This window comes from Pelodiscus sinensis, chromosome 19, assembly GCF_052426305.1.
Source record: "Pelodiscus sinensis isolate ZL-2025 chromosome 19, ASM5242630v1, whole genome shotgun sequence".
In the NCBI taxonomy this organism is placed as follows: Eukaryota; Metazoa; Chordata; order Testudines; family Trionychidae; genus Pelodiscus; species Pelodiscus sinensis.
This window is the reverse complement of record NC_143070.1, coordinates 10,628,448-10,699,094: the sequence shown is the minus strand read 5'-3', so window position 1 is coordinate 10,699,094 and position 70,647 is coordinate 10,628,448. Positions and strand designations below refer to the sequence as shown.

Here is a 70,647-nt window from a genome sequence, read left to right as displayed (position 1 = left end):
ACCTCTTCCAGCTCACAAACCTCATCTGCTTGGTATGTTGCGGCAAACACTCCCGCCCCTCCTCCTGCTTCTCACCCCCGCCAGAGAACCAGGCCCCTTCTCAGAGAAGAGGCAGGCACTTGGCCAGAAGAAACCAGGGCTGATACTTAACCACATAGAACCATTAAAACATAAGAACGGCCATACCGAGTCAGACCAAAGGTCCATCTAGCCCAGTATCCTGTCTGCCGACAGTGGCCAGCACCAGGTGCTCCAGAGGGGGTGGACTGAAGACAATGATCAAGCGATTTGTCTCCTTCCATCCCTCTCCAGTCTCTGACACACAGAGGACAGGGACACACTTCCTACCCCTTGGCTAATAGCCTTTTATGGACCTAACCTCCATGAATTTAGCTCCTTTTTAAACTCTGTTATAGTCCTAGCTTCACAGCCTCCTCTGGCAAGGAGTTCCACAGGTTGACTACACGATGTGTGAAGAAGAACTTTCTTTTACTAGTTTTAAACCTGCTACCCATTAAATTCATTTGGTGACCGCTAGTTCTTCTGTTATGGGAACTAATGAATAACATTTCTTTATTCACCCTCTCCACACCACTCATGATTGTATATAACTCTATCATATCCCCCTTAGTCTCCTCTTTTCTAAACTGGAAAGTCCCAGTCACTTTAGCTTCTCCTCATATGGGACCCGTTCCAAACCCCTAAACATTTTAGTTGCCCTTCTCTGAACCTTTTCCAAGGCCAAAATGTCTTTTTTGAGGTGAGGAAACCACATCTGTACACAGTATTCAAGATGTGGGTGTACCATCATTTTATACAGGGGCAGTAAGATATTCTCTGTCTTATTTTCTATCCCTCTTTAATAATTCCTAACATTCTATTTGCCTTTTTAACCGCCGCTGCACACTGCGTGGAAGTTTTCAGAGAACTATCCACGATAACTCCGATCTCTTTCTTGATTTGTTGTTGCTAAATTAGCCCCCATCATATTGTATGTATAGTTGGGGTTATTTTTTCCAATGTGCATTACTTTACACTTATCCACATTACATTTCATTTGCCATTTTGTAGACCAATCACTCAGTTTGACATCTTTTTGAAGTTCTTCAGTCTTCTTTCATCTTGACTATCTTGAACAGTTTAGAATCATCCACAAACTTTGCCACCTCACTACTTAGCCCTTTCTCTAGATCATTTATGAATAAGTTGAATAGGATTGGTTTTAGGACTGACCCTTTAGAGACACCACTAGTTACCCCTCTCCATTCTGAAAATTTACCATTTATTCCTACCCTTTGTTTCCTGTCTTTTAACCAGTTCTCAGTCCATGAAAGGTTCTTCCCTCTTATCCCATGACAACTTAATTTACTCAAGAGCCTTTGGTGAGGGACCTTGTCAAAGGCTTTCTGGAAATCTAAGTACACTATATCTACTTGTCTGCATGTTTGTTAACCCCTTCAAAGAACACTAATATATTAGTAAGGCATGATTTTCCTTTACAGAAACCTTGTTGACTTTTGCCCAACAAATTATGTTCTTCTGCATGCTTGACAATTTTATTCTTTACTATTGTTTCGACTAATTTGCCCAGTATAGATGTTAGACTTACTGATCTGTAATTGCCAGGATCGCCTCTAGAGCCCTTTTTAAATATTTGTCACATTAGCTATCTTCCAGTGAGTAGGTTACGGAAGCCGATTAAAAGGATAGGTTACAAACCACAGATAATAGCTCAGCAATTTCCCATTTGAGTTCTTTTAGAACCCTTGGATGAATGCCATCTGGTCCTGGAGATTTGTTAACGTTAAGTTTTTCTATTTGTTTCAAAACCTCCTCTAATGACACTTCCATCTGGGCAGTTCCTCAGATTCATCACCCATAAAGGACAGTGGAGGTTTGGGAATCTCCCTAACGTCCCCAGCCGTGAAGACTGAAGCAAAGAAATCATTTAGTCTCTCCGCAATGACTTTATCATCCTTGATTTCCCCTATTGTATTGCTATCGTCTAAGGGACTCACTTCCTTTTTAGCAGGCTTACCGCTTATAATGTACTTAAAAAACATTTTGCTATTGCTTTTTGAGTTTTTGGCTAGCTGTTCCTCAGAATCTTTTTTGGCTTTTCTTATTACATTTTTACACTTAATTTGACAGTATTTATGTTCCTTTCTATTTATCTCACTACATTTGGGCTTCCACTTTTTGAAAGATGCTTTTTTATCCCTCACTGCTTCTTTTACATGGTTGTTAAGCCACAGTGGCTCTTTTTTAGATCTTTTAATAGGTTTTTTTAATGTGGGGTATACATTTAAGTTGGGCCTCTATCATAGTCTCTTTGAAAAGTTTAGATGGAGCCCATCCTTCCTATATAGGCTCCCCCTCTCCCAAAAGTGTCTCCAGTTCCTAAAAAATCTAAACCTCTTCTCTCTACACCATCATCTCATCCACGCATTGAGACTCTGGAGTTCTGCCTGCCTAACCTGGCCCTGTGCATGGAACAGGAAATGTTTCTGAGAATGTCACTATAGAGGTCCTGGATTTCAGTTTCTTTCCTAGCAACCTAAATTTGGCTTCCAGGACGTCTCTCCTATCCTTCCCTATGTCATTGGTACCTACATGTACCACGACCACCGGCTCCTCCCCAACACTACACAGAAGTCTATCTAGATGCCTGGAGAGGTCCGCAACCTTCGCACCAGGCAGGCAAAGTCACCATACAGTTCTCCCGGTCATCACAAACCCAACTATCTATGTTTCTAATGATCAAATCACCCTCTACTAACACCTGCCTCTTCCTAACAACAGGCGTTCTCCCCCACCCCACCCCCACTCCCCAGAGGTATCCTCAGTGCGAGAGGATACCACAACATCCTCTGGAAGGAGCGTCCCAACTACGGGATGGTTTCCCTCTGCTCCCATTGACTGCTCTCTTCTCCTGAGCCTTTCATCCTCCTTAAGAGCACTGGGGCTATCAGACTGGAGGTGGGACGGTACTACAGTGTCCCAGAAAGCCTCATCAGCAGGGCTGGCTTTAGGAAGTACAGGGTACAATTCAAACAGTTTTGGTGGGGCCCCACCACCCAGGATTTTTTGTTGAGGAAAAAAAAATACAAACAGCCACACACAAAAGTACATTGCGGCATATATTATAAATATCAAGTTGGTTATGCTGTTACCTGGGAGACTTAGGTAAGCCGGCACTGGCATTAGGGATGTTCAGATGTGTGTAGTTAAGCTAACGTGTAACCACTAAAATTCAATGGTTACTTGTGGGGCATGAACTGGGGAGCAGGGAGCTGCCAGCTGTTCTCCGCTGCCTCCCTCGCCCCACCTCCCCCGCACTGCTGCTCCGGTATCATTGGTTAACTTTCATGGTTATAGAGGCAGCACTGTGTGTGTGCGGGGGCGGGGGTGTGTGGGGGGAGCTGCCTATATCAGAGGCTGCAGCGAGGGGGGAGCCAGGCAGTTCCCTGGGAGCCTCCTGGAGAAGGGGGGCCCTGCATGGAACCGTGTACACTATTGGATCCCTCATCAGAGCTCATACCTTAACTGATGGGACTGGCCTGTGGTTTAACTTGGTGGGCAGGCCAAGAGTTTAGCTCAGCCCTGAGTCCATAAAACCTGCAAGTGTAACACTAGTGAGTGGGCACCAAGTGTCACCATCTGCATCAGTCAGGTGGCTACATGAGTGTTAGAGCTACAGGCTGACTTTTAGCTCCAATTATAGCAGCCCATGCTGTTTGCACTGCAGGTGTGGGTCAGTGTTCAGTCCCCAATGTGTTAGCCAAGAAGTGGGCATTGCATGCCAAATAGGGTCCACATTTATATTTTCAGAACAACCTAAGGGATTTAGATTCAGAATTATCCAGCTTCCAGTGGTGCCTCAATGCCCCAATTGGAATAAAGGCCCATTGTGTACTCATCTGCCTTTAGTGTTAATGGAAGGTGTGTGTGTGTGTGTGCGTGCGTGCGTGCGTGCGCATACAGGAAGGAGTAGAATTTCTCACCCTCTGCACCTGGAGGAGGCAAAGTGCCAGCTGGGCTCTGGAGAGCATGTTCCAGTGTGTGACTTAATCGCTGGGCTGTATGTTGCTGTGGCACAATTACTGCTTCATTTCAGGTGATTCAAAATGGGATGGTTTTCCCATGTGAGTGTCAGAGCTCTGGAGTTCCATGCCACGGCCCTAAGGACAGGCTCTCTCAGCGTCCTGTCCAGCTGGTGGGGATGATCCTGAAACTCACCAGCCCACCGGCAAGTCCTAGGATTCCCTGCCCTGGGCTGCTTCCTACCCTGCTGCCCCAGTGCTCTTCTGCTGCCCTCCCGGGTTCTCCTTCCTCCTATGTGTCCCCCCCCCCCCCTTGTGGCCCCCAACACAAAAAAGGTTCCACGTGCCTGCAATAAATACAGAAAACATTAAAACCTTTTGTGTTGGACACAGATTAACTATTTTAACCCATGTTAGTTTCTCAAATTTCATTTTAAATAAAGTAAAATATTAATGTGTTTAATAATTTACATTAAACCAATCTCCTTAGCTGCAGCACTAGCAAAATGGCCCAGGCATAATTGTGCAATTAACAGTGAGTTTCCATTAGCAACTGCTGGTCCGCGGAAAGGTTTCCATTGAGCCAGGTGGTCCATGGGCCAAAAAGTTTGAGAATCACTGCCCTAAATCATGGCCAAATATAGAAAGATCCACAAACATAGGCTGTGTCTACATTGGCACCCCTTTCCAGAAAAGGGATGCTAACGTGACACTTCGCAATTGCAAATCCGCGGGGGATTTAAATATCCCCTGCGGCATTTGCATTTACATGGCTGCCGCTTTTTTCCGGCTTGGGGATAAGCCGGAGAAAAGCGCCAGTCTAGACGCGATTCTCTGGAAAATAAGCCCCAGTGCAAGGGATCCACTTGAGGGAGGGCCCTAACACCAACATCTCACTGGTGCTCAGGAGGCTACAGGGCCTCTCTAGGGGGCACTGGCTCCAGTTCAGTCCCAGGGCAGGGGGCACAGGCTGGCTCACAGAGGTATGGATGGGCTGTGGGGACCTGTTCCCTCTAGGGGGCACCAGCCCCCATCTAACCCCATGCGGGCAGTATAGAATCACAGAACACTAGAGCTGGAAGGGACCTCGAGAGGTCATCAAGTCCAGTCCCCTGCCCTCACAGCACCCAGGGCTGTCCCCAAGCACCCAGGGCTACTCAACACATGGCCCGTGGGCTGCATGCTGCCCATGGCCAGTTTGTTTGCGCCCTGTGGTGCAGTTTGGGTTTATGTGGGGATCAGCATGTGGCCGGCGAGTGGGAGCCAAAACAAAAAAGTTGTCAGTGTAATGATCTTCTCTTGAGATGCATGTTAGTAGTTAAATTCTTGGACTGTCGTTGCTCAAAATCATCTGCTTTTGCGGAAAAACTTGCCAGCTGTCTACACTGGCTGCTTGAATTTCCGGAAAAGCACTGACCATCTCATGTAAAATCATCAGTGCTTTTCCGGAAATACTATGCTGCTCCCGTTCGGGCAAAAGACTTTTGTGCAAAAGGGCCAGTGTAGAGAGCACAGTACTGTCTGGCTGTTGCGACTCTGCTTCCAGCACAAGTCTGCTCTGCAGGCTGCTTCTGTGACTCTGCTCCTAACACTGATCTACTTCCTGGGCTGATTTTTCTGGCCCCTCTGGCTCTGGCCCAGCTCTGCTCCACAGGTCAGCTCAGAGCCCTGGTCTATCCTTAGCTCAGCCCCACTCTGCCTGACTTAGGCAATTCCAGCTCACACGGAGGACAGGAACCCCCTGGCCTCCTGACTCCCTGATTACCTTGACCACCCTGTCAATCTGGCTGACCTAGAGCATTGGCCTCTCCCCATTGTTCCGGGGGACTATCAGTCTCAGGGTCCTGATTTCCCATCAACCCATACTCTTTCTTTTGGTACTGGGAGCTAATCAACCAAAACACCCCCACTGAGTTTTAGTAAGGGGACAATAGTCCCCTTACATATGGAAACTTAAGAAAGTTGTAAGAGACAACAGTCTGAAACTTGTCCTTGTTCAACCTCATCAGATTTCTTTTGGCCCAATCCTCCAATTTCTCTAGGTCACTCTGGATCCTATCCCTGCCCTCCAAGGTATCTATCTCTCCTCCTAGCTTAGTGTTTTATGTGAACTTGCTGAGGGTGCAATCCCTCCCATTATCCAGATCATTAATTTTGTCACAGATATTTATGTTAAAAGTCAGGGACAGGTCACAGGCAATTCAGAGAAATTCATGGAAGCATGTGACCTATCCTGACTTTTACTATAAATATTGTGATAAAATGTGAGGCACTCTGCAGCTGTGGGGCTGGTTCTGGGCCCCCCACCACTGTTGGGTGAATGGAGGTCCAAAGTCCCCCTCCACCCATGTCTGGCAGATCCCCCTTGCCACTCTGCTCCCCACCCCCAGTGTCAAGGGGTTCTCCAGTCTGACTCACAAAGGCCCCCTCCCCCAGCCCCTGCTTTAAACAAAACTCATCAAAAGAATTCTAGTTCTCAAGGGAGATACTAGCAGAATGGTTGTGGCATGAAAGTGGGTTCTGTGCTGAATCTGGGGGCATATGAGGGTTGCCCTGGGGAGCCTGGGTGCAGGATAGCTCTATTGGGAGGGAAGTGACAGAAAGTTAAAGTAGCGCTCTAAGAACATAAGTGACACAAGCAGTACATTAATAGAATTATCAGCCCTCCCCTCCCGCCCACACCAGACAAGTAACCCCAATAACTGAGCATACCCCAAGTAATGGGCAAATCTGGTAACAGTACCCAAATACTAAGGGTCTTCCTGGATAAGTGCATGAATAATCAAGAATTTTTACCAAAACTGTATAGTCATATATATATATATATATAGTAGCCCAGGGTATGTCTACACTACAGCGCTAATTCGAACTAACTTAGTTCGAATTAGTTAATTCGAACTAAGCTAATTCGAATTAGCGCATCCAGACTTAAAAATTAGTTCGAATTAGTGTTTTGCTAATTCAAACTAGCATGTCCACACTGAGTGGACCTTGAACCGAGGTTAAGGATGGCCGGAAGCAGTGCCGGCAGGGCATCAGATTAGGACTTAGAGTGTGGAGCTGCTGCCTCAGGCTAGCTGAGGGCTGTGCTTAAAGGGACCCAACCCCCACCCAGGACAGACAGTTCTCAGGGGTGCCCCGCTTGCAAAGCAGTCCTGGCTTGGAGTGCCCTGAGTGCCCACACTTGGCACATCACAGCACTCGGACATCAGCCCGGCTGCACTTGCCGCAGGCTGCCATCCGGGGGGGTGTCAATCGGGGGGCTGCAGGAGAGCTTTCACCCCGAGGAGCCCGCAGAGCCAGCCCAGTCCTCCTCATTGGTAAGGTGGGTGCATAATTGGCTGGATAACCGTAGTCAGAGAGTTGTTGTTAACGGTTCTAAATCCTGCTGGAAAGGGATAGCAAGTGGAGTTCCTCAAGGGTCTGTTTTGGGACCTGTACTGTTCTATATCTTCATCAATGATGTAGATATTGGGATAGAGAGTACGCTTATTAAGTTTGCAGATGATACCAAACTGGGCGGGGTTGCAACTTCTTTGGAGGATAGGGACATAATTCAAAATGACCTTAGCAAGTTAGAGAAATGGTCAGAGGTAAACAGGATGAGGTTTAATAAAGAGAAATGCAAAGTGCTCCACTTAGGAAGGAACAATCAGTTCCATACATACAAGATGGGAAGCGACTGTCTAGGAAGGAGCATGGCGGAAAGGGATCTAGGGGTCATAGTGGACCACAAGTTGAATATGAGTCAACAGTGTGATGCTGTTGCAAAAAAAGCAAATATGATTTTAGGTTGTATCAACAGGTGTGTTGTAAGCAAAACTCGTGAAGTCATTCTGCCGCTCTACTCTGCACTAGTTAGGCCTCAGCTGGAGTACTGTGTCCAGTTCTGGGCGCCACATTTCAAGAAAGATGTGGAGAAATTGGAAAGGGTACAGAGAAGAGCGACAAGAATGATTAAAGGTTTAGAGAACATGACCTATGAAGCCAGGCTTCATGAACTGGGCTTGTTTAGTTTGGAAAAAAGAAGATTAAGGGGGGACATGATAGCGGTTTTCAAATATCTAAAAGGGTGTCACAAGGAGGAAGGAGAAAATTTGTTCCTCTTGGTTTCTGAGGACAGGACAAGGAGTAATGGGCTTCAAGTGCAGCAGGGGAGGTTTAGATTGGACATTAGGAAAAAATTCCTAACTGTCAGGGTGGTCAAATATTGGAATAAATTGCCAAGGGAGGTGGTGGAATCTCCCTCTCTGGAGATATTTAAGAACAGGTTAGATAGACATCTGTCAGGGATGGTGTAGACGGAGCTTGGTCCTGCCTTGAGGGCGGGGGGCTGGACTCGATGACCTCTCGAGGTCCCTTCCAGTTCTATGATTCTATGATTGGGGGCTCGTACTCCATTCCTCCCTCACCTCCTTCCACTTACCCCTCCCTAGCCCCCCTTCCTGATGTACAAAATAAAGGACACGTATGGTCAAAAATAGAAACTCTCTTTATTGAACAAAACTCGGGGAGACTGGGAAAAGGAGGTGGGAGAGGGAAAGAGAGAGGGTGGGAGAGGGGAGGGCAACTAAAATGATCAGGGGTTTGGAACAGGTCCCATATGAAGAGAGGCTAAAGAGACTGGGACTTTTAAGCTTAGAAAAGAAGAGACGGAGGGGAGATATGATCGAGGTCTCTAAACGCATGAGTGGTGTGGAGAGGGTGCATACAGAAAAGTTCTTCATTAGTTCCCATAATAGAAGGACTAGAGGACACCAAGGGTGTGTCTAGACTACAGGGTTTTGTTGACAAAAGTGGACTTTTGTCGACAAAATTATACCTGCGTCCACACTACCGCTGAGTTCTGTTGACATAACGTTGACAGAACTCAGCAGTTTTGTCGACGCTGGTAAACCTCATTTTACGAGGCATAACACCTTCTGTCGACAGTTTCTGTTGACAGAAGGTGTTGTTGGAAATAAGCTAGGACACACTGGATGCAGGTGAAAACAAGCGGAGGATTTATTATACATCAGCTGATGGAGTGACACGCAGGGGTTACCCTGGTGAACACTGGTTAATTAACACAATACAATAGGTTATATAGTCAGCAGGTGGACGGAGGAAAAATGATTTGATAGGTCTAGCAGCAAGACAAAATGAGCACATAAGCCAATAGAACTACTAAAGATTACATAATATCTCCGCCCATTGCAAAGTAACAGCTCATTAATTAATATACAGGTGGTTATTGTTCAAATGCCAAAACATGTCAGCAAAACAGTAATAACATTTAGTCTGCATTTATTATGATGTTTCTTATAGCGGGCGGGTATGGCCTTGAGTTGGTGCAGCACTGGGTTCTCAGGCTTATTATCTAGGAGTGAAGCAAGACAGTTTAAGCAAATTTTATGAATGTTATCTTAAGCAAAATGTGTTACGTTACCAACTGAGACCCTGTTCGAGTGTTTTAGAACGTGGTTGCTATGGTGCCCAGGGTCTTTTACTGTCTGCAGTTCTTATCCTGACTGTGGTGTTCCCAGGCCTTAATCCTAGAATGGAGTTATGCTGTTTAGAGGCCTACTAGCACATTTAGGGCTGCCTCAGTTTACCCTACAGTTTTATTGCATGTAAACTGTCCTTTGCGTCTACACTACCATGTCGACAAAGCAGCTTGCTTTGTTGACAGAACTCGATGTAGTCTAGATCTTCTTTGTCGACAGTATCTGTCGACAAAACTTCTGTCGACAGAAGCCTGTAGTCTAGACGTACCCCAAATGAAATGAATGGGTAGCAGGCTTCAAACTACACAGCCAGGGGGCGGGGCCTTGTACGTCACCGCCCCCCCTTCCCCTCCTGCTGTGGCACTCAGCTGAGTGCTGAGCCCCTCAGCCGGGCCACCGGGGGAGCCAGCAGCGCAAGGGGCTGTTTGAGCTTCCCCAGGGTGGGAGGGGAAGGGAGGGCGGTGATGTACACGGCCCTGGCCCCGGCCGTGTACGTCACCGCCCTGCCCCCCTCCCTCGAGGCAGTCCGGCTGAGCAGGCAGCACTCAGCCAAGCACCACAGCGGAGGGGAAGGGGAAGGGGAGCGGGGAGAGACGGAGGGGAGGGAGAGGCAGGAGGAGGAGGAGAAGAGAAAGGGAGAGTGAGAGGCAGGAGGGGGAGAAGAGAAAGAGATGGAGAGAGAGGCAGGAGGTGGAGGAGAGCTGAGAGAGAGGGGTGTAGGCAGTAGGAGAGAGAGAGAAAGACAGAGCAAGAGAGCTCAGGAGAAAAGACCTGAATATCCCATCTTATGACAGGCTAATTGGCTAGTTTTTTAAATGGTTTGCATGCCTGTAATCATAGTGTTTTCTTTATTGTTTTGTCTTTATGGTCCCCATTTCTCAATTGTTTATCTCTGTGGTCTCTGTTTTGTTTTGTTTTTTGTCTGCTATATATCTAATTTTGCTGGGTGTAAACCAATTAAGGTGGTGGGATATAATTGCTTAGATAATCTAGTTACAATATATTAGGATTGGCTATTTAAATGTCAGTAAAAGGATTGGTTAAAGGCATACCTGAGAATGAGGTGATACTGATATGTGTATGTTATAGGGGTTTCTTTATTTCAGATTCTTCAGAATTGCGGAACAGTATTTTTCCCCCAAAAGTTATACCAAGCAAAAAATTACCTGTACTACACACACCATTATGGCAGGTAAGTAGACTGTTTCAATGTGCATTCATTTGATTTCTGAACCTATTATTTTCAATCACCTCTGCTGGTGTTTTCTGTTTTTATTCACATTATTGTTCTGTTACATGTCCTGTCCTGAGTTACAATCTTGTAGGTGATCTCATTATCTCAAATAACAGTCGGTTAGCATTGATTGAATATAGCCTTCTTTTGTAAGCCACAACTACTTCACATGTAGCTGCAATTCATTTATGTCTGTGTTGTGACTGACCTATGAATGATGTATTGCTAATTTTGGTTTACCCTGCTTATATGTCCGCAATGTACATCTCATGCCTTATAACTGAACTTTTTATTTGTATATCAGGTTATAACAAAGTTTTTAAAATTTGAAAAATACTTCTCTGTATTTGTGTCCATGTGTATAATGCAAATTATACAGGCAGCAAGGAGGGAGGGAATTGTGAGTGTTTTTGACCACAAAACCCTGTCCCTCCTAATTTGCTACTCCTGGACCAGGTAACAGAAGAGGGAGCGAATTGTGAGTGTTTTAGACTATGGAACCCCATCCCTCCTAATTTGCAACCCCTCGACCAGGTATTAGAAGAGGGAGCGAATTGTGAGTGTTTTCGACCACAAAACCCCGACCCTCGTAATTTGCAACCCCTAGACCAGGCATCAGAAGAGTGAGTGAATTGTGAGTGTTTTCGACGAGAAAACCCCATCCCTCCTAATTTGCAACCCCTGGACCAGGTAGCAAGTCTTAAGCAGTAGCCCAGAATTTCATGTATGCATGGCAGAAACTGCAAGTGGGAGCAGAAAAGGAGGGTTTCATTTTCTGTCGTTCCACCTGCTCTAGGTTTTTTGCCGCCGCCGCCCCCCCCCCCCCCCCCGCGCTCTTGGCCCGCTGCTGCAGGACAGGCCCTAAGTAGCAAAGTGCCCCTTGTGCCTTGCGGCTCTTTGACTCCCACTGCACTCTCTGGCCAAACCCAGCCTAGTCCTGTCCCCCCTCCACACACACCCCAACACCCCCCCAGTTTCCACCTTCTCTCCTCCCCCAGGTAAACCCAACCCCTCAGTGACTGGACCCAGCCCCCCTTTCTCTCCCCGCCATCCACCCTGCGCCCTCTCTTCCCTCCCAACCAAACCCGATCCCCGCCCCTCCCCGGACCCAACCCACTCCCCTCTCTCGTCCCCCCACTGACCGACTCCATCTCCTTCCCTCCCCCCGCCGAACCCTCATGTCCCCTCCCCACAGCACATGCAGAAACGTCGGAGCGCCCTGGGGGAGGAGGAAAAGTGTCCCAGATCCCCCTGGGGATGCGCGTGGACACAGCCGGGAAACGGAATGGGCAAGGCCAGGGGTTCGCGGCGCAGCTCCCGGAGTGAGGCAGTGACACCTCCCCCATCTCTGAACCAGAGCAGGCGAGGCCTCCCCCATCTCTGAACCAGAGCAGGCGAGGCCCCCCCTCCCCTCTGCCCACCCACGCGCAGGCTGCACCAGCCAATCCGTGCGCGAGGGTTGGAGCCAGACCGGCGCCAGATCAGTGTTTACAAACCAGAGCCGTCACGCACTGCCTGACCCCGCCAACCCCCTGCCAATGCGCGTCAACCCCCTCAGACCCTGCCCCTCTGCTGGGGGGCGCCGGGGGAGGGGCTGAGCGGGTAGAGCCCGCCGTGGCAAGTCCCCGCGGGGAAATCTCTGCCCGGGCCGGGGAAGCCCTCCCCGGCCCCCCAAGCCAGGCCGGGTCAGAGCTGCGCATCTCCAGCCGTGCAGCCGGGTGCTGCGTGCACGGCGCTGGGAAGACACGCAGGGCCAAGGCAGCGCTGAGAGGCTGCCCAAGTGCCCAGCCCGCTCCCGGCCTGGCTCAGGCTCAGGCTCAGGCTGTCCCGTGCTGGTCCCCGACCTCGCCTTGGCGCGGGTACAGCCGGAGTACAAGGTGTACAGACAGAGAGTGCAACTCTCCATTTTTGTGACCGTTGCAGTTTCTGTCGTGCATACATGGAATTCGGTGCTATTGCTCAGGACTTGCTACCTTTGCTGGTTGCAAATTCAGAGGGACTGGGGATTGTGGTCGAAAACCCTCTCAATTTGCTCCCTCCTGCATGTTCAGTGCACCCAAAGTAGCAAATTTGGAGAAGTTAGTGTTTCTGTCGCTGCATAGGCAGCCGGGGGGGTGGAGCCTAAAACGTTTCCTGCCTTGAACATACAACCCAGCTGCCCATCCCCCATGCTAAGTCATTTCGTCTAGAAGGTTCCTCCGTTTGTCTTGTTTTGTGGTTTTGCTGCAGCTTCTCAAGCTCGGACTGGTGAGTGATGCAGGGGCCGGGACAGGGCTGTGAGCAGCTCTCTGCTCTTGGCTGGGTGGAGGGGGTGGGACAGGCAGCAAATGTATCTGCTGGCAGAGAACCAGTCTGGTGGATGGATCTTTTGGGGAGGGGGGGTGAGGTTGGTAATCAGGATGAGGGAGGTAGATAGCAGGGGGGTGAGGATGGGCAGAAGGTGAAGCTGCCGCTTTGGGAGGCTAGCCTCCCAGCCTATGGTCCTGCCCATACTCCAACCCTTCTCTGCCCCAGGCCCTGCCCCTTCCCCACCATCTCCCTCTTTTCTTCCCTCCCCCTCTCAGCTCACCTGTTCCTGCCTAACCCCTGAAGTTGAACCCAAATGTAGGAAATGACATTTGAAAACAACATTCTTCTGCATTCAATTTCTAAAAAAAAAAAAAGGAACCTGCTTTCCACTGCCTGCCTGATTGTGACAACTGGACATGCAGAAGGTTATTAAATTAAATTAAAAGTAGTCAATTTAGGAATAAAAATGTCAGTCATTGTTTCTTTGTTTTTTTTAATCTCAGACAAATTTCAGGGTATATTTGAAATATGTTGTAGGAAGGGCAAGTCAGTTGTCCTGCTGAATACAATATTAAATATTATTCAATATATGATGCAGCTCTTCTCTGCTTTACATTTTCTTAACCCATATTTCTAAGCCGATTTTATATTTTAAGTGTACTCTTAAGCCTCCGTGAGGTAATCATTCCAGTACTTAACGCTCTGAAACAAAGACATTATTTAAAATTAGCCAGAGAGGCTTAGTGCTCTCTCTGGCTAATTTTAAATAAACAAAGTTTATTGCTTTTTGACAGGGCCATCCCCACTAATACACAAAAATTCATCATGCGTTGGGCAGCTGCAGGCTGCCTATGCTGTGATCCCATCTATAGCCTCCTCTGCTCTTTGTGCCTGCAGCAGTCTGGTGCCACCAACACTGCAGAGACCCCTGCCTGGGTGTGAGAGCATGTCTGTGACAGGGGTGCTGCAGAAGGGACCTCAGCAGCCACTTAGCCACTGATTTCCCTCAGTGTGGCATCTCCTCCTTGCAGTCCTAGCCGGGGGTAAGGGGGGGGGTTCCTAATGTGGACAGGAGAGTGCTCCTTCCGACAATGAGCCATTCACGCTGCCACTTGCCACAGCAAAACTTTTCTCTCCCAGAGTACGTGTGTGCTTTTTTAAAAGCATCCATGGTTGACAAAAGTTGTATCGTTCAATTGGCCGTGCAGACAGAGCTGGCTGTGTCTAGACTGGCAAGTTTTTCTGCAAAATCATCTGCTTTTGTGGAAAAACTTGCCAGCTGTCTACACTGGCCGCTTGAATTTCCGCAAGAACACTGACGATCTCATGTAAGATTGTCAGTGCTTTTGCAGAAATACTATGCTCCTCCCGTTCGGGCAAAAGTCCTTTTTCCGAAAAACTTTTGTGCAAAAGGGCCAATGTAGACAGCAGAGATTTGTTTTCCGCAAAAAAAGCCCCGATCGCGAAAATGGCGATTGGGGCTTTTTTGCGGACAAGTGCGTCTAGATTGGCCATGGATGCTTCTCCGCAAAAAGTGCTTTTCCGCAAAAGCGTCCTGCCAATCTAGACACGCTTTTCCGAAAATGCTTTTAACGGAAAACTTTTCCGTTAAAAGCATTTCCGGAAAATCATGCCAGTGTAGACGTAGCCCTGGAGTATAAAACAGGTGTCAAAATGTTAAGGCTCCTTTACATTGCCAGAGAGGTATAAAGGGACCTTATTGTAAAGGACAGTGTGGAATTATAAATGCATCTAGTACTTTAATGGTTAGATCTGGTCTAAATTTTTGGGCTGAAAACATTTCCTATCTCAATGTGTTCCCTGAACTGTTAGATACTGACATTGCTGAGGATGGTCAGTAGACCATATCAATTGTGAGTTTGAGTTCCCAGCCTCCTCTTGCTCTTCAGTTTCCTGTGATGTAGCCCTGAGCATCAGGCTGCAAAGATTTGTTGACCAATAACTAGATGCAAAAGGTCACTATTGTGAAAGCAGGCTCTTTGCTGGCCAGGACTCTCGCATGTATTGCCATCCAAGCAAAAGATCAACTTCCTCTTGATGAAAACCCTTACACTATGTAACTTAAAGATCAGCGACGAACAGGAACCAAAACCAGACCTGAAAAGTTCATGTAAAGTTCATGCTGGTTGTGCTGACTGTGCCATGCCCGATAAGGCAGAAAAGGAAAAACAGGAAACCATCTCACCCCCTTACTCCTGTCACTTAACAGACAGGGTCTGCTAGCCTATCACAAAAAGTGCGCAAAAGCTCTCTTTCTAAAACAGCTTCCCCTCATGTATCAAATTGAGAAATCCCGAATAAACATTGGAAGGCAGAATATGAGCCAGGTCCGAGGACTGATCACCCGAGGGCCACCTCCCACTCACCAAACCAAATGAGTTCCTGTAGAGTGTAACATATACCAAACATAATGAATACCAAATATGTTGTTGTAGTTTGTGTGTCTGTTAAATGTAAGTATTGTTATCTGAAATTGTTTAGAGGTATTGTTAAGTAGTAGTGTTAAAAGTTTTTGATAAATAATTAGTCTTATAAGTAAGACTGATGTAAATGTAACTGTTAATAATCCCTGGTCCCTTGTTAACAACTATTGGGATTTAGAGAAACCTCAAGGAAGTTTCTTCACTGTATTGCATTTTGCTTATTGGACATTCTAATAATTATTTGGTGCCTTCGTATGTAAGAAATTGATAAAATAATAATTTATATGTAGAAGTCCTTTAATAAAAGTTTAAAAGATATTTAGTAATAGTTTGCCTGTTTCTGTGCCTCCCTGGGGCTAGCCACATTTCCGAACCCTTTACTTTAAACCACAGCTATTAGCTACATCACTATTAGATAGAGGGGGCTTGGTGGTTTCCTCCAACACTCCCCACTCCCATTCTCCATCCATTGTACAGTAGTTTAAGTAAATTAGCAAAATAACTGAAACCAGCTTATTATACAGGTTGAACCTCTCTAGTCCTATACCCTCAAGACATGACCGGTGCTGAACGAGAGAATTTGCCGAACCATGGGAGGTCAGTACTGTCTAGCAGCATTACCAACCGTCCCACTGTTTACTGGGCTCTGAGCTGACATTTAGGGGTACATTAGAACTAAAGCACAGCACAGAACACTGAGAGCCAGGACTGCTGGCTGGAAACAAACTTTCTAGGGCTGCAGGGAACTTGGCCATACTCATAATAAGTAGACACCCAGCTAACTAAAATCATTCCGGACCATGGATGTTGCTGGACCAGACAGTGCTAGACTAGAGAGGTTCAACCTATATTGATTATTTTGACAAAAAAGTGCAGAATTTTACAGGAGCACGTACTTCGAAATAAGCTATGCAAATTGAGCTATGCAAATTGCATAGCTTATTTTGAAACAGCTTATTTCAAAATTTAGCACTGACTACACAGTGCTAATTTTGATATAAATTGCTATTCCAGTATCTTCCTTAATCCTTGTGCAATGACGTTTACAGGAAGCCGGAATAAGAAGCCCGTTATTTTGAATATATTTTTAATGTAATGTTAAGACGCACTGAACGCTATTTCTGGATAATGGACATTATCCCAAAATAGCGCCACTGTGTAAATGTACTCTGAGAGTGATTGTATTGATTTAGGGTGTGGTGCACCATGGGTAAGTATCCAGCTGTGCAACTCACCACCATTCACTGCATTTTACTTTGGGAAGTTTTGGCAATGCATGGTGGGGCCCAAACAGATGGCACATGGCGATGGGGAGTATGGGATCAACTTCCCATAATGCAGTGTTCCTCGTGCCCTAATTGTACACGTGTCCCATGATTTTTGCACTTTTTTTCCTAAACTCCATAAACCCATGTGATCCTCCTCACTGCCTGCCATCTCGGACAGAAGCCTGGGGCTGCATGGCTCTGCACTACCGCAGTGGGTGTGGCAAGCCCAGGACACATGATTCGGCAGCATCTGCAGGGCCTCAAGGGCAGTCGTGGTGGAGCTGACAATGCCACGCAGAACAGCTTGTGGTTGGACACAGTGACAACGAATCCAAGCTCTTGGCCAAAGAGGCATTTGTGGGTTACAGTCTGTTGTGCCTTACAGCGCTCAGTAGTGGGAGTTAAAGAAAGGACTCTGATCTTTTTGCTGTCCTATTCCACTGGGGCTGTGCACAAGCCAGGAAAGTTCCCCACAACAGCAGAAATGTACTTACACAACTGGCACCATTAAGAGGATGTGATGGGGGATGGTCACAGAAGTCCTGTTGGCATTGTTCCCTGGGGAGCTGATCATGCCGCTGATGCTCACCTTGCTCTTTGGGGCTCCCCATCTTCTGTTCTGCTGGGCCAGATTCCTGGTCTCCCCCAGACAAGGCACAGAATAGGGAGATTAGCTAGCAGGTAATAAAATAGTCAATTAACCACATGAATTCTTATCAGTGACTTGACTTTTCTATAGTCCCGGTCAGTGGGGCCAGCAGCCAGTGTGAGGGGAGTCAGTTTAAAAACCAGCTCCCCACTCAGACTGTATCTTACATCATGTCTCCGTGCTGTCCACGCAGTGGGAGGCCGACAGGAGCAAACACTCCTGTCAGCTTCCCTTACTCCTCGGGGAGACCAGTGGGCAGTGTTCCCTCTAATCTTTTCAATCCACATGCAGATTTTTCCACCCCCTGTGTGGAATAAATTTTATGCACCCTGAAACGTGTGGATGTGCACCACTAGTCAAAACAAAAACCTAGCTGTAGGCACTCTGCTAATCGCTGAACAGCTTTTGAATTTCTCCCGCGTCGCCGCACACGCACATGGCTTACCGGGAACACTGGTGGTGGGAACACCATCGAGGGCAGGCTGGCGGGCTCAGTGCTAGTTGCAGCCCCTCAGGTGACAGTCTCAAGGGGATCTCTATGACCCAACCCATCACAGGGCCCATGGAGTTTCTGGGATCTAATTACCATGGCACCGTCTCTAGCCAGGGCAGGGCTGCCAGGCTGGGACCGAGACACCTCAGATCTCCCCACCCTCCACCTGTCCTGTTTGGCCCCTCTCATCTTCCAGCTCAGCTGGGGAATCCAGAACAGGGAGGGCACTGGGGCCAGGACCCACCCAGATGAGCTTTGCTGCTGCTGCACCCAACCAGCCACACACAGAGGAGCCGAGCCCGGCCCAGCATCTGCAGCAGCGTCCCCAGCCCAAGCACAGCTGAGAGACCATGGGGCCAGCAGCTGGGTATTCTGAGAGCCAAGTGCTGCTGCAGGAGACGTGTTAATACCAGTGGGCACCTGGAGATGAGTGGGGAGCCAGGTAATGGGGCATCGCTGCCTGGGACTGGGCTGGAGAGACAGACTGACCCACGGGGCCCAGGGTCTCTGTGGGCAGCAGCAATGGCCCAACCCCCGTTTGTGGGCAGCAGGGGCTGCATCCCCCAGGGCTCTCAGGGCCCCGATCCCTGGCTCTCAGTGGCTGGCTGGTGCACACAGGGAGCCATGTGGCTGGGCAGGGGCCATTTGGGCTGGTGGATCAGACCCCCTGTGACAGGCCTGGCCTCTCTCGGCCTGGCTCCTTCTCCCGCTTCGGCTGCATGGTGCCCGGGTGAGAGCCCTTGTGTGGGGATGGGCACTGGGCAGGGGGCAGAATGGGGTGGGGGGGCAAGGGGACCTTGAGATTCTGCCACTGGAACATGCAGATCCTTATCTCTGTGCCCCGGAGCTCACTGGCCTGGTGCTGTCAGTGAGACGCGGCCTCGTGGCCCTGCCTGACAGGTCCCTCTGTTTCAGAGCCTCGCTGTAACTCCAGGACAAGTCCAGTTGCCTTCGGAGTTGTGATCTTTGGTCTTCTCGTCGCTGTTGTTGCCCTGGCAGGTGAGTTCTCAGCCCCCCTGCGCCCCTCTTTGCATGTCCCACCCCTTGGAGCTGCCCCAGTCACAGCGTCTCCTCCTGGCCTGTCTGGCTCCTGCCCTTGGGACAGAGGATACCTGGGGGATGCTCCTCCCATAGCCGCCTCCTACCCCCTCCCAGGCCCTGCCCTGGGTACTTTGTGTGGGGAGGGTCTGACTGACACTAGCCCCAGCTCATCTCTGAGCATGTGGGGTCCCAGTGACTATCGCCGGGCCTCAGACACAGTCACTGACACCCATGCGGGGGGTGGAGGGGTGATAGATGGGGCAGGTGCAGGGCAGCAGTGAGTTGGGCTCTCTGCCTGCAGCCTGTAACTGCCTCACCATCCTTACACCTGTGCCAGCCATCCTGCTCCCGGCAGGCTGCGAATCCCAGTTCCCTGATGCACCGGCTGGCTCTGGGAATGGGCATCTCCCAGAGTGGCCGGTGGGATCTGTGTTCACTTGCTGCCGATAGCGCCTGGCTGTGAGTTATGGGTGACCCCACGGCCGCTCTTTGGCACTGAAAGGGTTACACCTCAGTGAGGACTTTCTGTGGGTTTCCTTTCAGCTGCTGCATTTGGTGGAAGGTGCTTCTGTACATCAATGAGCAATGCTGTAGCACCTCAGACTGACCAAAATACATAGACCCATGCGCTTTTGTCACTGGACATCCTGAGATGTCTCCATTTCTTCTGAGGAAGTGGGTTTTGCCCACAAAAGCTCGTGATGCTATACATTTATATTTGTTAGTCTCTAAAGCTACTAACAAATGGCTATTTTAGGATACTGGAGGTCTCCCGAAATAGCTACTCCACGTCTACACAAGCCGCCCATTATTTCAAAACAGGATCAACAGGATGCACTGATGCACTATCTAATGCACTATTTTCGCATCCCAGTAACCCTTGAAACCATTCCTGTTGATGGAGTTCTGGTACCTTCCTGTGGCCATTTCATGTCTCTGATGGACAGTTACTGCACTTCCCTCTCAGACTGAGAGCCATGTTCATCAGTAACCTAAAAAAATGGATGTTTCTGCAGCACCTTAGCATCTAACAAAACATGGAAATGGTGTTGTGAGCTTTCGTGGGCATAACCCACGTCTTCAGATGACCATTATTCACCTGGCGCCCATTGCTCTGTTGAATGTCTGCGTTCAGCCTGGCGAAGGACAGGGAGTTTGTTCCCACTCTCCCCTCAACCCCTCCTGGGCAGCCCAGCACAGAGCAGGGGAGGGGCAGCGGCCCAGGCGAGCAGAGCTCCTCGGGGAACCAGCCTGGCCACTCTGCTGAACCTGCCTCTTACCCAGTGTCACTCTCCTGCCTGCTGCCAGCCCAATAACTGCCCCCTTCCCCTACTCACCCCCTGCTCTGACACAGTACCAGGGCCCAGCTTTCTGGGATATGAACCAGGAGCTGTCTGTCAGCAGCTTCCCTATTGAACATGAACCAAGACAGTGGCTCAGTGAGACCTTGGGGGCTGGATTCCCAGTAACTCCACTTTCCTCACGTCCTCCCAGCAGCTCCCTGGAGTCAGGTGTCTCAGCAGCATGGGGCGCCAGGATCATTTCTCCCCACCCACAGGCAGGTCCCCTCTTACGCCACCTGTTGCTGTCTCATTTCAGTGTGGTTATCTGGGTGCTCTCCAGCTGTGCTGGGCCCCTGGTGCCCGGACGGCTGGGTGGGCTACCAGGGGAAATGCTACTACTTCTCCAAGACCGAAGGGAACTGGACTGACAGCCAGAGCCACTGCTCTGCCCTGGGGGCCTCCCTGTCTGGGATTGACACCCTGCAGGAAATGGTGAGAGACTCGTCGCACTGGCCTGGCCTGGGCTCTGCCCAGTGGGCGAGGAGCAGCCCAGAGCCCAGAACCAATGGACTTTTCAGCCGCTGAATGCCTGGCCAGGCTGGGCCCAGACCCCTCTGGTGTCAGTGACGGGGGGATACGCCACTGTCAGCCCTCTCAGCAGGAGACGCCCCTCTGGGGCTGGGCTGGCTCCGGTGTCTGCTGGGCTGCCTGGGGCTGGGGCTGGAGGGGGCTGAGACCCCCAGCGTGGCTGAGACCCCCAGTTCATGTTCAATAGGGAAGGGGGAAGGCTAGGGGAAGAGCAGCCAGCTGGGGATGGGGGAGGGGTCCCCTTAGGCCTGGCCCCTCCCAGCATCCCCTGCACTGATCATCTCTCTCCTTCCCTGGGGAGGGTGGAGGGAGCCCAGATGCCCTGTCAGGCGAGCACACAGAGCCTGGCTTGGCAAAGGGCACAGGGGAAGGGTGGACCCAGCATCTCCCAAGAGTGACCCCAGCCCTGGGGAGGTTGGGGTGGGAGGAGCTGGGTTGGGGGGAGGGGGTTAATACTGAATTACCCAGCACTGGGCAAGGGGGAGCGGAAATCCCCAGCCAGCCCCTGGGAACACTCAGACCCCTCTGTGCCCCTGGGATTCCCTGCCCAGAGCCGGGGAGCAGCAGGGTCGGGCCCTGACACCTCCACCCCCTCCGCTCTTCTAGGATTTCCTGCTGCGCTATAAAGGCAAACCCCACCACTGGATCGGCCTCCGGAGAGACCTGGAGCAGCCCTGGAAATGGACCAACGGCACCAAATTCAACAACTGGTGAGTCTCTTCCTCCCTCTCTGTGATCTCCCTGGGCTTTGGGTACCTGGTGTCTGAGGTACCGAGTTCAGGTGGAGCCACCAGCCAGTGCTGTGGGAGCAGCCAGAGAGTGCTCGGGGGGGGGGGGGGGAGGGTGCTCAGGGTGTTAGGGATGGGTGCCAGCCAGTGTCTCCTGGCTCCTGAATCTGTAACGAGGTGATGACATTGAAGATGTCCAATGATCACATGTGCTGAGCCCCTGGGGCTGCCATTGGAACTGAGGTATGGTAGAGATGTGTCCAGACAACATCTTAAGCTTGATTTCTGTGGGAGCTGGGTGGAATCAAATAAACCACTCTCCACCCCCTGAGCCAATAGCAGGGGGTGAATCCTTGACTGTCAACTCTCCGAATGGCATTTCTGCAGAATCTGGAGTCAGAGGGGGAGTCCACAGCTGATCTTGGGCTCCACTCAGGAATTTCCTGTTTGAAATGCACACGAGCCCCTGCTGGGGCTCTTGTACATTTCAAAGTAGGAATATGGAAGTGCTATTGATTAGTCAAATCGTTGATGGAAATTCCATCGAGTACTTAACTCATAAATTAATTGATATTTAACATCCTTAGTAAACACACCAAAATGCATATTATCCACATACAGCTCAGCTTTAAGATGCCAAACAAACCTGTGAGTCCACTAGAAATAGTCATACTCTCCTTGCAAATGCTAATGCAAAATTTACTGACACTGGAAAGGAGAGGCTTATACAGTTTCTCTGGGGAATGTTTAGGATCCAGGCTATTTAAGAATAAGTAAAACAGAGATCTGTAAAAACAGATAAGTTTTTTTTTGTTTTGAAACTTACATCTTGTGTGTGTCACCAACTCAAAGAATAGAAGCCCTAAAGCAAATTAACACATGGCTTCAGGGTTTATAGACAGATGCATGTTTCAAATAAAGTTTCATCCTACAAAACAACTAGCATCACACCTAGTACTTGCTACTTCTGACTCCTAAGAGCCAGAACTCTACCACACAGCAAAGATTTGGCCTTAATGTAATGCAATTTACCATTTATTATTTAGTAACATAGGATTTAAAAAATCATTAAGATCAGAATTTTAGACACCTGCAACACTCCAAAAAACTGTTCAAATAATCTTTTTCTTTCTTACCTTGAGCTGTTAACACCAATGTAAACTTTGTTTGAAATGTAATCATGCAAATGTCCTGACACCTCCCCATATCCCGTACAGACAGAGAGGACTGCCATCTGGATTGCAACAAGTGAGTCAAGACACCCCAAACAAACTCCACCTGCCTGCACAGATGCCAGCACCCACTCATTTCCTTTCCCCCCATCTACCCTTGTGTAATTTGCTTCCTCGAGCCCAGCCAGGGGCTGGGATAAAATCCTGCTTTTCTTAGAGGCACCAGCAGCCTCGCTGGGAGTGACAGGACACAGCACAAACATTCCACTTCTCCCCCACCTCACCCCAGGACACACAGCACAAAGAAACTCTCCACTTCCACCTCACCCCAGTGTCAGCACCCACCCGTCCCCTATTTTCCCCACCTACCCCATGCAGTTAGCTCCCCCTACTCCTCCCTTCCTAGCCAAGGATGCTTGAGAAGAGTGCTGGGTTTCAGTCTCTACCTCTGCCTCTCTCTCCTCTCCTAGCAAAGATGGGACTTCCCAAATTCCCCTCCCCTCCAACTCTCCCCCCAGTCTCTTATTCCCTCCTTCCCTCTTCCTTATCTCCCCTTCTTATCTGCTCTGAGCACTTCCATTTGAAGCAAGCAGCTCTGTTTGAAGCTGCTGAGCAAGATGGCCCATCCCCCAGCTGAGCTCACTGCCTGCGTGAGTGCTCTGAGCCTCTGGCAGGGATCATTAAACAGCTGCTCATGCAGCTATAGGGAACCTAGGATGTAAATGGGTCATACCCAGAAAGCATCACCTAGTATGGGCATCGCTCCAAGTGGGACTGGCTGCTCCCAGCACACACGGGGGCAAGAGGTGGCAGCCCCTGCCTGCGGTGTGGGGAGGCATTCCAACCCTGCCACTGTGGGAGGGGATGGGGTGCTCCAGCCCCGCTTGTCTGGATTGCTGCCCTGCCTGTCCCTTCTCAGGTTAACCGGTTAAACAATACACATTTCACCAGTTAACCAACTGAATGGGATTTTACATTCCTAGTGTTAACCCTGAAACCCACTGTCCTTTGGGGCCCCACACCAGCAGAAGGCTGTGGGTGCATCATTGCCATCTCAGCAAAGCTCTGCTGGAAGGATGCTTGTGCCTCTCCCTCCCACCCCAGCCACCTGCTCAGGAGGGTGGGGGCTGGGTTCTCCCTTCTCTGGGACACGTCTTGGCCCACCCAGAGCCACAGGCAGGCACTGTGGGCACAAGGAGATCCCAGCCTGCCCAGAGTGCTGCGGGCCTCCTCCCAGCTTAGCATCTGACTATTGAGGAGCCAAAATGGGACCATGCAGGAGGGTTTGTTTGTAGGTCTGGATCCCACCCTGTTCCCAGGTGGGATGTTCGGGCCTCCAGTTCTCATGGGAAGCTCGCTGTGAGTGGCTGGATCATATCACAGCCCCAGGGTTTGTGCTGCAGTCTCAGCATTTCTCTCCAGCCCTCACCAGTACATCCTGCCCTGCAGGGCTGGTCCTAACTAATTGCTAGCCCCCGGCACTGCCCGGCTCACCCGTAGGGTTGCCAGATGTTTTTAAAAAAAATACCAGACAAAAATTTGTCAAGAAAAAAAAAAGGGTCAGGGAGTAACCAGGGAAACCTGGAGGGACTGGGGGGAGGATTCGGGAGGTCGCATCCTGCTTCAAGACCAGCTCTGTCGGTGGCCCCTTGAAAATGGCAGCCCTGGTTGACCACCCAGCTCGCCCATGTGAAGTGTCTGTGGCATTAGTGCTGCTCCCCTGGAACCTGTGCCTGGGGCAGCTGGATGTGGAGCAGGAACTGGGGTTAAAATATCCCCTCACCATAAATGTTTTAAGGAGGCTGTGACGGACCGGGCCGTGTCTGGGCACAGCTGAGGGCGTCTGCTCAGGGCGAATTGCTCAAATCCAGGGCTCCTTTCAGCCCCCAGACTGGTGACCTTTCCAAACCGGCCACAAACCAGTCCCACAGAGCACTTCAGCAACCTGCCTGAAGCCTCACGAGCAAAACCCCTCCGACACCCCAGCAATATCCGTGCCCCAGATGGCCTCGGGCCTCATACACAAGTGGGGGGTCCTAGCACCCAATCCAACCTACCCCGAACAAATTCTGTCCGGTTCCAAGAAACCAGCCACAGATCCCTGGTCAATTTACCCTCCGGACCTTACCCACAAATCACGCTGGGCCAATCCTTTAGAATCTATATCTAAAGGTTTATTATCACAATAAAGAAAAGCATGAGAGTAAGGTTGCTAAAGAATCATACATTACATGCATCGAAACCCCCAGTCCTCGATGCAGGCTCTAGCAGAGATGTTACAGCTGCTGGTTTAAAAGTTCTTGTTGCACATCCTAGCATCAGGATGGGTTCACAGGTCTTCAATCCCTGCACTGCTGCCTCTGGGATGAAGTGCTGAGCTGAGAACAAAATGGCATCTACCACATGGCCTCTTTATACTCCTTCCTGGCCTCTTCTTGTATGCAGCTAGTCACCTGGACCTCAGCCTCTCTCTGCTGGCAGCTCTTAGGTCTCCACCCTCATGGTTTAGGTGTGTCCTTGGCCCATCAAGTGCCATTGTCCCACAGGGCCTGGCTACTCAGCCTGTCCATAGCCATGCTTAACCACATTCAGAGAAATATTCAGCTTCCACACAGATTACAGATTCCTACCTACACACACAGACATTATATACTCACATAAACAGTGTACACAGGATCAGCAAACAATAAGCTCCCATTCAATACCCCACATGGCTCCCTTTTATACCAATTTCTGGGGCCAACACCCCCACCTAGGGGTGCAGCAGCGATCTGGCTGCTTCCCTCCAATTCGGTAATGTGACAGAGGCCAAGTACATTTTGGAACCTCACCTGGCCCGGCTGCCTTACTGCCCCCTTTCCAGCAGTCCCCTTTGGTTCAGGTCAAGGCTGGGGCCTACTGCAGGTGCAGGAAGGGAACTGATGGGCCGTGAATGCAGCAGCTCCCTGCCCTGTGCGAGTGTCGCCCCCTGTCTGTGATGGGAAACACCCGGCGCCTGCCTCCCACCCACTCCCTGGCTTCTGCCCTGCAGGTTTGGGATCCGAGGAGATGGCGACTGCGCGTATCTGAATGATGAGAATGGGGTCAGTAGCTCGCGGTGCTCTGGTGAGTTGTCCTGGATCTGCAGCAAACCTGATACATTTACAGCAGCAAAGGAGACTCCAGGGGGACGAGGCTCGTAACAGGAGTATTGGACAATTGGCCCTGGGAAAGCTGGACTGGTCTGTCTTCAGCATCACACCTGAGCCTTTCCAGAGTGTCAGGGGCTGCTCTGAGCCTCTCTGGGTGAAAGCCAGAAAAGCCGTTTGCACATTTCGTCCTCTCACCACTGCTGCCCCAGTGGATCGCTACCTTGTCGCGGTTGGGGGGCTTGTGTGTCTCAGTGACCCCTAGAGCTATGTCGGCGGGAGCCTAGTGCTCCTGGTAGGATCATGCATGCCGGACAGGTCAAAGGCTAGAGACCAGACTAAGAGTGATTAACTTGTCCTCCAGGTTGGGGGTTCGGCTCAGGGCTAACAACCCAGACCTAGAAAAAATCTGTTACGGAAACAGCAATGAAGAATTCTCCTACAACTTTAATGAAGAACCTTCGTTGCTGCCCTACATGCCAGTAGGCGTAACAGGCATTAACTAACCACTGCTGCCTGTTTTCTCTGCCAGTGGCACTGCTCAGCAATGCCTCCCTGTGACAGGGGTGTACTTCCCTTGCACTGAGCAGGAAGGGGTTAACTCAGCCCTGAGAGCAGAGGTGGCCACACCACCTCTACCTTACTGGGCAAGCTTTGGCTGCGCTGCTATAAAGGGAGAAGCTCAGCTCAGTTGTAGCTGGCAGCCAAAGGGAGAGGATGTGCTGGGCCATCTCCCTGCAAACTCCATCACCTACATGAGGGCTGGGACACTATCTCACAGGTAGGAGACCAGACACATCTAGGGATCACGTGGGATTCTGAGCCAAGTGGAAGCAGCAAGACCATAGAGGGAGGTGATCAAACAGAGTTACCAGTGAGCCGAGACCAGGGAAGCAGGAAGAAGCCCAGGAGAGGCAATGGCTACCAGGTGAGCGAGTAGCCATCCGGGAGTCAGCATGTTGTGGTTAGGATTTCCCCGCTGAGTCAGTGGCAAGAGCAAGCCACTAACAGGGCCCTGGGCAGGGGTCCAGTGGAGTGGGAGGGCCTGGACCTCCCTCCTGGGGGATGTAAACCTTTCCCCTACCTACTGACTCTTCAGTAGATTTCAACCCTTGGGTCACAGCGGGACTATTGAACTGTGTTGCCCTGTCAATTGGGGTGACTAATAGGTTACGACCATGGGGTCACTTTGGGGATTGTTGAACTGATCAGTCCTGTCAGCATGGGTGAGATCTAGATCAGGCCCTGGGACTTGAGGACAGAGGGAGTAATCAGACTCTGGGGTGTGAGAATAGAGGCACTGGCTGGGGGGAGGAAGAGGGAAGGATGGGAATAAGTGTCATGGGGTAAGATGGACATCACCACCCTGCCCAGGACAAGGTCATCCCCATAGCCATGTGATTCCCCCCTCCCCATTTACTATCTAGCATTGTCCACAAAGACTTTTCTCTGTGTTTTAATTTGTTTTCCTTAGTTGCTCTGTAACATCTAACAACCAAGTGTGCTTTATCCCGTTTATCTTTTGTTTGGTAATAAAAATCACTTCTTTTAAAGCTGAGGATTGGATTCTTGTGTCCTGGAAGGTTTGTCTGTCTGTGTCTGCAGGCCTCAGACTGAGAGGTCAGCTACAGCTTGTTTCTCCCCCCCTCCCTTTTTTTTTTTTTTTTTTTTTTTTTTAAAAAGCTCTTTTAGGGCAAAAGAGCTTGGTTTACCTCTGCGGTTGGGTTCAAATGCTCACCCCTGGTTTTTCGGGATAAAAAGCACTTGAAGGTGGCAGTGATCTCCGAACATCTGTGTATTGTGATTCTGGGGGAAAGTTTTTTATAACCAGTGCCTGTAGAGGCAAAGAATTTTTTTCTTTTCTTTTGAGCTCTTTGCAGGCCCCCATATTCTGCACTCGGAGTGCTGGAGTGAAGAACAGCTTTGATAATAGTCTTAATTTTCTTTGTATTTGATTTCATATTAAATAATCATAAGCATTTCTCCTTGTTAACTATCCCTTGTTTTAATATATTTTCTTCCACACCTTTGGACTAATTAAAATATATATTTGTATCTAGGTTTATTGTTTGTGCTGGTGGTGCACATCCACACACTACCTCAGTATTGGTGTTGCACATAAGAAATTTCAACCCACCTGTCCAGAGGTGTCGCCCTCAGCTAGCCAAGGGGCTCATCGGGCAACCCCCTGCACCCTCGCATCTTCGGTTCACCCCAAAACCCCGTGTTTGTTCCTCTCATCCCAGTACATTTAACCTGAATCCCCTCGTTCCCCGGCTCGGTCCACATCGACGGCTTTGCAGATTCTGTAGAGTAGCCCCGTCAACAGCATGTTCCCTGGGCAACAGAGGAGGGGGACCTAGGCCTGCCCTCACTCCAGGCCCCAGCCCAGGACCTTAAGGACAGGAACCCCCGGCTTCTGTCTGGTTGGTGGGGAGAAGTCCCGTAACTCACCAACCCGTGGACTCCAGCTGCCCCATCCTGGGCCACTTCTTCCTTCTGCCACTTCCTGGTCTCGCCCCTCTATGCAGCCATACTGGCTATCCACTCTTCCTCTCTTCCCAGTGTCAGGAAGCAGGATTAGAACATCCTGCACTCTCCCCAGCCCCACCCTCCCTCTGAGCGTGCCGTCCCCGTCACCCCCGGCACACCGAGGCATGCAGGGGCCGGCCAAGATTCCGCACATGTGCGGGGTGCCGCAGCAGAGCAAGCCCTACATGGCACCCATCTAAAGACAGCCCTCTCGCCACTGAGTGCCTCCGCCTCACCCGGACCAGTGCAGGCACCGGCAAGCCCTGTTGGCAGGGGGTTCGCCGCCCCATCACACCACCCAAAAGAAAATTCAATCCGCCCAAGGACAATAAATGTTAGAGGGAACACTGGGGCAAACTTCCCAAGTTGTCACCCTCCATCTCTCTCTTTGGACTTATGAAGACACAAGAAATGGCCATTGGATTGGGGGGTCAAGTCCCTGACCTGCAAGGTTTGGTCAGTGGGGTTGGAAGCAGTGCCAGCTCAAGCCATTCTTGCATCCTGGGCGCAAGATGCATGTGCAGCTCTGCCCCAGGGTGCACGGCACATGCACAGCGTCGCGCCCCCCCCCCCCCCGGCGCACTGTGCACCTTACAGCTGCAATCGGGTGCACAGCACCTGATGGCAGTTCTAAGGGGCACCATGTAGCCCCCGCCCCGAGTGCGTGGTGCCTGATGGCAGCTCTAAGGGGTGCCGCGGCTGTGCAGCGCCCCTTACAGCTGCCATCAGGCACCCCCATAGGTTGGCGCCCCGGGCAGCTGCCTGGCTAGCACCCCCCCCTTAATCCAGCCCTGGTTGGAAGGATGGGGTAAGGACTTGTCTTTGAATTCTCTATAGCAGGGCTACTCAACATGCATGCAGCCCACAGCCTGTTTGTTTGCGGCCTGCGGTGCAGTTTGGGTTTACGCGGGGCTTAACACGCAGCCTGTGGGTGGGATCCTTTGAAAATGGCTTCCACTGGGAACATGATCCACAACGGTGAGTCAATATAATGGTCTTCTGTTGATATGCGCTTTCGTAGTTAAATTCCTGGACTGTCATTGCTCATTAAAAGTGCTGTCATGGAGTAGAAATGGAGTAACTCTTGCATTTTATTAATATCAGCAGAACTGACTTAAATGGGGCCTGTGTCTTGTATAGTCATGTCCCCCAGTGTGAAAGTATATATTTGCATGTCTGTGCAACCATACTTAAGTTGCAGCCCTCAGCATGTTCTGTGAGTACCAGTGTGGCCCCCAGGGCTTCCAAAGTTGAGTAGCCCTGCTCTATAGTTTTAGTTTGACTACCAGATAAAACTCGTCCTTTGTTGCCTATGCTTATACTCCTTAAAATCCTCTTCTCTTTGGTTACTATTCTTGTGTTATTGTTTAGTCCAATCCAGTGTGTTTCTATTTCTTAGATAACTCTGTTTTAGGTGGCACATTTTGTGTATTGTTCCCTTAAAGGGAAAGCAGACCTAATCTCTCAGGCCTATCTAAGAGAGGGCTGGTCTATACAGAAAATCCAGGACCGGGAGTGTGTTGGGGTCACCCTGCAGTGTAACCAAGGCTGGGGAAAGCCAGAGTGTGACCCAGATATGGCCAGCAAACTGCAATTACAGACCTGCAGGATGTGGCTTGCAAACTGGCTGGCTGTTTGATCCACCTAGGGAGAGCTAATGCAGCAAGGCATTGCCAGGCACCCAGGGGTACAGGGCAGGGCTGACAAAGCCTCTTGCTGGTCTGTGCTGCATCCTGGGATGTCAGATGCCCAGAGCCTGGTAGGTAGGAGAGATTCTCTTGATTGTGTCATGTCAGCAAAGACAAAGAGCCTGAAAAATTTGCATTTTAAATAGACTTGGGTGGGAATTCTACTTCTACATTCCCCTCCCCCCCCTTCCATGGAATAATTACCTGGTAAGACCTTACTAGTTGGGTAGGTCACCTATTGTGGAGCACCCCCAGAAACGTCTCTCAAAAAAACTCTAACTTTGCATACAAGAGGGATACAAACACCAAACTAAGATATGTGGATCCAGCAGACAGACATTAAAATGGATAGGTTATATGAGCTATTTTGTCCAAAGCATCTTCGAGTTATGCATATTTGTATTCCTAAGTCAATTTCATAAAGTGGGAGAGGGGCTGTCACAGCATGAACGCCTGTAAAATGCTGCCAGGGTTTACAGTGAGCAGGGCTTGGCTGGGCAGAAGAATATCTTGTTAATTGAACACTGCTCCAGAATGGGTGTGATGATGTTATTTTCTATGGCGCTGTAATGAATAGGAGCTGCAAGGGAGTGTTTGACTTACATGGAGAGTGAGGAAAAGGTTAAGCTAACTGAGGCTCTGCACCTGAGGGGGCTTTAGGCATTCAGCCTGTGAAATGCAGATAAGGAATTTCAAATGTTTTTTTCCCCCTTTGTTTTGAGAGTCAAGCAACAGTTCTCCCCAGATACAGAGCAAGAGAGCGGACTCTCCCAGGAGCAGACTCCTTGAATTGTCAGGTTAAAATGTGTTTCAGGTTTTATTTTCCTTGTTTGGGGGTTTGGAAATCATGTCTGAGCTGGTTAATGGTCTTTCTCTTCTCTTTTGTAACTAAGATTTACATACAGCCCAGGAGAATCCCTGAGGGTATGTCTACACTAGCTCATTAATTCGAGCTGGTAGGGTAATGAGGGCAACCGGAGTTGCAAATGAAGCCCGGGATTTAAATATCCCGCGCTTTAATTGCATGTTCCTGTCCGGTCGCCATTTTGAAATTCCTCTAGTCTGGACTAACTGCAGGAGGAATAACGGGTAGTTTGAATTAAGGCTTTAATTCGAACTATCGGGTCCATGCCGCGTGTAGCCGCGGGCAGTTAGTCCGGACTAGTGGAATTTCAAAATGGCGGTTGGCCAGGAACATGCAAATAAAGCTCAGGATATTTAAATCCCGGGCTTCATTTGCAACTCCGGTCGCCCTCATTACCCTAATTTGAGCTGGTAGGGTATGTCTACACTAGCTCGTTAAGTCCATTTCACTCCATGGCTTTTAACACCCAGTTATTTACTATGCTTGCAACAGGAGTCTTGTTTTAATAATAAAAGTGGGTTTGTTTGTTGGTTTGTTTTGGTTAACCTGTATCGGTTGATTTGTGTCCTTAAACCTACGTGCCTAAGAGAAACCATGTTAACTGAAAGAAGCAGAGCCCCATTGTTCTCTGTGGATTATCTCTGTCTGTTTTCCCAGCTCCAAGCACCCAGAGGTTGGGGCTGAGGGGAGAGCTTTGCCTTAGGGAAGGGATTCCAAGTTATTTCTTCCCCGGAAAAGGGTTTATTTTATATTTTAGAGACACTTGGTGGTGGCAGCAATTAGTCTTCTTCTCTTTGGGTCTCAGGGAAACTAAGACCGGACAAGTTTGTCCCTGGGAGTTAGAGACAGGTTCTCACAGGTTCACATCTACACTCGAAGTGTCAGGTTGGGGAGCTGAGCTGTGACAGGAGCCATTTGTTTCCAGTATTTCTACTTGCAGTACTTGAACCTCTGTGCTGGGTTAAATCCACTGTCACTCGATGACCATAGGAACTTTCAATCTAAGCGCTGTGAGTTAGAGCGGAGCAGGGGGGGCAAGGTGATGCTCATACACTGAAGGGGAGGGGAGAGGTTGGACTCTGACAGCAGCAGCTGGGTGACTGGTGTGAGTGTCCTGTGGCCCAGGGACTGGACCCTGCAGGGGGATGCACGAGGGGCAGGAGTTAGGGAAGCCTATCACTAACCTGCAGTGAGAAAGCTGGGTCTGCACGGCCTGGGGGAGCTTGTGGGGGCAGTGCAGTTGGGGAGCTGAGCCTGGCAAGCACAAACCGGGCTCCTGCAGGCAAAAGGCAGGTGGTGATGAGTTGGCTCGCAGCCCTGGGTACCCCGGGAAGCAGCACAGGGCAGTAACTCACTGCAGGTGTAAATCAGACTGCAAGGGCCCAGCCAATGAGAAGGACCAAGGGCAGAAGCTGTGACTGTGAGAGGCACCTGAGTCCCAGTGATTCCCAGGGCTCTGCCTAAAGCCACAATCCAGCTGGCTGAGCCTAAACACAGGGTCCTTAAAATATTTCACAGGCACAAACAAATAGTCCAGTAGCACCTTAAAGACTAACAAAACAAACATGTAGATGGGATCACGAAAAAACAGATTGACAGAGCCAGACGAGTACCCAGACATGAACTACTTCAAGACAGTCCCAGAAGAGAAAACAACAGAATTCCACTTTGTCACCTACAGCCCACAACTCAAACCCCTCCAACACATTATCCCCAGATTACAAGTTAGGGATAGCTCAGTGGTTTGGGCATTTATCTGCTAAACCCACAGTTGTGAGTTCAATCCTTGCAAAGGCCATTTAGTGATTTGGGGCAAAAATCTTTCAGGGATGGTATTTGGTCTTGCTGTGAAGGTAGGGTACTGGACTTTTAAGGTCCCTTCCAGTTCTAGGAGACAGGCATCTCCATTCATATAAAGGATCTCCAAGTCACAGTTTTGTTTCAGACCAATTCCACAAGCCAAATACGGAGAGACTGTTTGGAACTTAATTTCATTCTCCAGTTTAATTCTTATGATAATGGTCTGAATCAGTGTACGAGCCATCCTCTATCTTCTGTCACACACATCCGAAGAAGTGGGTTGTGCCCACAAAAGCTCATGATCTCATCTACATGTTTTGTTAGTCTGTAACAGGAAAAACTTAGAAAACAACAAATGGTCTGGTAGCACTTTAAAGACTAACTCTGCTAACACCGTGAAGCTGGTTATATCACAGCAGCTTCTTTCTGGCAGATCCATTTGAACTCAGCACCACATGTATCTGACTGAATCCGTCTGCCTTTGATCCGACCGCAGCTGTTCCCATCCATGGGGCCTGAGATGGGGAAGCTGCAGAATGAAAGAGAGTCTGTGTCACTGTGTTTTCTACCCCTCTCTCTAATCTAATGGGAAGCTTGGCTCTGCTGTCACCCTTCATCTCTGTCACTTCCCCACAGAGCAGGGGTGGTGGGTATGGTACATAGGGGAAGGTCTTCCATAACCTTCCCAAACCACCAACCTGGCCCACCTATTTTTGGCTCTCCTAACACTCCCTGGAAATCACCAAACCTTGGAGGCACCAAAACTCACTCAGTGATTCAATATTCAGAGGGCAGGTTTCCTGAGCACCTGTCTCTCTCTCTGCATGTGCTTCCACCTCCCTCTAGGCTGCTGCCTGCCTATGCCTCAGCATGATGCATAAGCAAGCCTGATTCCGTTCCTCTGCCTAACTCACCTGCAGGCCTTGAGCCAGTCAGCATGTGTGAATGTCTGTCCCCCTAGGCTCACCCCTTTTACAGGACTATGTTACAGCCTGCACAAAGCCTGACTTGGGACGTGTCATTTGAAAACTCATAATTTGCTGATCATCATTGCCCTACTAACATGTACAGCAACATTGCATGTAGAGTTATGAAGGGCAGTGGGTGAACTCCTAGCTTGAGGACACAGGCTACACCCTGCCCTACTCCTTCTGCAACCACCAGCACCAGCCCCCTCCTCACTCCCATGGCCTCTGGACCCTGCTTACTACCCTCAAGCCCAGAATTGTCAGGCAGCATAGCCCCAGACTCCAGCTGCCCTGGAGCACCTGAGATTCAGGCTCTGGGGACAGTGAGGCCCCAGAAACTGCTGGAGCACCCACCCATGAAGCCCCCACAACCAAGCATCCATGGCAGGGCAGCCAAAGCAGCTCCCAGCATCTGGGAGCAGGGAGGAGGGGACTGAGGTGGAGCATGGATGTGGCCTCATCAGGCAGTTTGGGAAGGAAACCCCTTCCCATATCTAGAACACCAGTTTCCTGGGAGAGTTATAAAATCTCCTCTACTCGGACAGCCACATGCTCAGACATGTGCTGGAGGCAGGGTGACCAGAGGTCCTGTTGTTAAAGGGACAGTGCCATATGTCACCACTCCTGCAGGTGTCCTGACTTTTTCTTAAAAATGGGCAAATTGTCCCATATTTCATATTGCCTACCCCCCCTCCCCCATTAGTACAGGCAGTCCCCGGGTTACGTACAAGATAGGGACTGTAGGTTTGTTCTTAAGTTGAATCTGTATGTAAGTCGGAACTGGCATCAGCCGCGGCTGAAACTGATCAGTTTCAACAGCCGCTGAATCTGGACACCAGTTCCACTTACATACAAATTCAAGGTAAGAACACCAGGCGTCCCCAAGTCAGCTGCTGCTGAAACTGATCAGCAGCTGATTCCAGGAAGCCCAGGGCAGAGCAACTCTGCCTCGGGCTTCCTGTAGTCAGCGCTGGTCAGTTTCAGCAGCGGCTGACTTTGGGACGCCTGGGGCAGAGCAGCTCGGGTGCTGCTGGCTTGGTCCAGTAGCGTGGCCGCTCCTCGGAGCTACTGGACCAACCCAGCAGCACCCCAGCTGCTCTGCCCCAGGCATCCTGATTCAGCCACTGCTGAAACTGATCAGCAGCTGAATCAGGACGCCTGGGGCAGAGCAGCTGGGGTGCTGCCGGGTTGGTCCAGTAGCGCCAAGGAGCGGTGCTGCGGGACCAACCGGCAGTGCCCCACCTGCTCTACCACAGGCCCCCGGCTTTGTTCCACGTCTCCCTGGTCTGCTGGGGGGGCACTAGCTGCATCCCCCCCCCCAGCAGACCAGGGAGACGTGGAGCAAAGCTGCGGAGGACCCGGGCCGAACCGTGGCACTTCCAGATCAACGCCGCGGTCCGGCCCGGGTCCTCCGCGGCTTTGCTCAGCGTCTCCCTGGTCTGCAGACCAGGGAGACGCTGAGCAAAGCCACGGAGGACCCAGGCAGACCCGCGGCGGACCCGCGGCTTCCAGATCAGCTGAAAGCGCTACGGGTCCGGCCCGGGTCCTCCGCCGCTCTGCTCAGCGTCTCCCTGGTCTGCAGACCAGGGAGACGCTGAACAAAGCGGCGGAGCACCCGGGGCCAGACCCGCGCCACTTCCAGCTGATCTGGAAGCGGCCGCGGGTCCGGCCCCCGGTGCTCCGCCGCTTTGCTCCCGTCTCCCTGGTCTGCTGGCGGAGCCAGCAGACCAGGGAGACGGGGAGCAGCTTTTCTCGCCCCGGAGAAGGCGGGCGGCGGGACCAGGCGTCCCGCTGCTCTAGTTCTCCGGGGCGAGAAATCCCCGTTCGTAACTGCGGATCCTACATAAGTCGGATCCACGTAACTCGGGGACTGCCTGTTCTGTCAGATCCTGCTCTCCAGCTGCCCACCCACCAGCAGTGAGTGTGGTGGTCAGGGGCTGATGATGGGGGTGGAGGTGTAAGGCTGGGGCAGAGGGCAAAGCTTCAGTGTGCAGGACTGGCCACTTCTCCTGCGCTAGTGCATCAGCCCAGGCTCTGCTGCCTGCCAGCTTGGTCAGCTGGGCTCCCCCGTCCCATCTGTGGCTGGTGCTGGCTGCGAGCGGTGGAGGCTGGTGAGTTGAGACAAGCAGCAGCCAGTTGTGTGTTCCCTCTGCTCCCACCCATCAACGCTTTACATGCTACCTCCTTGATGTCCTCTCTCTGTTTGACCCCTTAACCCTCCAGTCTCACTGTATCCTGCCCCACTGGGGCACATCCCCCTCAGAGCTCTCTGCAGGGAACCAGTCCCTGGTCAGAGCACTCAGCTCATCCACAGACCATCCGGCAGGCTCCTTCCCTCCCCCTGCCTCTGGCTGGGCCAGCGCCCCAGGAAAGCTCAAACCTCCAATATGACAGAGGGAAGCTGGTTCAGTGGTTAGGGCACTGAGCTGAGTCAATTCACTGTGACACTCAGGGCAAGTCACTAGGGTGGGACTCGCAACCTAACTCCCCTTGAAGTCAGTCAGTGGCAGGCACCTAAACAGCTTGGTGAATCCTGTAGTCTCTGAGTGCCTCAGTTTCCTCCAGCTGTAGCATGGGGTAATAGTCCAGCCCTGCCGCACTGGGGTGTGAGAGGATTAACACAGTGAAGGTCATGAGGTGCTCAGATACTGTGGCAATGGGGGTCAGGGCAGCACCTGGAGCCTTGTCCACACCAGCAGGTGTTTCTGGGGCAGTTACATGGAAACCCCCTAGTGCAGACACGCCCCTGGCCACACGTCAGTGCTTTTTCCACCCCGGCAGCTTATGCTAGAGCCCCCAGTCAGCACAAGCTGCCCTGTGACCAGCCCAGCTACATTAGTAGAGCGGTTGCGGCACTAGAGCTTGTGCTGGCACAGCAAAAACTCCCTGAACCAAGGTGGCTGGAATGGTCACACGTCTAGGTGCAGGCCAGGCCTTAGATAGATGTCATAACAGCAGCATGTCAGACAGCAGAAGTGTTTCCCAAACATCTCTCAGGCAGCGACAGGCAGCACTCACCGCGCTCGGTCTAACCAGGAGCCGTCCACCCAGATCCACTTCCCCCCAGAGAGTGTCGCTTTAAGTCCGATCCAGATAAAGTTTTCACCTTGTGTAACATCCTGTAAGGAGTCCTGTGAGGGGCAAGCAGAGGGGGAGGGGTGAATAGGTGGAACAGGCTGGAATTCCCACAGCGCTCTTGTTAAATGCCTGCTCTGGCTCTGTTATATGCCAGCAGAAGAACCCATCAGCACTGAGTGGGCAGGGTCCCAGCACAGAGGCAGGGGAATGTGAGTTTCTGTGCAGACCTGGTAACACCATCCCCAGCCCTTGGTGTCACAGGGTGAGCTGGCCCTTTAAGGGAGCCCTGGGCTCAGCCTCACCTGTGAGTAGGAGCCCCTGGACTGAGAGGTTCAGGTGAGGGAAGCAGGTGACCCGGAGCCCAGCATGGTGGGGCTACAAGGGCAGCCCAAGGCCAGGCAAGGCAGAGGTGCTGGCTCTGTGGGTACTTTGGGGCTGGAGACCCCAGAGAAAAATATTAGTGGCTGCTCCTATGTTGTGAGTTACCAGCTCCGCCTGGCTCTGGAGCACGAGCAGCCGCGAGCTCTTCCCCGAACAGTCGTCCCGGCTCCCAGTCCAGTTTTTACTCCCTTTCGACAGCCAGTAGCACTGGTCCCCGCGCAGCAGCCAGTCCCTGGGGCAGAGTTTGCACCCGGCGCCCCCTGGAGGGAGAGATGGGAACAGAGGTGTCCTCAGTTCTGAACAGTCAGGCTGCAGCTGCTTAAAAAAATGTTCAAAGTACCTTTTGAATCAAGGCAACCAGACACCCTGTTGTGGCTGGGACAGACCCTTTTCTAAGCCCTGTCCTGAGTGTTCTGATTTTTTTTGGCTAAAGTGCCCGTTTGTCCTGTTTCCTCTTTCCAACTTGATCAGTCAGCAGCAGCAAATGAGACCAATGCCCCCTCCTTCCAAAAAGTGGGGTGCAGAGGAACATGTGGGGAGGGGAGTCATGGCAGAGAGGCAGGGAAGAGCTTGGGCGGGGGGCAGACAGAGTTCGACTGAGCAGTAATGCCAGCCTTACCCTGAGCGAGAGAGAGAGTGGGGTTTGGGCTAGTTCCACATGGTTTCACGGGTTCCCTGGGGAGATCTGGGCACCTTATTTCAATGGAAAATGCCATTTTTAGCTGAATGAACTAACTTGGGTGTCATTGTTCATGTTGGATGGGGAAAGGGATTCAAAATGGAAATACTAATAGGAGTGAGGGGGAGGGTCTCATTCTGTTTTGGAGGGAAAATAAAAATCTGGACATTGCTGAGGTTTCCCCTACTGAGGTGTAAAAAGCCTTCAGACTCCATGTACTAGCGAGGGCTTTTCTCAGGATTCAGCACACAAACAGCAGGGCACATGGTAGCCTGGCAGAGTGGGGCTTTTACGCAGAGTTGTTCTCCTGCCCATGCTCTGCTGTCATTCAGTCACAAGTTCTGGGCTCTGGGCAGGAATCTCTACCTGGGAATCTCTGGGTTGGCAGCATTCAATTGTTGCTCCTTGGGGTTTGGCCATGTCAGATCATAAAAGCTGAACACAGACGGACCCAGCCTGTGCCCAATGGCAGAGCTCCAGGGACACTCAGGCTACGTCTAGACTGCAGGCTTCTTGTGCAAGAAGCCTTTATCAGAAGAGATCTTCTGCAAAAACTTCTTGTGCAAGAACACATCTACACTGCAAAAGCGCATCGAAAAAGCGATGTGCTTTTGTGAAAGAGAGCGTCCAAACTGCATGGATGCTCTCTCAAAAGTAATCACTGATTGGTATGCACAGAATGGCTTCCAGGGCACCTCTGCATTTTCCTCTCTCCACTTTTTGCACAAAACCCCCATTTTCCCTGTCCACACATGCCTTTTTGCAAAAGAGCTCTTTTGCAAAAAGGCTGCTTCTTTGTAGAAAGAGGAATATCAATTGGGCAAAACCCCCTCTGTTCTTTCGATGCTCTTGTGCAAAAATGCGCTTGAGGTGTGAATGCTCTGCGAGTTTTTTCAGAAAAACAACCCTTTTTCTGCAAAAACTCTGTATTATAGACATAGCCTCAGCGTTGAAACAAATAATACTGACGACTAAGACAGAGGGACACCATCTGCTGCGACAGAACTGCTTTACCTCTGCTACTGCCATGGTTCAGATGAGATCTGAAGCAAGGTACCCCTGGGGTCGTTCTTTGATAGGATAACAAGTCTTGTGGCTGAGGGAGAAGTGGTGGACGTGGTATACTTAGACTTCAGAAAGGCATTTGATATGGTGTTGCATGATCTTCTTATCAACTAGGGAAATGCAACCTAGATGGGGCTACTGTCTGGATAACTATTCTCAGGGCATATCTACACTAGGAAGTTATTTTGAAATAACAAGGTGAGTGTCTACATTACCAATAATAACTCCTGCTTGTGAAGAGGAATACTGCTATTTCAAAATAATTATTTCAGGAATGATTATTTCAAAATAACGTATTCCAAAATAAGTGTGTAGTTCAGCCACAGCCTCAGAGAGTAGTTATTAAGGGTCCAGAGTCATAACAATTGGGGCTTTACAGGGGCCAGTTTTGGGACTTGTTCTGTTCAATATCTTCATCAACAATTTAGATATTGGCATAGAGCAGAGGTTCCCAACCACTAGTCTGCAGACTGGTGCCAGGCTGCGAACCTCTGGCTGCCAGGCTGCGACACACCACCAGGCCACGCCCATGGGGCTACAGTATACCCCTGGCAAGTGGCTGACCAGGAGGGGCCATTACACCTGAAAAATCCTCCTGAGACTTCAATAAGGCCCATGAACGGGGCCTCCGGAGTTGCACGCGCTCCCCACATGAGCAGCCTCTCACACCTTGTAGGTGCAAACTGGTCTACTGCCCTGCCCCCCCACAAGAACCTTGGGCTGGGTTCGCCTCATGTCACTATTCAGTGTGGGAGGCCCCCATCCTCCCTCTCAGCTTATCCAGTTGCAGGGACGGCAGGGCCTCTCTTGACCAGGTCTGCCCATCACAGCTGCTGGAATCAATATTGTCCCTGTGTAAAACAACCCTCTGCTGCAGGCTTCTATTGCTCCATCTGCTTCGCGTCATACTACGTCCTGCCCAGATGGCCTGTGTCTGTGAGATTGGCTCCCACAAGCAATGTCAATTAGGCAGCCTCAGTGCTCCCGTCAGCCCTTGCGGGCTTGACAGGTGACAGGCAGCGGAGGCAGCTGGTCCAGGCCACAACGAGGGAGGAGAGGGCCCTTGGTCCCTGGCAGAAGGACATCGCCATTTCCATCCTGGATTCTCTCCAGTGGGGAGAGGAGAGGGCTCAGTGGCTGCACTATGGAGAAGGGCACCTTGTAATTAACTAGCTACCTGCCAATCATCTGTGTCTTCTTGAATACTGGGGGAGGGGGTCCTAACCTTGTCAAATTCCAGCCCGGGGGGGGGGGGGGGGGCTACAGTGTGTCCTTCTAAGACACCTCCCACAATTCCAGCCAGCCATGGGATTCCTCTTCCGTCATTTCCCCATCACATTGTATGACAGTGCTGTGCGCTCCTGAACTGCTGTTGAATTTCATCCCAGAGGTGGCTGCATTTCAGTAGTGGAGAAATGATTCCTGTGAGTACTACATAGTTTGTAAAACTCTTTGGGTATATCTACACTGCAGAGTTTTTTCGGAAAAATGTCTGTTTTCCAAAAAAAAAGTCACTTACGTCCACACTGCAATCAAAAGAACAGAGGGGTTTTCCTGACATTGGTAAACCTCTTTCTATGAGGAAGAAGCATTTTTGGGAAAGAGCTCTTTTGGAAAAAGGTGTGTGTGGACAGGGAAGAAGGAGTTCTTTCAAAAGAAGAGGAAAAAGGAAAAAGCACAGGTGCCCTGGTGGCCACTCTGTCCATAGTAATCACAGCTTAAATGCGAGAGAGCATCCATTCAGTGTGGATGCTATCTGTCAAAAAAGGAGATCACTCTTTCGATGTGATGTGCTTTTGCTGCGTAGACGCTCTCTTTCAGAAGAAGTTTTTTTGGGAGAGCTCTTCCAGAAAAGCTTCTTCTGAAAGAAGCTTGCAGTCTAGACATAACCTCTGTGATCCAACCTTGATAGAAATTGCATTATTATTGCACTGTTATTAATACTGCTTGTGCTCTAGCAATGGAAGGTTCTCTGACCACTAGGTGTCACTGCTGCTCCTCTGCACAAACAGCTGAGAATTTATTTTACTTAAAGATTGTAAGCTCTCTGGGGCAGGCACTGTTGGTGATGTGAGAGTTAAACAACTACATCGGTACAGAAGGCAGTAGTCACACCATTCACCTTGCACCCACCAATTGGGACACTGTGACGGACCCGGCGGGGTCCGCACTTGAACCCGCGGGGGAAACCCCCCCCCCCGCGGCGGGAAAAGCGGCCGCCGCGGCGGCCGAACACTCCCAGGCGGCGGCGCTGAGGGCAGGACACCCCGCAGCGCCGACAGGAGCGGGTAGCGGGAGGCAGGGCCGAGTACGAGCACCCAGGAAGCGCCTGCCCCTGCCGCCCCGACTGGCGCTTTAGCCGAGCACCCGGGAGCGTGCCGGGATGCCCGTGAAAGGGGCGGCGCCGGGGGGGGCGGAGCTTACCACCCCGACGTCATTCCCCGGCGCCCATAACAGCCGGGAGCGGCCCGGCAAGAGACGGGAGAGTGCAGCGGCGGGCGCCCTGGCGTCCAGGAGCACCAAACCCCCATCCCTCGGGGCAACCCGGAGGGAAGGACTCGGCAGCTGGCGGCTCGCCCTGGGACGGGCTCGACGACTCCAACGGGGTGAGTGACCTTGAACCTGTCCCGTCAGCGGGACAAGTCAGCGGGGAGTGGAAGGAGCCCGAGGCGGGACCCTTTTGGCGCCCGTGGGCGGACGAGTTGAGGGCCGCAGCCCCGTCTGCCGCGGAGGGCGACTACCGGTCGCTGACCTCTGCTTAGGGCCTCAGGCTGGGACCCGGAGGTGAGGGAGGGCCTGGGTCCCCCACTCCCCTTCCCCTTCCACGCCACAACCCTCTCCTACTCCGCCAAGTCGAGGAGCAGGAAAGACCGGCAAAGGGGTCGCAGAGCCCCCCCCCGTCCCTTGGGGGCTGAGGGGTGATCGCCCCCGCAACTAGAGACTATTACCAAGACCCCGGGTGGGGCGACCAACGAGTCCAATTCAGACGGTGGGTACGCTGGGCCCCACCCCCTTCCCAGACTAGGGCCGGGATCGGCTGGGGGAGAAGGGGCGAGGTGCTCGCATCCAGGAAACTCCGTCACAGACACACAAAAATTAAAACTGACAGAGGAGCTTGGGGTGGAAACGACATCACTGCTACTACATCTACAACATTACAGCATATTGAAAAGCTCTGCATCTACTTAAAAAAATCACCCTGCTGTCTGAACATTGTTTTCCTGCTGCAGTTATGAGGGGATCTGACTGGCAAAACAATGGCCTTTTTTCACAATGAAACTCTTCACAGAACACGTTTTGCATTTGAACATTTCTAGGTTTTGTTGAAATAAATGTCTGCCTCCCCAACCTTAGTGTGGTGTCCACCATGCTAGCCACTAGCCACATGTGGCTATATGGCCAGTTGAGTGTCGCTAGTTTGGCTTGAAGAATGTGGCAATTTGGCCAGTTGAGGCTTTGTCTACACTGCCATTTTTTTGTGGCAGAAGATATGCAAATTGCACTCTCATTTGCCTATCTTCTGCTGATCCTTTTTGTGGAAGAGGTTTTTGCGATAAAAAGCCCCCTGTAGACGGGGTCATTTGTCAGAAAAAAAACCTTTTTTGCAAAATCTGTTATTCCTCACAAAATGAGGTTTACAGGATCTTGCGAAAAAAGGTTTTTTCCAACAAATGACCCTATCTACACAGGGTTTTTTACTGCAAAAACTTCTTCCACAAAAAGGATCAGCAGAAGATATGCAAATGAGAGCACGATTTGCATATCTTCTGCTGCAAAAAATGGTAGTGTAGACATAGTCTGAGTGTGGCTAGTTGACCCCAAGGGACTAACAAACGAAAGTTGATGCCTATTGTTAGCTTCCTTTACACGGTCACATTAGCAGTGTTGCCATCTGTCATGATTTTATCACATGTCCTGTGACGTTTGGTGTTTTCTTTCAAGCCCCAGCTCCTGGAGCCAGAGGATTAGGTGAGACTCTCCGTTTCACAAAGGAAAGCTTCTAGCCTCATAAGGACAGCGAAAAGCTTGACTGCAGGACCCAAGTGGCTCACTAGATGACAAATAGAAACAATCCAAACTGTACAATTTTGCTAAAATAAACCAGTCTCGTGCTTTTTAGGGCCTCACTCATGGTTTGTGAATGCTTGGAGATCACAGCACTGGAGTAATGTACACAAAGGGATCTTGCTATCATTGAGAATTTGGTCCATTGTAGTTCAAGCTCAGTGTCCTTTTTCTATGCTGGCTGGTTTCCTGTCACAGTGATAGCTGCAGACTCATTAAGAGAGAGTGAGTCATGGCTCTGGGACAGTAGAAGCTGTTGGTACCTGCTGAGCTGCCATGTTGGGGTTCACATAGAATTGATTTCAAGTGAGACCGGAAATCCTCCAGGCTGGAGTTGCCTTCAGTGCTACTGATGATTCTTGTTTCACTCTTCTCAGATGTATTCTGAGCTCCTCTGCTCTGTCCTTCACCAGAGACACGCAACTGGGAAACTTCAAAAGAGCAACAATGACAAAGAAAATCATGTCCGTTGTAGCTATTTAGGGACTAATAAAACAATTGTGTGTTTTGGGAGGAGGGGTGTAAAATCATTATACAATGCAGCATCCATCCAGTGCTGGATTAACAGAGGGACCTGAGGGGCTGTAGCCTAGGGCCTCAGGCTAAGGGGAGCTCTGCAAATATAAATCCAAGTCATCACCAACCCACCAGTTGTGACTGACGGTTCAATCCTGGAACCTCTGCTAGTCAATCTGCTGCGATCTCTCCAGTTCTGGGTCACTAAAAGTCCAGCAGCACAGCCGGGCTTAAGCAGGGTGCCAGCTTGCCACAGCCTCACTCTACTCCGGAAGCCGTTGGGTGCTGGACTTCTCTGTGGCTCTAGTGCAGGGAGGAGGGAAGTGGCTCCATGTGCTGTTTCCACCCTCAGCACAATCCCCACAGCTCCCACTGGCCAGGAGCCAATGGGCACTTAGGGGTGGTGCTTGTGGGCACAGACTGCGCACAGAAACACGCTGTCCCTCTGCTCCCCAGGGCATGCAGAGAGGTGTTTCCACTTCTGGCCACTTCTGGGAGAAATAAGGGGCCACAACATGCAGGCAGGCTGCCTGAACCCTGCTGTGAGGTCAGCGAATCCCACTCACTGAACACACAGGTGCATTCCTGTCTCCCACCCACATGTAAGAGTGAGCCTGCCTGGGCCGGCCCACACCCATTTCATGCATCCAGCCTTTAGCTCTGTCTTGTTCCTGCAACATTTTCCCCTGGTGCGAGGCGATGCCTGCGAGTTCATTCACACACCGACTGGACGGGACGGGAACATCATTCAGATTTGGGGATGAGAAGAGAATTCGTGGTGCAGCATCAAACCCAAATGGGTCAATAGGTGGGTGCCACTTACCCCAAGCCCCCAGCGCTATCACAGCTACTGTCAGGACAATGTTCCCAGCCCATCCGGCCCCCACAGCGATGTGATGCCACCGGGGACATGGAGGGGGACCTATAAAAGACATTGTTTGGAGAAACTCCATCATCCCCCAGGCTGTGTACACTGGAACTTCACAGCACGGTAACGGTCTGGTTCAGGATGGTGAAAAATCACACCCTGCTCCCACACTCCCAGTGCAGGAAGTTACTGCAGTGGGGCTGAAGCCTTGCTGGTCCCTGAGCAAAGTGGGAGTGCGGATCCGTCCCTGGAAGGGGTGTGGCCAACAACAGAAGGGGCAAGACTGGGGTAGTCAGCCCTTAGGGCCTCCCCAGCCCTCCCAGCCAGGCAGAGCACTGCTCTGTCGCTCCCGCAGCAATTGACAGGGGCCCAAGTATCTGGCCACTGCCACTGCCGCAGTAGTGATGGGGGCACCCAGGAGTTCCGGGCCCCCTTGAATCTGTGAGCCTCATGGCAATTGCTCCCATTGCCCCATTGTGGGATGGGGGGGGGGAGGGCTGCAGTGTTGTAAAGCTCCAGTGTGCAGCAGGCTACAGAACTGGGTGCACTCAGAGGTGGTTCACACAGGCGCTGGGAGAGCTCTCTGCCTGCACTTATGCCAGGGCCATGGGGTGGCAGTGCTTTACACTGCTAAGTGCACAGAGTCCCGGTGTGAGAATTAGCAAGGATGCTTGTTCTTCCCCAGCGCCCACTGCAGCCTCCTGACATGGGACATCCCCTCCTCTGCATAAAGCACTGGGGCAGCGTTAACCGGAGCAGCCTCTGTCACCCATTCTCCCAGAAGCACTTTTACATCTTTATCTCCTCTGTCCCTCATGAATGGCTAGAAATCATTGTTTACAGCTGGTACTCTGCCCTGCTTCACATTCTTTCCTATGGCCTCCCTGTAACGTGGCACTCCTGATAAATGCCTAGCATGGCTTCCAGCAGGCAAGGGGCGGACACACAGTGAGACAAAAGGGGCAGACAGGAATCTTCTGTAATTTTTGTAAACTAAACAGAAACATCTTTACACCTAACTCAACCTATGTTTTCAAATTATGTGCACTAAAGGCTAGAAACTAATTTTTGTTACAAATGAAGCCTGTGACACTCTTAAAACTGCTCAGAGTTTCTAATTACTACAAGAGACTTGAATTTCTTCCTGTTGTAACCAATGTTAATTCTGAGTCAATTAAAAAATTGCATTCTTCTATTAATAAAAGTGGATCTTTGTGTGTGGATTGTCACAGACACCTCATTCAAATCACTACTGTGAACTCTACAGAACTAATTATGCTGGGATTACACGTGGACACAAATAGTGGAAATAGTTTTTAAAAAGTGAAAATTTCATAGTAATTAATGTTGAATAATTAATAGTGGGGGTTGTATTTTCTGTCTTTGTTTTAAAATGGCTTGTTTATTGTATTTTACCTTAAATTTCTCAGGAAAATTACTTTACTTTTATTTACTATAAAATTTCTCAGGAAAATTATCTGGTAGTTTAAGACTATCATGAACTAGTTCAGGCTGAAAGGAGAGGGGTTTTCAAAACAAGAAAGTGGGAAAGACAAAATTATCCTTATATTGGAACTTAACTTCTAATTTATATTTAATATTGTGGCTTCACAATTTTAACATCATTTTATGTAACATGTTAATTTTAATTTCAGCCTTAGGCCCGGAACCTGTAAAGATGTCAGCACAGGTGTAATGTGAAACCTGTGAGTGTCTGCTCCAATGGAGTGACTCATTTGAGTGAAGTTAAACATAGACCTAAGTGTCTGCATATTCAGGCCCTGAGAGGACCCACAGCACAAAATTCTGCATCCTGGCCACAAGCATTTGAAGGAGCAGGCCCTTCATTGTAGGACTGGAAATACCTTGTTACCAAGGGTCATGGTGGAGTCGTCATCACTGACAAGTTTAAACTCAAGACTGGATGGTTTTTTCTAGATCTGTTCTAGGAATTGTTCTGGGGAAATTCTACTCAGCATGTCAGACTAGATGATCACAACGGTCCCTTCTGGCCTTGGACTCTGAAGAAAGGCCCCAGTCCTGCAGCTGGATCCACATGGATGGGTCCTTGTGTCCATTCATGTCAATGGGATTCTGTGCAGGTGTGAATGAAGGTCCATTCATAAGGAATCAGATCAGATCACAGACCTGGGGCCTAAATTTCCATCCCTTAACATAGTGCCAGTCTTCAACATAACAAAATTATGTAACTTTGGCTCAATGAACCATGTACAGTTGAATTCAGCTCTTAGGCTAAGTCTACACTGCAAAGATAAATCAGAAAAAGAAACACAACTTGTGGTACACAAATTGTGTTTCTTTTTCTGATTTTCTGTCAAAAGAAGCTTTTCCAAAAATTTGGCGCAGCCACATGGTCCCAAATTTCTGAAAAAAGGGCTCTTTTGACACATTCTTTCTTCCTCTTAAAACAAGTTTTACAGGAATGGTGAAAGAGCATGTCTGCTTTTTCAAAAAAAATTCCAAAAAAGCGGACATGTTCGTTGGACTCAGCATTGCTTTTCTGGGATATTGGCGGTATCCTGGAAATGCGCTTCAGTCTAGACATAGCCATAGATACAGAGGTGTGGGTTTAGAGCAACTTCACTGACCCCTATGGCATCACTCTGGATTTACACTGATGTAACAAGCAGAATCTAACCCCTAACATAGTTTTCAAGAGTAGATCAGATCTTGTCTGAAAACAATTTCTAACACACAGATACAATTATATGCCTGCTCACAAGAATTAAATTTAACTAGACAGCCACATTCTAAGCTAGGATTGTTGTGGTGTAAACAGATACCACAGCGAGCTCTGTTGGAAAACATCAACTGTTAAAAAAATTCTGTCAGGCACTTCAGTAAGAAACCCCATCAGAAGCTGTACAATAATTCAGTTATGTCCACAAGACGTAAGTGTATATCAAGAATTTTTATAGCTAAATTTAAAGAAGGAAAATTAATGAGATAAAGGAACCAAAAATAATGGGCAATATACAAATACAGTTGACGGAAGTGACATATAGGATGTTTAACTTATAACATATCACATTTAATAAACAGCCTGATTAAATATCTGCATTATTAAAGTGAGATTTTTAGAAACACCTAAGTCACTAAAGCACTTGTGAAAATTTTATTTTCATGTAAATCTATAGCCTTATGTACGTACAAAAGATGTGCTCTAAATATAGCTATTTAATATTTAAATTATTTTTCCCCACTCTCCAAAATACCATGATTTTAAACTCATTTAACAATTTTTTGGAGAAATCACAAATTGTTTAAGATATTCAGTTTATATGCTTTAAGTTGCATTGTAACATGTTGGTGATGTTGCACTTCATATTCTTCATGGAAGTATGCTTAGGAACAGGAATATTTCTAATTCAGATATGCTTTATGCAAAATACTGCATGTAACAGATAATTTTAAAAGTTCTAAACTGCTGACTGTGTTTATTCTATTTGTGTGCATGAATTTGAAATACCCCTGTATTTGAAGTCAGAAATGTGAAGCATACCTGTGATGAATTAGACCTGTGATGTGAGGACCAGTAGTGGTACTTAAGGATCTTAATGCCTGGTATTTGAGACAATGAGTTGCAAATAGTCTTACTTCTGTGAGCCTCGACTATGGTTGGTTGCTGGAAACCATTTTCTATGCTGAACTTTTCCACTCAGGGTGAGAAAAGTTTGAATGGAACACAAAGGATTCCCTCATGGGTCAAAATCTATACAGTGGGATGAAACCAAACAATGGGGCTGCTGCAAGATGCCAGGGCACCCCAGTTACCACCCAAAATGGCTCCAGGGAACATCTAGGGTGTGTCTAGACTACAGGGTTTTGTTGACAAAAGTGGACTTTTGTCGACAAAACTATACCTGCGTCCACACTACCGCTGAGTTCTGTCGACATAACGTCGACAGAACTCAGCAGTTTTGTCGACGCTGGTAAACCTCATTTTATGAGGCATAACACCTTCTGTCAACAGAGTTTCTGTCGACAGAAGGTGTTATTGCATGTAAACTGTCCTTTGTGTCCACACTACCATGTTGACAAAGCAGCTTGCTTTGTCGACAGAACTCAATGTAGTCTAGACGCTCTTTGTCGACAGAAGTTTTGTCGACAGTATCTGTCGACAAAACTTCTGTCGACAGAAGCCTGTAGTCTAGACGTACCCCTAAAACTGAAGAGAGGGATGGATAAAACCCAAGCTAGGAGGCTGTCTAGCTTGTGAGAAAGGATGATTAGAACTACTGTTCAGGTAAGAATTTGAACGTATTGTTTCTTAGTGCATTAAGCTTAGCTGCTGTGTTTTGTTTTATTTTGCTTAGTAACTTTTTTGGCTCTGTGTGTTACTTGCAACCTATATTTTATACTTAATAAATAAAATCACATTTGTTTATTAATAAACCCAGTGTAAATAATTGTTATGGGGTGGAGGGAGGACAGAAGCTCTGCCGCTCTCTCTTTCATTGATAAAAGGGGAGAAAAACTTATGAGCTCGTTCAATATAAACTTTATGCAGAGTGAGACAGATTTATCTGGGGGTTTGGTCCCACTGGGGCTCTGCACCTCTTACTTTGTCAAGTCCCATCAACTGAGCCTTCCCAGAACTGAGTGGATCTCAGTATTTGTGTTGCTCTGCTGTGGGCTGTAACTCCCCGAACTCTGCCTTTGCTAGGAGAAGCCAGAGGGCAGGTGGGCACCCCAGGGGGCAGATAGGCAGACACAGTGGTAATTTCAACACATCCCAGTGACAATCTCAAGAGGATCTCTGTTTTCCAACCCATCACAATATTGTTTGTTATATTTTCAATATTCCTAAAACACTGATAACTCTTGACAGTCTCCACCTTAGCCACTGTCTTCTGACTTTTCATGCTTCATTTGAGCTACACTGCAATAATTTCTCTGTCCTGGATCAGAAACAGATCACAACATCTCTGTCCTTTCAAAGCTTTCCTGCCATTTCAGCGCCCAGTAGAAAAATCCCCTTCAGTGTCTCTGTCACTCCCATTCATCCACCCCCCCCTTTTTCTTCCTCTTCTCTGCTCCCATTTTCTACAGTCCTCAGATACTGGACTTCCCTTTACCTCCTTATATCACTACCAAGGTCAGTAGACCCGCCCTACTCACCCCTGTCATCTAGACCAAATGGCACCCAAGGTGAGAAGCATCTTTGGTGCTCCATCCCCCTCCCATTTGTTAAACCTTAGAGTATCTTAATATTTTATAGCATTGGTAGCTCCCTCTGATTCTCCCTGAGCCTGGTGTCCCTTAAACCCAGTACCCCAGGTAATTACATAGGTCACTTGCCCCTAAATCCAGCCTTGCCCACAACACTCACCATCTGACTCATTCTTCATGATCCTTTGCACATAACTGGCTCCCTGCCTACTCTCAGATTCCACCTCTTCTCTCAGAGGTATGTGGATTTTAACTCTCTCTTAGATATAACAAATTCTAGTCTGTGAGCCTCCCACATTCCTTGTGGTCAGTCATTTTATCTCAGACTCGCCCAATGCACTGCTCTCTGCCCCCAACTCTAACCTTCTTACTACGTACTGATACCTCGATAGTTTGCTGGTATGTCCTGAAAACATGAAATCAGTGGGAAGGTACCATCCAAAGTGCAGTTATTGCCTTTAGGAAGTTTTCTGTAAGATGTTGCTCTAAAAGTAAAGGGCACTCTATTACCTTAACAGAGTCCAGTTGCCAAATGCTGAGAGCAGTAAAGGCTTTCCCATTAGCTAAATCCTACCACACATAAAGCACAGATCTACTCCTCAGCCCTAGGCAAATTTTCCCTAAACTACCTGTGCTACAAGTTTTAAAAAAACAGCCCTTAGAACAGACTGCTCATATTGGTGCAAAAATAAGAAACTAAATCCACTTACTGAGGTGCGGAGATTGTTTTGGTGGCCTCGAAGAGGAACTGGCTCCAGGAATGTTTAAATCAGCATAAACTATTTCTCCAGCCATGGCAAGTACAAAGGAAGATGTGAGCGTACAGCTGTATCTAAGAGCAGCCTCATGTGGACATCTGCCCTCTGGTGAGCAGTAGCCTATTTCTGTTCTTTTCAATGCCAGATCTTACGACATGCTCCTCACCATAATGTCTGAGAGACTTGTGTTAGTGCCTCAGGCAATGGGACTAACATTGGTCACGTGTGTGTGTTCTCGCTTCACCTCCCCCCCCCCCCCCGAGGCAGAAATGTGCAGCAGAATGTCTTGGTTTGGTAGCGTGTGGGGGTTTTTGTTGTTGTTTTTTTCATATAAATATACCTGTGGCTGTGTGGCTAGAGATAGCAAAACAGGAAGGCCAAAGAAACGTGTCCTGCACTTGGAGTGGAAGATGGGGACGTTTGTGATAATACTTTGTTCTTGGGGGAAGTTCGTTCCAGGTAACGCTCTGTCTCCTGCTGCTGTTGAGTGTCCCATTGGACCAGAGAAATGCATTTCACAACCACAGTCTTCATCCTAGCGCTTTAGATGGCGGTTTAGATGCCTTGGGCCTAGGCCATTGAGTGCTTTGAAGACAAGGACTGAGGCCACATCTACATTATGAGTTTAGATTGAATTTATTAAGTTCAATGTTTTATCCCCTGATTTTGTTAAGACAAAGGTGCATGTCCCCACTTTGCAAGACAATTCAACACTCGTCAAAGTAGCACAACCCTGGTTAGGAGTCTACCATTTGAGATCAATGCATTGTGTATAGCTATCCCACAGAGCCTGCATCCCTTTGCATTCTGGGTTAAGCTCCTGGTGGACGCTGGGACCAATACATGCACCAGGTCGTTCTGGATATATGCCATCGGTATCCCATAATGCACTCATCTACTCACTTCCCCCCCCCCCCCCCCCCAAGACCACTTTATTGTAATGGCAAACATTCTTCTTATGCCCTTTCTTTATCTGGCTACCCATACAGACGCCATAGCAGTGTGAGCATGGACTCCACATTGGAGTTCGCTGCACATCAAAGCATTGTGATAACGATGCTACCCATCGTGTGCCGTATGCTGGAGCATATCCACATGATATCCAGGGTCCTTCAGAATGTGGTTGAATTGCAGGAGGCCATGAACATGATCTTATGTGAAGCACTTGAGCTGAGTGAGTGTCAAATGCTGCCAACATTTGATCCTCTGGAATAGTGGAACCCCAGTTCTGGTGCTGTCAGACATGCACAGACTGTTGGGACCCATCGTGATGCAGGGATGGGATGAGCAGTGGCTGCAAAATTTCTATAGGTGAAAGACCACTTTCATGGAACTTTGTGAATTGCTGTTGTGGTTCAAGTGGCCAAGGCAATCAATATCCTTCTGCTATAGGCTATGTCTAGGCTGCAGGCTTTTTTTGGAAGAAGCTTTTCTGGCAGAGATTTTTCAAAAATGTCTCCTGAAAGAGTACATCCACACCGCAAAAGCAGTGTCCAATCAGTGTGGACGTTATATCTTGCATGTAAGTTGTGATTACTATGGATGGAGTGGCCACCTGTGCTTTTTCCTTTCTTCTTCTTTTGAAATAACTCCTTCTTCCCTATCCACACACGCCTTTTTGTGAAAGAGCTCTTTCGCAAAAAGGCTTCTTCCTTGTAGAAAGAGGTTTACCAATGTTGGGAAAACCCCTCTGTTGTCTCAATATTTTTCAAAAGAACATGATTGCAGTGTGGATGTGAGGGTTTTTTGGTGTGTTTTTTTAAAAAAACTCTGTAGTGTAGACATACCCATAGAAGGTCAAGGCTCTGGGAAACATGGGGGATATAGCGAAGGACTTTTCTGCCACTCAGCTTATGAGGTCTTGAAAGACCTTGAAGCCTTCACAGATAGACAATGTTGACTCTAGTGTGATGGTCTCATCAGGAGAAGAGGAAGAAATACCTGGAGGCTCCACCCCTTGCTGCTTCATACTCAGTGAGCAGTGACATTAAGATTCTAAAGAAGGATGCTCTATAGGGGCTACAGGAGCTAGAGAAGGTGATGTCCTTCTGGATTGTGTAGCTGACAGAAGGCCTTGGCACAGTCCAGGAGGCACAGAACTGCCTGTGAGGGTGGGGACCACAGAGGGGCATCGTTATAAGAATACTGGCCTTGCTCAATGTTTTCAGCAACCTTAGAGCATGATCTGTATGGAGACCTTGGAAGAGACACAAGTCTGTCATGTGCAGAGTCTGAAGAGGAAACAGAAACTCTCCTCTGAATGGGGGAGCACTTCCAATGGCTTTGGTGGGTCTCGGCACGGGCGACACACAGTGGTGCCCCAAAAGACGACACTGAAGTGTCCGACAGAGCCAGTGGAAGTGGACAAGGCAGACTAAATGCCAAAAGGCGAGTTGATGCTGAATGCCAGTGGTGCTGAGGTGAGCTGCATTGTGGAGGCAGCAGAAACTGATGGTGCCTAGTGCTACATAGAGACAGCAGGGCCTACATAGTTGAGGCATCTGTGACTGTGACTGGACAATGCACTTTCAGCAAAGGTGAGACTAGCCTAGGGACACACAAATGCTTGTGGTGTGGATGGCACTGACAGCAGAGTTGAGTACCCAGCTGCCAAAGCTGGTACCAAACCTGATTGTGAGGGGTCAAAGATCTTTCCAGTAAAGGTGAAGGCACCAGTCCTAATGACACCTCTTCTGAAGTGTTGGTGCTTATGACCAGATCTCAGCTCAGCACTGGAGAACTTTTTAGTGCCTTTTTGAGAGGTAAAGAGCAAGACTTTGACAGTTTATCAGTCTCAAGCAGTTCTGAGAGCTTTGAGGAGACCACAGGAGAGAAAGACAAGAGATATTTCACATCTAAATGCTTTTTTCCAGGCTAGGGCAACAGGAGGAGCACCTCCCCCCCCCCCACACACACACACTGCAAAATTGGGGGCAGCTCCTTGGAAGGACAAGTCACGTTTTCAAGAAGATGGATTTTAAGGAGGAAATCCCTCTGCTTCTTCGTCCTCATTGGAAATCAGAAATGAGGCACAACTTGGACATATTCCCCTTTCATGTCTCTCAGCTAAGCAAATTAGGCAGCTTTTGTGCCTGTCACTGACAAGAATAGCAGCCCTGTATGTGGCATGTTATTGAAATCTTAGTGATTTCTTAATAGGTTATCTCCACTCCCCAAAACAGCTAACTGGCTAACTAACCTATACTAGAAGTGAAGGTGAAAGCAAGCCATGCGCGCCAGTGCAGTAGTAAGGGAGTGGCAGGCTGGGCGTGGGGCTCTGATCCAGCCCACTTACCTCTGTCTTCCCCACCCCAACGGGATTAGGCCAGGAGCAAAGCCACTGGCACATGGGGCTGTCAGCAGAGCCCCTGGTGTGCAGGGCTAGCAGGAGAGCCCTGTGCGTGGCACTGGCAGCCAGGAGCCAGGACCATGGTGTGTGGGGCTGGCAGCAGAGCCCCAGGCATGCAGGGCCAGCAGCCAGGACCCACTAATTGGACCAGGAGCCCAGAAGCGCTGCCACACCTCCCGAACCTCGTGCTCCCTTCCTGTGTCCATAGTACAGCACCCGCAACTCCCATTTGACCGGGAACAGGAGCAGCGTGGGACAGGGTCACCAACTGGGATTGCCTCAACTCCACATCTCAACCCCCGTCCTGACTTCTGCTCTCCCCATACCTCCAGCCCCCTGCCCTTACTCATGGACCCTCCTCCAATCCTGTGCCCCCTTTACTCTGCCCCATACTTAAATTTCTTACAGTTACTGTAACATGGCAACCTGCTGCCTTGACCCCTTCTTCCCCCTTGGGGGGCTGTGATACAACAGTACCTGTTGTACTATGTACGTTATAAGGAACTCCCTTTCTTAAAGCGAGCTAACCGCAGCTCATGAGCGCTGGAGAACTCCAACTCTTGCCATGGGCAGTAAGAAGGATCTGAGAGGAGGTGACAGCCACGCCTACATGTACCATTGGCTCTGTGCACAAGGATAGCAGAGGTACAGGTGCTGACTAGTGATACTGCTGGCAAAAGTCTCCGAGTGCATTGGGTGCACATGCACCTACCGTGGAATATATCTATACACAATGATTCGAAGTGGAGCTAACTCTTTCAATGGCGAGTTCCATTCGGAGTGCTTATATGCAATCAGATCATAGTGTGTATAACATTAGCACCTGTCTCCATAACAATTCCAAATGCTCCCACAAAATACATGTAGCTGTTTAATTGTATGTATCTTGGGAGATGCTACTGTGGAGGGAATGACTGCCAGCAGAAAGTTGTGCCAAAAAGTGATTTAGTTTGTGAAGATATATTTTGTGAACATGTAAAGTACTTTTTTACAAATATTGTCACATGGCAACCTGCTGCCCTGACCCACCTCCTCTTCCTTGCTAAAGCTGGAATAAGCTACACAATCTGAATTACGTCAATTGCGTAGCTCAAGTCGAAATAGCTTATTTCGGCTTTTGGCACTGACTGCACAGCAGTAAGTCCGCGAAAGGGCTCTTCCTCCAACTTCCCTTAATCCTCGTACAATGAGGGTTACAGGAGTCAGAGTAAGGAGTCCTCCAGCTTGACAGTATTTTGACATTATGTCGAAATAACTGCTCGAGTATAGACGCGGACTGTGTTATTTCGCAATAATGCCAGTTATCCCAAAATAACGCTGCTGTGTAGACGTGCCTGAGCAGAGCAGTTAGTGAAAAACATCGATCTGCTGGCTTTGCAAAACCCTGCAGCAAACAAGGGTGCTATAGTCCTGGTTAACAAGTTGTAACAGGTCCATGCAGTTAACAGAGAGCAAAGGCGTCTCTGCAAAACACAATGCCCTAACACCCAGTGACAAACAGTGTGCAGAGTCCGGATGGCCTTCAGATTTTCTTTTTCTCCACTCGGTTTTCAAGCTTACTCTGTTTATTGTAAAAGATGCAGCTGGGCTGACAAGCTGAGGGACATGAGGTGAGAGAGGTTTGAAATGGACAGTTTAAATCAGGGGTGGGAACCTCAAGCCCGGGGGGTGAGATGCGGCCCCCTGACTTGCCTGGGTCTGGCCCCTGAGGTTCAGGGCTCCCCCCAGCATTGGAGAACCCACACTGGTGCTTCTACTGCCCCATGGCTAGGTGAGAGCACACACACAATCTACTCCACTAGCCCCTTCTAGGCACTGGTGTATGAGGGGAATGTGGGGAGTGTCTTTCTCTTTCTCAATCAGGGGCCAGGTCAGTGAGGGGTTGGGGGTTTTTTGCACTTCTAACTTGTGAGTGGCTGTGACGGCGCGTTGGGGGTCCCCCGTCTCCTGCACCCCGAAATGGCACAAACAGACTGCACCAGCCGGTGTAATAGAGGAAGTTTATTGCCTCTCCAGGATACAGCACAGCACAGATGGAATCTGGTCACAGAGCTGGGCTAGGATGCTTCAGGCCCCCTTGAGATGGGGGAGACTGGGCCCCTAAACTCCAGCCCCTTTCCCTAGGCTGTCTCCTCCATGCTTCCAGCCAGCAACTAGCTAACTCTCTTCCAGCCCTGCCCCCCAGCCAGGGCAGCATTCCACCTCCCTTTGTTTCTCCCCATGGGGGGTAGGCTGGTTCAACCAGTATGGTACCTTTGCATAATAAGGTTTTTCCTGCTGGGTCTTGCTCCAGACAGCAGAGGTCACCACAGCCCAGCAAGTACCCCCACTACGTCACAGTGGCCCCCGACTGATTTTTCTGTGGATCAGCAGCTCCTCACCCCTAAAATGTTCTCCACCCCTGGTTTTATTGCTGAAACCTTCCATTTCCTTTCTCTGAAACCAAACAAACAACAAAGTGCTTTGCAAGGCTATATTTAACTCAGTGTGGGTTGTAACACTCTCTAATGGAAAATACTAAATCAAAGGAATAGAGGGACAAAGTCAAGAAGTTCAAGCGGAAAACCAGAGGTTGAAGTTATCATAGCCAGATGAAGAATCGTAAATGTCAATCAAATAAATATCCAGCTCTTAGTCACCTTTAAAAATGGTATTACTGGGAGAAGGTACAATGTACTTTATTTTGTTGTCTGATTAGCACTGTAACAAAAAAAAAAAAAAAAAAAAAAACCTCCACCTACCTCCAGCACGATGATTATAGTATTCTTCTTTAGTTCTTGGTATAAAGTGTTGGTGTTAAACAGCTGATATGGTGCATCCCAGAACAGCTGCCTTTCAGTGACTGATGAAACCATACACTAGACAGCCTGAACCTGCAATATTTATTCAGATAAATCTCATAAAAATAAATGTAGACCTATGATTTCAAACTTCTAGACTTTTTTATGCACAACATGCAATACATGCAGTGTGCAAAAGGCATTTGCTATTATTAATAAATGTATCACATAGAAAATGGCTGTACACACAGATGTGGTTTTTAATTGTAAAACAGATACAGGACACTGGGCTGTTGGAAGGAGGAACTGATCCCAGCGGATGGGATGCTGGAAGGAGGAATTAAACTTGCCGTGTGTGGCTTTAAATACGTGAGTTACTACTGCATGAGCTAAAAGAACCTTCTCAGCCAATTCACAAGTAATAGACTCAAATTCCTGTGTGCAACCCCAATGGGGCTCAGCAGGCCGCTGTGGGTTACTTCTGTACAGTTACACATGGAACATTCAAAGACATAAGTTCAGTGACCCATTTGCAAATCTGCTTTGAAGCAGAGCGGGTCAAAAAATTCATTACAATGTTTTTCTATAGCAAGTGGCTTTCCAACCCAACCAATAATATTCACAGAAACTGCTCATTGTAGGTGACTTATCCCACTCACTTTTTAGTCTCCCTGTCCACCATACTTCTTTCTACTGGGAGGAAGGTAAAAGTATTTTTCCCAAAGTGAGAATAAGATTCCTTTTTAAAATAATTCCTTCAAAATGACAAAATTTGAACACAACTTTTTTGTATTATGAATAGATATAAAGGTGCGGGAAGAGGCTCGCCCCTATTTTTCAGATGGCGAATGAAGAGGAGTGGTCCTAAGATATCTGCATGTAAAAGTGAATACAAAACAGGCCAAGGCTGGGAAAGAGAAGGCCTGGGGGCTGAATCCAGCCCACCTAACACTTTGATCTGGCCCGCAGACTGGCCATTTTCTATTTATATCAGGATCCTGTTGAAATGGCTCTGGGCTCCCGGTTGCAGCACTACTGTGGAAGCAGTGGGGCCATGAGCCGCAAGCCTTTTAAATTGCTGCTATTTAAAGGGCTTGCAGTTCCTGGCCCCACTACTATAACATTCCCTGGGAGCTGCCTGGGGTCGCTGTGGCTATTTAAAGGGCTCCAGCTCATAGGGCTACACCAACTGGGGCTGGAACAGAAGCCCTTTAAATAGCTGCAGCAACCCTGGTTGGCTGCCAGGCAACGCAGTAAGCATGGGGCCAGGAGCCCAGAGCCCTTTGCTATGTTTTTAATTCAAAGGCTCGGACCCCAGACAACTCCAGGGGGAGGCCATTCCCTACTCCTTCTGCCCAAAGCTTCACCCATTCTTGGGGGGTGGAGGTGGCCCGTGACCACATGCCAAAATTCATTAAGTGTCCCCCTCTGAGAATTATTGCCCACCCTAAAATAGGGCCATAGTTTGTTTCAGCACATGGCCTGCTTCTAGGATTCTTTGGTTTAATTCTGCTTTCGGTCCATACAACAGAATCTTCTGCATCTTAAAGTTCAAAACTGTTTAACTGACACTTGAGCTTTTGGCCTTCTGTATGAATGCATCTAATCTTCCTGTGTGGTTTCTCAGCACAGACCCCGGAGGAGGTGTCACCTCTGCTGCAGGCCTATGCCCTAACTTGGACCCTCTCAGTACAGGTGCAGCTAGCACTTCTCTTACCACCTAATCATTTGCTAGGAGACAGAACCCAAAACAGAAGGTGCAGGCTGAAGATGGTCACACAATACTATGCCTCCAGCTGGAGATGAGAAACATCAGCTGCCCACCTCAGGTGGATGCAAGATAGAATAATTATTGCACTTAGCACTTATCATTTTGCAATGCACTTACTATTAATCAGGGAGTGGGAATTTCACACGTGCCTCAGGGTCTGCAGCCATCCTTCTTCAAATAAAACTTCAAAACCAGATTGCAAAGAGAAACAGCAGAGCTGCAATTCATTTGAAAATTTAACATGATTAAATTGGGAGGGAAGGAGGATTGAGACTATGTCTACATTGGCAGACATAAAGTTCTGGTAGTTACAGCACTGCTCATGGAGTGTGTCAGCGAAAAATCCAATTGGGTGTACATACTGTCACCTGCCAGCGCATTAGCATGACTAGACTTGCTGCACTTGCAGCGCCTTTCGGAGCAATGCATTCTGGGTGGCTATCCCACCGAGCACCTCTTCCGCCACAGAGGTTTGTAGGGAGCCTTGGGTCATGTTCCAATTCCCTGTGGTGCAGTGCTTTGCATCCCAGCAACCCCTGTGCTTCTGTCAGCAGTTGGCACCATCTTTCAGTGGCTTCTATACTGCACACTCTGCCTCCCAAGGTGTGTGGGGCTGGATTCCCAGCTGAGTGACAGTGAGGAATCCAGGCAGTGTTTACATGACGTGACATTTCTTCTGACAGTCACAAAGGTCTGACCACAGTGGAATATCACTTTTGTGCTCGGGAAACAAGCACTGAGCAGTGGGATCCCATGGTCATGAAGCCTGGGATGACAAGCAGTAGCTGCAGAACTATCGGATGAGGAAAGACACTTTCATGAGACTGTGTGCTGAGCTTGCCCCCACCTTGCAGCACAAGGACATGATAGAGGTCTATAAAATCATGAGTGGTGTGGAGAGGGTGCATAAAGAAAAGTTCTTAATTAGTTCCCATAATAGAAGGACTAGAGGATACCAAATGAAATGAATGGGTAGCAGGCTTCAAACTAATAACAGAAAGTTCTTCTTCACAAAGCAAATAGTCAACCTGTGGAACTCCTTGCTGCAGGAGGCTGTGAAGGCTAGAACCATAACAGAGTTTAAAGAGAAGTTAGATAAAGTCATGGAGGTTGGGTCCATGGAGTGCTATTAGCCAGGGGATAGAAATGGTGTCCCTGGCCTCTGTTTGTGGAAGGCTGGAGATGGATGGCACGAGACAAATGGCTTGGTCATTGTCTTCAGTCCATCCCCTCCAGGGTACCTACTGTTGGCCGCTGTCGGCAGACAGGCTACTGGGCTAGATGGACCTTTGGTCTGACCCAGTATGGCCATTGTTATGTTTTTATGTTCTAAGCTCAGGGCTCAGGGTCGGGGTCCCATTGGACCACCAGGCTGGCAGCTATCCTGCCCTAGACGGCCACTTTCCTGTGCCTAGTGCGGAGGTCGTGGATGTTGGAGGCTTCCCCCCAAACCTCGATGAGGTCCACGATGTCCGCACTAGACCAGGTGGGTGCCCGCCTCTTGTGGCCCCAGGCAGGCTCCCAGGAGCTACCAGTCTGGTCCCGGGAAGAGGCGGAGGGCTGGGTGGCAGCCGGTGGCTGGCTCGAGCCGCGCCAGGTGCAGGGTTTTCTGGCTGGGTGCTGGCAGGCTTGCACCTGGCATGGGCACCGTAGCCAGCCTGTGCCCCTTTAAGGGTTCCGGGGCTGGGAGGGGGGCAGAAGAGTTTCCCTGATGGTGCCCAGAGTGGCCACCAGGGCAAGCTGGGGAGGGCTAGCCTCCCACTAGTTCGAATTAAGGGGCTACACAGCCCTTAATTCGAAAGAGTTAATTCGAACTAGGCATTAGTCCTCGTAGAATGAGGTTTACCTAGTTCGAATTAAGCGCTCCGCTAGTTCAAATTAAGTTCAAACTAGCGGTTTGCCTGTGTAGCGCCTATCAAAGTTAATTCAAACTAACGGCTGTTAGTTTGAATTAACTTTGTAGTGTAGACATACCCTAAAGGGTTAGCAACATCATCACTAACTAGCTGCAGAGTGAGGGACCGCAGCCTGCTCTCTGCTCCTGGCTCAGCTTCTCCCGGCTCACACAGGCCTTAGAAAAGAGGCTAGACCTGCCTGATGGCTTGTGGAGTCTGACCCCAAACTACTACCCCCAACTCCAGAAGCTCCTGGGTCTGGAGTTCTAAATCTGACCAGTGACACTCAATTCGCTCCTACCTCCCCCACAGGGGTCTCTTAAAGAGCTAACTCCCTATTAGGTGCATAGGTTACACTAGTGTTTCTCAGCCAGTGGAACAAGTACCGTTAGGGGTACTTGAGAGAAGTCTGGGGGGATATGTCAACACAACTGAAATTTGGAGAAAACTGAATTTTTGGTTTAAGTTTTATAGCACTTTGTTATTTTTGTACTTTTTACACCCAAAAATTTCATTGCCTGCCTGGCTACAATGAAGTTGTTTAAACAAATGTGTTGCAATAGCAGAAAAAAGTTTGTGTGTCTGAAAATTGTAGGGCTGTGTCTACACTGGCATCTGGAGTAAGCTTCATTAACAAGGGTCCTACATTTGACAGGTAACTGTTAGCCTTCCTAAGCCAAATAGCTCTGCGTTCAGCTCTTCTTACAGCCCTGGGATCTGACTGCTCCAAATCAGCAGACACCTCCACCCGCAACCCCTCTGGAAACTTCTCTCCTTCATAGATATTCAGAAGCACACAACAGGCATCAGTTAGATGTGATTAAATCATCTCTCTGTTCATCTCTGTTTATCTCCTTCTCTGCCAGGTGCAAATAGAACAAAGTGTTAACTGGATTCAGACTCAGCGGCTACGTCTAGACTGGCATGATTTTCCGGAAATGCTTTTAACAGAAAAGTTTTCCGTTAAAAGCCTTTGTGGAAAAGAGCGTCTAGATTGGCAGGGATGCTTTTCCGCAAAAGCACTTTTTGTGGAAAAGCATCCATGGCCAATCTAGACGCGCTTTTGCACAAAAAAGCCTCGATCGCCATTTTTGCAATTGGGGCTTTTTTGCAGAAAACAAATCTCAGCTGTCTACACTGGCCCTTTTGCGCAAAAGTTTTGCACAAAAGGGACTTTTGCCCGAATGGGAGCAGAATAGTATTTCCATAAAAAGCACTGATTTCTTACAGTAGGAAGTCAGTGCTTTTGCGGAAATTCAAGCGGCCAGTGTAGACAGCTGGCAAGTTTTTCTGGAAAAGCGGCTGATTTTCTGGAAAAACTGGCCAGTCTAGACACAGCCGGCCTGTAGCTTCAGGCCTGTGCTTGTGGTCAGAGCTTTGCTTCCCCAGGACAGATAGGCTATGTCTACACTCGCGGCTTCATGCGCAAGTACAGCCGTTCTTGTACAAGAATCTGCAGAGCGTCCACACTGCCCGTCCGCTCTTGCACAAGGAAATTTACAGTACAGCGTGGTAAGAGAGGGCTCCTTGCACAAGAGCTATGCTCTTTTTTGACAGGTGTAAGCCCTCTTGTGCAGGAGCTCTTGAGCAAGAGGGCAGTGTGGATGCTCTTGCACAAGAAGCCCCTATTGCTAAAATGGCCACCAGAGCTTTCTTGCACAAGAGAGTGTCCACACTGCCATGGGCGCTCTTGCTCAAAAGCACAGCTCGCACATGGCAGTGTGGGCGTTTTTGCACAAGATGGTCTTGCGCAAGAAGCCGCGAGTGTAGACATAGCCTGAGTGTAGAACCACATGGTAAGCAAAGGCATCCAACCCAGCAGGCAGCCTGGCAGCCAGACACCCCTCGTGTTCACCCCTCACTGAGCTTCTAACAAACTGCTTCCCCGATCATCTCTGCCTCGGAGATGCTGCTTTCCACGGGATGTTTCCCAGGCACGTTCTCCAGCCAGAGCAAATCCCTCGTGCACATGTGCAAGGTTTGGGCTCGACCGCTGTGACTTATCCACTGTCCCACAGAGTGGCAGGGGAACAACTCAGCAGTGGGGCTGGAGCGCATGGCTGTCAGCCCTGCCCCCGGGGACTATAGAATAGTAACTGATACGAATTTATGGGGTTACTCAACTAGTCAATTAACCGATATTTAACATCCCTAGAATGAACAGAACAGGGAATCATCAAGTGACCCCCTCCCCTGCCTCCCATTCTGGCAAACAGAGGCTAGGGACACTATAATGAGTCGTGTGGATCATTGAGACCTTAGGGGCTGAGACCAGCCACAACCTCCCCAAATGGCCAGGACTGCACCTTTCTACAGGGGAGGGATTTAGCAGAGGAAGGTGTGACCCCCACCATTGATTAGGCACCTCCTTGTCATGACTCGTTATCCTTCACCCTCACCACTCAGCAGTGAGCAAGGCTGGTTTTCAGACACAGGTGGAGCCCAGCATCCAGCATGGACAGGAAGTTCTGAGCCAAGCAAGCCTGGCCACAACTTTAGAGGATGCTAATTGTATGAACAACTCCCCTGGTGCTACGCAATTTCTTGACCAAAGGCAATTTCCTGTGAGACCCTGTGTGTCAGGCTCATTCTTGTGTGTTTGCTGAAGAGCCTAGAACCAATTTCCAGCAAGCTCTCTCTCTGTGGTTAGTTGCACTTCTTGTTAGAGTCATACTGTCTGCACTGATTCCAAAATTCTCTCTATTGACCTGCTGGATTGTAGCATCAAGCACTGTCAAAACAATGCACAATGTGATATGCAGCTATTCTAGCAAACAAACATAGTTCACTCGCTGATGTATAAACACCAAAGGGAAAATTCCCACCCCACAAAACAACCTTAACTCTGCCCTCTTTAAGCCCTGCCCCAGAACACCTCTAGCACACATGCCAGAATACTCTGCCTTCCAACACACTCCAGGACACACTGAGCAAAAGCCCATGAATGAGGTAGGACAGAGTATTTTGGAGTCATGGTGGATGATCAGCTGAGCTCCCAGTGCAACACTGGCCAAATGAGCTAATGCCATCCTGGGATGTATAAACTGGGGACTCTTGAGTAGCAGCCAGGATATGGCCTTGATGTGCCCACTGCTGGGGGCTTGAGTCCAGTTCTGGTGTCCATAATCCGGCACAGATGCTCATAAATCAGAGAGGGGTCATAGAAGAGCCACAAAGATGATTAAGGGATGGGAAAATGTGGGTGGGTGCATGTGACAAGCACCAACAGGAACTGAACCAGGCAGAGTTAGAAGTGTGAGCCCCACTGCAGTGTGCACAAGAGAGCCAGGGGCCATGTGTGGGGCTGTAACAGACCCACAGCCTCTGCAGATGAGGCAGAGGTGGGGACATGGAACTCACCTTGGCCAGTGATTTATACATGCCCATCTCTCCCCTCCCACTGCTGCCCCTTAGAGCCTTGGTGGGGTTGCGGAGTTTCCAAGAATGCACTGCTTCTGGGGCTGAGCAAGAAGAGTGGGATCGGTACCCAATGGAAACAGTTTAAGAGGCTGCTACATTGGACACATGGTGAACTTGCAGTGGTTTGAAACCAGCTTCAGCAGGGCGAGCCGAGGGACCTTGACCCACTAGTATTCGAAGCCGTTCTGCCCAGCCAGTTCAGTTCTCAGCACAGTCCAAGGGAGGGAGGAGAACAAAGAGGTGGCTAAGACCTTACGTGCGCAGATCGGTGCCTGTATTTCCTATGTGGTTTCCCTAGAACAACGGCCAGTGCTCGCGGGAGCCCTGAGCTGCACAGACTATGCCTGACGGCCAGTTGATGGGGGCGAGTATCCTTTCCCTGCTCTGAGCTCCAGCTGGAAATCAAACCAGGGACACGCTTGGCCAATGGAGGACCAAGAGGGTTACACAGTATTAAACCTCCGGCCAAAGCAGAGACAGCCAGGCTGCCCCCCCGCTGGACCAGGGACTCAAGGTAAGTGACTGAGCACTTACACAGCACTCACAGGGTGTCTGCTCTTGCATCACAGCAATAATAGGAGATGGTTCTAAAGAGACCCGAGGAAGCTGAAATGTACTGGGCAGCTTGTCCGTCTCAGCTGTGGATTTTGAGTGTCGTGGGTCAGAGAGGGGTCGAGGGAAAGTGACTGGGATGAGCAGACGACCCATGGAGTGAAGCACAACTCACTGCCGGAGAGCGAGTGAAAATACTCCCCACACTTCCCATGGCACCGTTAAGGGCTTGATCTGGCTAGTACTTACTCACAGATGTAGGATTTCCTACCGAGACCAGCACTTCTGGCATGTTCTTCAGCATTGAACTGGGTAAGTGCACACTGGGAAGGTATCAAACCAACCAAGCACCCAGTAAATGTTAGGCCTAAGAAAAATCCACAGGGTGTGTGACTGGCTACTGGTATGTGTATATTCCCCAGCCACTGAGTGCAAACCATTGGCTAGGAGCATGTTGTTGTAACAGACAGTGGAGAATGGGCTGTAGCCCTAGGATGAAATCTGATGTTCATCGTCATTCAGGAGGTTCCCACATTTGTCTTGGTCTGACAAATGAAGACAGATGCTTCACTTTCTGCAATGGCAAGGTAGCCAGATGATGTGACACCGGTTTCATATGAACCTCAATGGCTACGGCCAATAATTTTTCCTTCTTTTCCCAGCTATGACTGGGGATATATGACATTACATCTCCCCCTATAGTTGTTTGGATTTTTAATCGCAATCACAGCTGTGTTTAGGCCCCTTTTGTGCTCACTTCCTGCCAATATCCCAGCTGTCAAGCTGCCAGGCAGGACAATTGCTTGGGAAAATATGAAATGCTTGGAAACAGGGATTTTAAAGGCAAATATTGGAGAAGCCCCCAGCAAAGGGCACAGTTAGTTTTCAGTCTGAGGGGGAAGGGGGACTGTGGGAGGCAGGGGAGGAGAGAGGTACAGAGCCATCGGGTGGTTCCTGCATGTATCTCACAGGAGGTGCAGGAGGGCACAAGCTAGCAGGGTGCTCTTCACTATATCTGAAGTGGGGGCCACGTTGGCAAAAAACCTTCAATATGAGAGCTACATCGACTGCTATATTAGCACATTGCCTGCATGCCCAGACTCCAGAGGCAGTTCGAAACACAACAGAGTCTCCCTTGTGTCAGGGAGTTTGCTCCCCTGTGCTCTCTTGTAGCAGGGAGTTTGTTATAAAAAGAGGGAGGCGGGGTGATCAAGGATAACAAAAGAGACTAGCAAAAAACAAAAACAAAAAAACCCTGCTCTTAAACTTCTAAATGTTCTTGAAAATGGGGTGAACAGGGATTAATCCAAAGCAGACTGCAAAGAGTTACAAATGGATCTCACAGAGCTGGGTGACTGGGCAACTCAAGGGCAGATGGAATGCAGTGTTGGGAAGTGCAAAGTGACGCACATGGAAAAATATAACTAACTATAGATACAAAAAAGAAGGGGTATAAAATAGCTGTTACCACTGTGACGGCGCTTTGGGGTTTCCCATCTCCTGCACCCCTGTAGTGGCAGGCACAGACTCCACCAGTCAGTAGGATTGAGAGAGTTTATTGCTTCTCCCAGATAAAGCACAGCACAGATGTAATCTGGTTATAGGAAGTGGGGCCAGGAGGCCACAGGGCCCCCCTTAAGATGGGAGTGGCTGGGCCCTACAATCCCAGCCCCTCTCCCTAGTCCCTTATCTCCTGCTTCACAGACAGAAACTAAAACTCTCTCCCAGCCCTGCTCCCTAGCCAGGTGCTGGTCTCCACCTTCCTCCCTTTGTCTCCCTCCCTGCGAGGCTGAGCCTGGGTGTCTGGGTTAATACACATTTGGGAGAGTCAGTGAGAATCTCACATCACTTCACAGGGAGACCCCGGCTTACAGAGCAGACAGCACCCCCACTACGCCACAACCACTCAAAGAGATCCTGGAATTCTTGTGGATAGTTCCCTGACAATGTCTGTTCAATGTGCAGTGCAGTCTAAAAACTAAAAAGCAAACAGAATATTGGGAATCATTAGGAAGGGACTAGATAATAAGACAAAATATCGTATTACCTCTGTATAAAGCCACTACATGCCCGCATCTTGAATACGGTATACAGATCTGGTCACCCCATCTAAAAAAGCTATATTGACTTTGGAAAAGGTACAGAAGGGGCAATAGAAATGGTTAGGGGTAAAGGAACAGTCTCCATATGAGGAGAGATTAACAAAACTGGGATTTTTCAGCTTGGAAAAGAAATGACAAAATGGTGGGGAATATGTTAGAGGTCTAGAAAATCATGAACAGCGTGGAAAAATAGAATAAGGAAATGTTATTTACTCCTTCACTAACATAACACAAGAAACTCAATCAATGAAATTTATAGGCAGCAGATTTTAAACAATCAAAATAAATTATTTTTTCACAGCCAACGTGTGGACCTCTTTGCCAGGAGATGGTGGAAAGGCCCAAAATCTAACAGGGTTCCAATAAGAACAAAGTAAATTCAAGGAGGATCGGTCCAGCAATGGCTACTAGCCATGGAGGGCAGAGATGGTGTCCCTAGCATCTGTTTGCCAGAAGCTGGGAATGGGTGACAGGGAATGGATCATGATGATGGTCTCTTTTGTGCATGCCTTCTGAAGCATCTGGCACTGACCACAGTTGGCAGACAGGACACTGGGCTAGAAGGACCATTGGTCTGACCCATTCTGGATGTTCTGATGTTCTTATATAGAATCAAAAGGTATTTGCCCCCTGCTGTAACCTACCAGACCCCAGTCCTCTTCCAGAGCTGAAATAGAGCCCAAGAGTGATGACGGGGTCTCTCTCGCTCCACAAAGTTAATAACAAAGTATAAATACACACTTACATTTTAAGATAAAGTTAAAAAACAACAAATAGTCTGGTAGCACTTTATAGACTAACAAAACGTGTCTATAAAGTACTACCAGACCATTTGCTGTTTTTTAAGTTTATCCTTTACAGACTAACTCAGCTACCCCCTGAAGCTTCTAAAATTTTAAGGGTAGCTACTAAGTTGTCTGCCAAAAAAGTAGAGTTTGTCAGTGCCTTGGTAACCCCTGGGTGTGAGAGAGAGAGCGAGAGGGGGTGGAGTGTGTGTGTGTGTGTGTGTGTGTGTGTGTGTGTGTGTATGTGTGTGTGTGTGTGTGTGTGAGAGAGAGAGAGAGTGGAGTGTGTGTGTGTGTGTGTGTGTGTGTGAGGGAGGATGGGGTTGGTTTCCTCTCTCCATTTGGTGGTTGGCTTGTACTGAGCATGCTCAATAACACTGCTGAAACCTCTGTCCTTAGTCCACCTCCTGATGCGCTCACTCTCCCTCACCGCCCCCTCACAGCACACACAGGTCAGCCCTTCCTACCAAAACCTGAAACAGCGCTCCTGCTCCTCCTTAAGGATGTGATGTGACAGACCCACTCATGTACCTACACACAGGCAGCTTGTATGGAAAAAACCAAGGCCCCTATTATAAAACAACCCACTTGCAATCCCAGGTAAATTAGTTCCGTAGCGTTCACAGTAGTGATCTGAATTAAGTGTCTGTGAAAATCCACCCACAATGATCCATTTTTTCAAACAGAAGGATACAATTCTGGAACTGACTCAGAATTAACATTGATTACAACAGGAAGTCTCTTGTAGTGATTAGAAACTCGGCGAGTGACCTTGAGAGAGTCACAGGCTTCATTTGTAACAACACGTTCATTTCTAGCCCTTTCCCTAGTGCACACGGTTTGAAAATGGAGGGTGAGCGAGGTATAAAGATTCTTCTGTTCACAAAAAATTACAGAAGATTCCTGTCTGCCCCTTTTGTCTCCCACGTCTGCCTCCCTGCCTCTTCCTTCCCCCCCCCACCAGCAACCCTGCTAAGCATTTACCATGGGTGCCTCATTACAGAGAGTCCATCGCAAAGGATAGGAAGCAGGGCAGAGTAGCGGCTGTACACAATGATTTCTATCCATTCATAAGGGACAGTGGAGAAAAAGGGGTAAAAGTGGCTCTGGGAGAAACGCGTGAAAGAGGCTGCATCTTTAAAGCTGCCCCTAGGGTTCTAGGCAGAGGAGTGGGTGTCCCTGTGCAGGAGGCTGCAGCGGGCATTGGGGAAGAACAAGCGTCGTTGCTAATTCTCACACCGGGGCTCTGTGTGCACTTAGCAGTGTAAGATGCTGCTGCGGCCCAGGCACGAGAGCAGGCGGAGAGCTCTCCCACTGCTCTGGGTGAACCATTCTGAGCACTCCCAGTTCTGTAGCCTGCTGCATGCTGGCGCGTTACAGCACTGGAACTTCCTGTGCTGGGGCGAAGAAGGTGGGTGCATTTTTTCACACTCCTGAGACAGAAAGTTACAGTGAAATGCCAGTGTAGACAGCCTGGGAGCTGATGAAATTTCTTCAAACAATGTCTTTTATAGGTTCCTCTCCATATCCCAAGTGGCATTTCTTTGCTATAGGGGCTGGATGGGCTTGGAACATCGTCCTGACAGTAGCTGTGATAGCGCTGTGGGCTTGGGGTAAGTAGCACCCACCTATTTACCCATTTGGGTTGATGCTGCCCCACGAATTCTTTTCTCATCCCCAAATCTGAATGAGGTTCCCGTCCTGATTCCAGTCGGTGTGTGAATGAACTCGTAGGCATCGCCTCGCTGCCAGGGGAAAATGTCTCAGGAACAAGACTAAGGGCTGGATGCCTGAAACATGTGTGGGCCGGCCCAGGCAGGCTCACTCTTACATGTGGGTGGGAGACAGGAATGCACCTGTGTGTTCAGTGAATGGGATTCTCTCTCCTTACCCCAATGTGATGGGTACCGGGATGGATTCACTCTCCTGTGGGCCTGGGCTATTAGATTTTGCAAGGACTCTGTGTACCTCAGGCAGCTCCTGGATGGCGTGCAGCAGGGCTCAGGCAGGCTGCCTGCGTGACATGGCCCCACACTGCTTCCAGAATCGGCCGGCTGCTGGCACATCTCAGCGTGCCTCAAGGAGGAAAAGGACAGTGTATTTCTGTGTGCAGCCTGTGGCCATAAGCACCATCCCTGCAGCTCCCATTGGCCAGTTCCCAGGCAGAGGGAGCCATGGGGATGGTGCTGGGGGCGGGGTAGCATGCAGAGCTGCCTCCTCTACCCCTTCTCCACCCCAAGAGGGGCCACAGAGATGTTCAGCACCCAAATGATTCCAGAACTAATGTGGTGCTGTGACATGCAGGCAGCCTGCCTGAGCCCTGCTGCGCTGCTGGACTTTTAGCAGCCCAGAACTGGGAGATCACAGCAGATTGACTGGCAGAGGCAACAGGATTGACCAGCTGATCACAATCAGTGGGTTGGTGACCACTTGCACTTATTTTTGCAGAGCTCCCTGACTCCCTGGGCTGTAGCCCCTAAGGTCCCTGTGTTAATCCAGCACTGGATGGATTCTGAACTGTGTGATGCCAAGCAGGCACAATTGTTTTATTAGTCCCTAAATAGCTGCAATAGAAGTCATTTTCTTTGACAGTGTTGCTCTTTTGAAGTTTCCCAGTTGCATGTCTCTTGTGCAGGACAGTGCAGAGGGGCTGTGCATACATCTGAGAAGAGTGAAACTGGAATTGTCAATTGCACTGAAGGCAGCTCCAGCCTGGAGGATTTCCGGTCTCGCTTGAAATCAATTCTGTGTGAACCCCAACATGGCACCTTGGCAGGTAACTGCACTCCTACTGCCCCAGAGCCCTGAGTCACTCTTCCTTAATGAGGTTGCAGCTATTGCTGTGACTGAAACCAGCCACCATATGAAAGGGACCCTGAGCCTGAAACACAATGGACCAAATTCTCATTCAGCGAGACCCCCTTAATATACATTACTCCAGTGCTGTGATCTCCAAGCATTCACAAACCATGAGTGAGGCCCTAAAAAGCCAGAGATTGGGTTATTTTAAGAAAAAATATATGGTTTGGGTTGTTTCTATTTGCCATCTAGAGAGCTACTTGGGTCCTGCAGTCAAGCTTTTCTCTGTGCTTATGAGGCTAGAAGCTTTCTTTCATGAAACGGAGAGTCTCACCTAATCCTCTGGTTCTATGGGCTTAAAAAAAACCCACCAAACGTCACAGGACATGTGATAAAAGCATGACAGGTGGCAACATTGCTAATATGACAGTGTGAAGGAAGCTAATGATAGGAGTAAACTTCCATTTGTTGGTGTTCAGGAGACAGAAGGTTATTTCAACAAAACCTAGAAATGTTCCAATGCAAAAAGTGTTCTGTGAATAATTTCTTTTTGAAAAACGGCAATTTTTTGCCAGTCAGCTCCCTTCATAATGGCAGCAGGAAAACAATGATCAGACAGCAGGGTGATTTTTGAAGTACAGATGAAGCTTTTTAATATGCTGTAATGCTGTAGATGCAGTGGTAACCATGTTCTATCCACCCCAAGCTCCGTCAGTTTTAATTTTTGTCAGTCCCAACTGGTGGGTGCAAAATAAATACTGTGGCTACTTCCATCTGTACCAATATGGTTATTTCACTCTCCCATCATAAAAAGACAGTGCTTGCCCCAGAGAGTTTTCAAACTAAGTAAACAGAAATAATTCTCAGCTGTGTGTGAAGAGGAGCAGCAGTG

At 49.3% G+C, this 70,647-nt stretch overlaps 2 protein-coding genes across 3 annotated transcripts; one reads left to right on the top strand and one right to left on the bottom strand.

The window, feature by feature from the left end:
• Positions 1-14,567: 14,567 nt before the first annotated feature.
• On the top strand, positions 14,568-27,487 carry LOC142823177 (C-type lectin domain family 2 member B-like). Of its 2 annotated transcripts, none has more exons than XM_089770497.1 (5): positions 14,568-16,093; positions 18,822-18,905; positions 20,547-20,722; positions 21,425-21,528; positions 25,750-27,487. In XM_089770497.1, the coding sequence occupies exons 1-5, from the start codon at positions 16,087-16,089 to the stop codon at positions 25,898-25,900; spliced, it is 522 nt and encodes a 173-aa protein (XP_089626623.1). In that variant the 5' UTR covers positions 14,568-16,086; the 3' UTR covers positions 25,901-27,487. The 2 variants fall into 2 exon arrangements, with proteins under 2 accessions (XP_089626623.1, XP_089626622.1); XM_089770496.1 differs by lacking the exon at positions 14,568-16,093 and adding an exon at positions 16,114-18,348.
• A 5,486-nt stretch (positions 27,488-32,973) lies between these two features.
• LOC149522162 (killer cell lectin-like receptor subfamily B member 1B allele A) lies at positions 32,974-50,399 on the bottom strand. Its single transcript, XM_089770495.1, has 6 exons — positions 50,255-50,399; positions 44,307-44,405; positions 43,248-43,398; positions 37,264-37,429; positions 36,718-36,830; positions 32,974-33,260 (listed from the first exon to the last, which is right to left on the bottom strand). The coding sequence occupies exons 1-6, from the start codon at positions 50,337-50,339 to the stop codon at positions 33,137-33,139; spliced, it is 738 nt and encodes a 245-aa protein (XP_089626621.1). The 5' UTR covers positions 50,340-50,399; the 3' UTR covers positions 32,974-33,136.
• Positions 50,400-70,647: the final 20,248 nt, after the last annotated feature.

Coding starts and splice junctions, on each gene's coding strand:
- LOC142823177 (XM_089770496.1), top strand. Junction 18,906..20,546: donor CGCTGTTGTTGCCCTGGCAG/GTGAGTTCTCAG, acceptor GTCTCATTTCAG/TGTGGTTATCTGGGTGCTCT. Junction 20,723..21,424: donor TTGACACCCTGCAGGAAATG/GTGAGAGACTCG, acceptor CCGCTCTTCTAG/GATTTCCTGCTGCGCTATAA.
- LOC149522162 (XM_089770495.1), bottom strand. CDS start 50,339: ATGGCTGGAGAAATAGTTTATGCTGATTTAAACATTCCTGGAGCCAGT. Junction 44,406..50,254: donor AAAACAATCTCCGCACCTCA/GTAAGTGGATTT, acceptor TGTCTTTTATAG/GTCCCCCTCCATGTCCCCGG. Junction 36,831..37,263: donor TCCAGAGCCAGGCGGAGCTG/GTAACTCACAAC, acceptor TGCCCCTCACAG/GACTCCTTACAGGATGTTAC.